Source organism: Magnolia sinica, chromosome 4 (assembly GCF_029962835.1).
Source record: "Magnolia sinica isolate HGM2019 chromosome 4, MsV1, whole genome shotgun sequence".
Lineage (NCBI taxonomy): Eukaryota > Viridiplantae > Streptophyta > Magnoliopsida > Magnoliales > Magnoliaceae > Magnolia > Magnolia sinica.
This window is the reverse complement of record NC_080576.1, coordinates 104,868,765-104,940,853: the sequence shown is the minus strand read 5'-3', so window position 1 is coordinate 104,940,853 and position 72,089 is coordinate 104,868,765. Positions and strand designations below refer to the sequence as shown.

Here is a 72,089-nt window from a genome sequence, read left to right as displayed (position 1 = left end):
AACTCATAGCTCACCCGATCCGGACCGTAGGTGGGGCCACAGATATGAAAATAATGTAGGAGGGGACATCCACCGTTAACTCTTACCTGGGCTCACCTGATTTGTGAAACCATCTACTTTTCTTCCTGACCGTTCATCCAATCCAGATGAGGAGTTTGAAAGGTCTAGATTATATATAAACAACATAATGGCCCCCACTAAAATCAATGGTGGAAATCCACTCTCAACTTTTTCTATGTGCTGTGGGTGACGTGAGTGTTTTACCGATCTGATTTTTGCGTTCCTACAGATATTTGAAGTGAATCATCTGATGGACGGTCTGGATTTATCTAACACATCATGTGGGCCCCACATCCTCCCAAAACCACCATAGCTTAATGGTGGCACACTGGTTCACTGGAGCTCTTTCTCTGCTCATTTCCTCATCTAGAGAGAGAGAGCACTTGCATACTCTTTCTGTAACGTCTATATCTATTTAGATCACATCATCTAAACTTTATTGTCGTCTCTGATTGGCCAGTACAATGGCCCACCCACATGATATCCACCCTTTTAGTCACTTTCTGAGGGGCCTACCATAAGAACCAACCATACATGTGGCACCTTTGTCCTTTTGCCTTGTGAGGACTGATGAAGCCTATGCATGATACGAGACTCATCACCTACAGTCAGCTGCATGCTATGGCAGTACATAACCACATAATAGATCACATGTGTAGAGCATCTGCTCCGTGTAAAAAACGTGGACCCATCATCAAGAACACCCCACTTAAAAATCAGGCCGATCCACTCATTAGGTGGGCCACATCTGTATTTTGAAAGAGGATCGTTGGCTGTTCATTGATTCCAAAGGTGTGGCCCACCTGATAAGCGGACCAGCATGATTTATGACATAGGTCATCTTCATGGAGGATCCTAATGCTTGCATGGTACAAATGTCCAACACAAATGCCATGTTGAAGGGACGATGCAGCTGCATTGTAAGCTAGCATACAACTAGATGTAGGTGATCTGTCCTAATACAATTCTCCATCTAGCAAGGACTCCGAATTAATTTTTTTTAAAAAATGCTTAAAATGTACTTATAATAAAATGAAGTATACTTACACGCCAGGTTTGCTGATTCAACACGTGCAAAGGAGCATACATCCACGTGCGGACACATAGCAAATGTGAAACGCCTGTAATTAACATCCGAATTTTCGCAAGGTTGGAGATAATGATCCAATCTTGTCTGAGAACAATGCAATGAGGTCGTCATCATATGTTTTTGTAATTATAATCTAAGTGTAATTATTTAAGTTAAACTAATATAATCAACTTCTATTTAATAGTCTTTCATGTAAGTTAATAACAATTAATGAGTTGCACAAAAATAAGTGATAATTAGTATTATTTTTTCTTTTAATTGTTCATTTATTTTCACAAGTTATGATTCACCTGAGGTGTGAAATTACCTGATTCTTATGTTTGAAGATTCAAATAGTGCAACTCATCTTGTAGAAAACTGAAAATTCATAAATGTTGTTTTCACATATTATGGCTCATGTGAGGTGTGAAATGTCCTGATTCTTATGCCAGAAGATCTAAATACTGCAGCTCACCTTATATAAAACTCAAGTTTCATAGATGTTTTACAATTTGACAACTGCAACCTCACGTGTGTGTATGCATGGCTCTAACCGATTCTTTAATTTGGTCCTAAGTAGATCGTAAGGACTCGCCTGGTCCATGGTTGAATCAGCTCGACTCGCACAAGTAAGGATGACCAATCCTATCTAATGGATAGGATGCCATTGAAACTGAGTCAACTCATCTTACAACCCACCACCTTGTATCTTACAGTACTCAGTTATAATTTCCAATTTCGTGATACAATAGAGCTGGACATAGAGTTCAGTTGGACTGAGTTATAGGGCTGACCTAACTCTATCCAATTTTGAAATAGGCTTGACTCAAATTTGACCTGACTTGGTACGAAGTCTAGCATGCCTGACCGGATTTGAATTCAAGTCTAACTTAGACCAATCCAAACTGATTCTGACCTGGTCACAATTATTGAGTCGGGTTGAATTAGATCGAGTGCAACAGGTAACAATGAACTGAAATCACAACTCAAAACCTAGATTTACTTGCTAGAATTGCAACCTTTTAATTAACTACACGACATTTCACATCTGAAATGTCATGTCTGAGATATGAGTCTTTTTAAATATATGTATGAGGTTGAATTTCAGGTTGGATCAAGTTGAGTTGCACAGTGACTTGAACTTGACTCGGATTAAACTCAAATTGTACGAAGTCAACTTGATTTGGATTGACTCACCCAATCAGGTTGGATTAAGTCAGATGAGTCGACTCATCCCGTGCCCAACTATAATAACCAAGGACAAAAATAAATAAATTGCATGCAAGTGTACAACTAGCAATTTTAAGCATAAAACAACAATATATATATATATATATATATATATATATATTTTAAAAGCAATAATTGAAATACCATTTTATGTAATTTAGGTCTAAGCTATGTCGTGCTCTGTCGCACTCAATTAAAGGCCTCACTTTTTATAACCACTACTCCACTATTTCCCACAGCTAGCAAACCATCTTCTCTCTCTATCATTATTTGATGGAGATGCTCAAATGCAGTCAGTTGGATGATAATTAATTAAGTTCACAATCCAATCAGATGGATGTAAATTACGACATGTCACAAGCGTGCGGCATCTAACCTACCACAAGGAGATGACAGTGGAAAAATCAGGTCAGTCCACATACTAAGTGGGCCACTACATGGAAAACAAGGGATGGCCGTTGATATTATAACAGATGCAAGTGTAGGCCGACCTGTTGAGTGGAACAGACTGACTTTTGCATCACTTGATCCTCAAGGTGAGGCTTTTTAACGGGTTGGATGTCACAAGCACATGATAGGATGGAAATTATCTGCTGGACTGTAAATAGTAAGTCAATAAGCACGTGTGACGTGAATTGCTTGTGCGTGGGCCCTGGAAGTTTCTGTGGTTGGAAGCTATGTGGGACTCAAAGAGATGCAAATGAGAAATCCACTCCGTCCATCAGTTTCTCAAGCTCACAGTAGTAGAGTATTCCAAAAATCAAGCAGACCCAAAACAAAAGTGGACCACACCATACAAAACAGCGGGGATTGAATGCACACAATTGGAAACTTTGTGGGAGTCACAAAAGCTTTGGATCATGATGATACTTGTGTCCACATTTTATCCCAGTGGTAATAATCTCATGAACGGTTTTGATGGCATACAAAAATCATGGACACTCCAGCAAGGTTTCAATAGTGGATGTTTCCATTCACATTGTTAATTGTCATGTCGTGTGACTCACCTGAGTTTTAGATCTATCTGATTTTCGAATTCCTGTTGTATCATGAGCTTAAGAAACTGATGGACGGAGTGGATTTCTCACAGACATCTCTGTGGGTGCCACATAGCTTCCATATACTTGTACCCTAACTTATACATGAAATGAAATCGATGAATGATACCGTTGAAGGTGCATGCATACGCGCTATTGCCTAAATAAATCATTTCATAAAATGCTACGGTCTAAACATAAATATGCATTATTATTCAATGGTCTATAAGAAGAGATAGGCAAATGACCCATGATCCGGATCGTGTGGTTTAGAATGAAAAATGTGGTGGGCCAGAGGGGAAGATCTAGCTAACATTGCGCTAGATCTGGGGTATTGATTAATAATAATAATAATAACAATGTATGTTTCCCCTTAGGTACAATGCTAGGAACTATTGACTTTTTGCAGTCAAGTTGGGGTTTGTATACTATAGCTTTTCTTTTTTTTTTTTTTTTTTTTTTTTAGTCTGCCACCCGAGCAAGAGTAAGGATCCTTTGTACGCCATAGCTAAACCATTCACTGATGGAAAGTTCTACGGTTGAGAAGAACTATGATCCTGCACCAAAAGTATAAATTGATTAACATGCATGATTTATTGCACGTTGGGCCAAGTGTAGTGATCCGGACCATTGATCTTATAGGCTGACTATCAGTAAGAAATGTCTCCGATGTATCCCTCATTGAACTATATTCTCTTTCAATGTACACCATTGATGTATTTTTTTTCCTTAATAATCTATTTGTGGGCCACTTGTCAAAGGTTTAGGGTTTTTCTAGTCTCGAAGGTTATTGACATCCCTAATCCATGGTGTGGACCATCAGATCAATGGTTTTGATCACCCAATATTGCATGGATGTGTACTTTCTGTATGTATCATTGGACAATTTGCTGATGAGTAGGATCTTACAATTCATCAATTGTCAACGGCCACGAGAGTTTCCTTGCAATTTCTTCACCATTAAATACTAATAATATAATTTTGACTGATCCGATCTATTTTTATATTCTTGAGCATTTTTATTTTTATTTTCTGCTCGAAGTGGCATCCATGGCAGGGAACAACTGATACGGATAGCTTGTCGGGTGTCGGGTCGTGGTCCAAACGGGTTGGGCTTGGGTTCGTAAAGAGTTCGGTGGATGGTTCGAATATGGGCGCGGTTTTGAAGAACCAGACCCACGAACAGGCTCATGAGACGCCCTGATGCCCCATTGGCCCAAAATCAAAGGCCTGCCACTAAATGGTCCATGCCCGATTGACATTGGCCCCAGTATCGGGGCCAGACCCGGTCCGTGACCCCATTGTACCTGTCGCTTGCACGATCTTTTACAGGAACATTTTAAAAGAGATGGATGATCGCATACCGCCAGAGACCACTGTATGTCACAGCACTGCATGTCAGACATGCAAGCCGTTGAAAAGGTGGACCTCATCATGTGGACCAATTAAATACATAAAATCAGCTAATTTAGCCGTTGGTTGGGCCACACCGTAGAATTAATGGATGGAGGATGGTTTGAATCAAGGCACAAGTATTTCCCATCTGATAAGTGGATCTGCCTTTTTTTGACAGGTCAGGTAATCTTCGTGGTGTTTTTCACCTTTTTCACGGCTCAGATCTTCTGCAAACCTAACACGTGTACTGGAAAATCGGTGTAGGATGGTAGCTTAGGTACTGTAGTTGTCTGTGACCATTCCCTTTAAAGTTGAAGACTTCAATGTTAGTTTTGCACAGTTTAGAAAATGATGGTGACTCTTCAATCCTGACCATCCAAATTGGCTACCCAACTTTGGACAGTACATAACTGAAAAATTACACTGAGAAGAAAATATTAACCATCTGATATTTCCATTTGATTTTGGACCAGTCAGTTTTAATTTCAACCATCCATTTCACAGTCATAAATTGTACGGTTAGGATTGTTAAATTAGTGTGATTTTAAATGTATGTTCCATCCACAAAGGGACCCACATTTTAGGTGGTCATCATAACTGTACATCAATGCCGCATATGAAGACGATGAGTCACAACCATTTATTAAATTCAGTAAGATAGGTGTCTACGGCGTTGTATTCATATATCTTGTAACGGTCGCCTCCAAACTAGGTTGCATGAGAATTCTACGAACACCTCAGCTAACGTGTGAGATTCGTCCGATTCTTAAAACCATTTGACTAAGGCGCACAGATTCCTGCCTTCGTTAACAGTGCCACATGGGGAAAACATGCATCCAATCGACTCCGTCCATCAGGTGAGGTACCTCATTTTCACCGTAAAACCCAAAATTTATGCTGATTCAAGACTCAGATGGGCCACAACATAGTGAAAAGTTGGGATGGAGACATAGACCATTAGTTGTGTGTGAGGTACACGTTAGTGTTTATATGCTAACCAATCCATTCATCTGACTTTCATCCCTAGGATTGATGGACTCCGAAAAACTTACTCAATTCCAAACTCAGGTGGGCCACACCGCGTGGGTTTAACGGTTTTAGGCATGATTTTACTATGTTCCATGTGCTGTTGCCTTCCTGAGTTTCTGATTGAGCTTGAGTTCTGGTGCCAAGACTATAAATGGGCCGTTCTACATGATGGACGGGATGGATCTCATAAATATAAGGTGATCCCCCAAGTTAGCCAGGCAAACCTGGTGCATACCTAAGCCTGGTTAGTGGTGCAACTTGGTCAAGTTGGGTCGGGTTGAAGGTTAACCAGACCCCAACCAAACCTAAAGATGACCCAACCCAATTTCTAACCAGAGCTACCAATTTGGCCTGACCAACCCAACTAAAATACCTGTGATTATTCTGATCTAGGCCTAATCTAATCTGAATTCCCTCAGCCTTATTTATGGCTGATAATCATTAATCCCAGTCTTAGTATTTTTTGTCCATGTTAGTCTCAATATCTGGGAGCAATTAGGTGAAACCCTGGATCCACTGAGGTGGGTGAGACCCCTGACTGTGGGGCGCACAGTTATGTATGTGCCTTAAATCTATATAGTACCAACTGTTTGGAAAGCTTATTTTAGGTCATGATCCCAAAAATGAAGCAGATCCAAATCTCTAAGTGGATTATAATACAAGAAATAGTGGAAATCTACCATTAAAAACTTTTCGTGAGCGGCCAAAAGTTCTGGATCAAGCTCATATTTATGTGGTCTTATCATCCAGATCTTTATGACCTTATTATCAGGTTGGTTGGCAAATAAATATTCCTACAGCCCTCATGAAGTTTTTAAGTGGGGATTTGACCCAGGGCCCTCATGAAGTTTTTAATGGTGGGGATTTGACGCAAGGATGAATGTAATGAGATCGATCACTGTCTTCCTCAAGGATAACTACAAATCCACATAGCTTCTCTAGACTCTTCATGGAGACTTTTTGAATCCATGAGAAAAAAGTAAGAAAAATATAAATAAATTTTATAAAATTCGTAATTTGATTGATCTATGAAATAAATGAGTCAACGACCCTTTAAATAGGGATATCAAGCTTTTAAAGAAATTTCGGAATTAAACTACAACTACAACTCTTAAAATTCGCAACTTATTATAAATAGTGAATTTTTTTATGTGGCTTAGCCACGTTATCCTTCTTATTTTTCTAAACACTTTTCATGTTGGACACAACTCACAAAGCCTAATGGATGAAGAGTTGTAATCAAACTAAAACTTACTAAAAATAGTAAAAATGGAAATAAATATGGAATTCGACTGTGGATATGATGGAATCTTGCAAATTCAATATGGGGTTGGCGAGATATGTCCGGTTTGCGAGATATGTCTATTTTAAGGTTTTGACAGTCTTGATGACTTTGGTTTTCTATTGGGCATTTTCTGGTCCATCTTGGGCATGAAAGTGTCGGTGATCCGTTCTACATCCGGATTCAATCACCACTGTTTTTTATGGTATGGCTGTTGTAAGATTTGGATATGCTTCATTTTTTGGATCATGCCCTAAAATGAGCTTTCAAAACGGTGGGATGGTGTGGATTCAAGGCACATACGTACGTGTGAGCCCCACAGTCTGGGGTCCCACGCACCTAGTGGATCTAGGTCTCACCTAATCAGCTCACTCAATATCTATATTGGTCCAGGCTTCAACCGGCCGGATACCCTTTCTAAGAAAGAAATTGATAATCCGTGTGGACTCCTGTCTATTTATCCGCATGCACAACTACTAATGCGAGATGTTAAGATCCAAGCTTTTCATCCGGTGGACCACATGCACAGCTCATTGAGGTCATGTTTGGTGGGAATCTAAAACCATAGGAAATTTAAATTTTTGAAAGACCATTTTAAAATGCGTAGAGATTCCCACCCATCATTCGAAAACATGAGTGCATGAGTCTCCTTTCAATGGTGGTGATTCAAGCAATTTGCGGCTGACATACCAACGTGGCTCACATGTGAGAGATTAAGGCATGCATCAGGTTGGACATCCATGTCGACCGACTAGGTGGATCAAACATGTATGAGAAGAATGAATGATGAGAGAGAGAGAGAGAGAGAGAGAGAGAGAGGATCAATGGTTGATATTCGTGTGGGACATCTAAATGGTGTCTCTTACCTGACGAGTAGGCAAGGAAATTGATTGCAAGGCTTGATTTAAGATAAATAATTTTACCCAGGAGTTAAAATAAGTAGATACATTGAGGGCAATTATATATGATTGGGACCTAAGAAGATTGGTTGCACATTCAATCACTGGCACTATTGTTATAAGATAATTATGTGATTATCGAGAGTGAAGTTCTTCCATTGAAGATGGGTTGTATATTGTCTTACTTTGAAAGGATTTTTATATGTTGAAACAATATAAAAAAAAAAAAAAAAATACTTACAATCAATTATTAGGAATAATTGCAAGGTGTCTTTATGAAAGAAAAACTATTTATATTGAAAGTGAAAATAATCTAGCATATAAGCATAGACTTAGATTATAACTACCAATTACAGTTAAAAATTACCCGATACTCTTAAGATAGAGTTATGCTACTGATTGTACTGAGTAAAGATAAATTTGATTTATTTGATTGAATTGGTGTGAAACAAATTGTTTTGTTGAATTCCTTATTATTTAAAGATTTTTTTGACGACTATTTTACATGTGTTTATTACATTCAATAGTAGTTAATTCATTGCTGCATTAGTAATTTTTATCATTCATTCTCTTCTTGACAAGTGTTTCCAGCCCTTTTTTTTTCGTTGATCATGTTTTGCCTTCAGGATTTTCAGACGTGCTCTCTCATCAAATGACATGTATCATCTTAATTAGCGTCAGCTATAATTCCAAAAATATCATTTTAAATATCTTTAAAATCTTTTCACACGCTATACATTTTTCATATAATAACATGTATCCTTTTTTAAGCGGTTGTTCTAAAAATTGTCCGCGAACCATTTATTGTTGGATTGGATGAGACTCATACATCTCAGTCGATCCCCCACATAAGCTTGAGTGTTCATTACCAAAATGATTCTATCTGTACAAGTGGGCCTGCGTTCGATGATACAAATCACTGGTTTGGCTGATCTTACTGTGGACTGCCCATGGAAAAAAAAAAGTTTTACAGATCGAAACATTTTAGCCTTCACCGATTGAAATATTGAAAATTTTCAAAATCTACAGTATTTGTGGGCACATGTCATGATGGTACGGCCATCATATCAATGGCTCAAACAACTAAAGACATGGCCCCGAGTCGTACGAAAAGAAAGCCACACCATACTGTCAAAGCATTCGGCTCCCCTCTCTCATTTCACCTTCAGATTTTCCACTAATAACAAGCGCCCACAACAACGAACTTGGGTCAACGGCCTCTTATCTAAATAAAAGTGGATCGTTGGCGCAATTTGGTATAAGTTTACATCACAACCGTTGGATATTGATTGGACAGCTTTCAGGGACGGATCCTCGTACGAGTACAACAATCAGATGTGGGCCAATCACCCGGAAGCGGATTTGCTGGTGTACCACACACCAGCTATCAGCTGGTGTATCGACGTTAGCAAGTTCTGTGGGTCCCATTATGAGGTATGCGTTATATCCAAACCGTCCATCCATTTGGAGAGATCTTCATAAGGCTTAAAAAAAGAAAGAAAGATAGATTTAAATATCAAGTGGACCACACTGCAAAAAACAGTGGGGGATTGAACGTCAACCATTGAAACTCTTTTGGGGTCACGTAAGTTTTGGATCAATATGATATTTGGTTTTCCTCTTCATCCAGGTCTTTGTGACCTTATGAACAGATTGGATGGAAAATAAACGTTATGGTGTGCCCTAAGAATGTTGTAACGGTGAAAATCATTCTCCCCGCTGATATTTACGGTGTGGTTCATTTGAGCTTGGGATATGATTCATTTTTTGGTTTATGATCTAAAATGATCTCTAAAAATGGATGAACGGTGTGGATAAAATAAATACATCATTTTGGGCCCATGTAACTTTGATCTCCTTTGAACCGTTCGTACAACTGGAGCTTCGAGGAGCGTCAGCGCTCGTCTTCGCACGACACGTACCCAAATCAGCTATATCGCTGGTGTGTGGTACACCAGCCAATGCGCTTCCCAATCACCCAATCACCCTAACGTGTGATGATTTTTTACTGTCCATTTAAGAAACGTTTTAAAAATGTGGTGACACCAACTATAACAGCCACTGAAACGGACGGAATATATTTATAAAATCATACAAATTAAGCAATCCTCACGATACAATTAATTGCTATCAAATGGATGGCTAAAAGTAAGTTATGAGTAGTCTAAATTCGAATGAGAAAGTTAGATGGTTGATATTTACCGTCTCAGTGTGATTTCACGGTTATACTCCCTCCATTCATGGTTGAGTGATTTGGCCGGTCACTACCATTCTTTAATCGTACAAGCAAAACTATCATAGTAGTCTATCTTGCATAGAGATGCCTCAAGTCAGTCATACCATAGCTATAATCCTTATCGGCCAGCTTAACCTGTGAGTAAAATAGCCAAGGCCTCGTTTGGATGCTAATAAGAAAAATTACTTTTTGTACTTACAACAGTAGAAGTAACTTATTTTAGATAAGTTTGGGTTATAATTAGTTATAAGTATTTTTTTTTTTTTTTAAATTTAAACATTCTTAATTACTTCAGTTACATTTTTTAAAGTTTACTACTTTTCAAACGTTATGGAAGTTTTTTGCTTTTTTACTTTTTTTTAAGTTACAAAACGTATAAAGAGAGATGGAAAAGAGGAAAAGATGTTAAGTGTGTTGTTTGTCAAATATAATCTTTTTCTTGATAAGTAGAAACTAAGATAAGTTACTTGTAACATGAGTAGCTTATTTAAGCAACTTACGGTTCAAACGCTCTGAAAATAATCAATGAATAATCAAATTTAAGAAATTGTTTTACAGGTATTCTACATCCTTGATGGTCCCGCACATAAATAGCACTAATCAAGTAAACCTAACTCAGATCCAATGCATTTAAATTACAGACGTACGATGGATGCAGACCACTAACACTTGTGTTTAAAACTAGCTACTCTTTTTGTACTAATGTAGACCCACTTGATGATTGAATTAGACCGTTCATCATTACCCCAGGACCAACCCGGCCCTAGATAACTCCAACTGGTGCCCATTAATAACATCAACCTTATGATTGAGCTCTCTCTCTCTCTCTCTCTCTCTCTCTCTCTCTCTCTCTCCCCATGGAGATGATACCGTAGCAGAGATATCTCTCTACTATCCATTAGTTTGAACCGTCCAAATTGTTGGGCTAGTAATGGATGGACGATGGTTCAAAAATCATACTCATTAGAAAACTATAGCAATCACTTAAGTGCTTGATGTTCATCATTGAATATTTTTTCTTTCTTGCCGTCGATTTGAAGCCACCATGTAGACGGCTAGGATCATCAAATCTATGCATATCTTGAATTAACTCCCATCCATAATGGGTCCCACTAGATGGACAGTCCTGATCAAATGGTAACCCTACCATGTATAATGTAGCAATATAGCTCTATTTTTCTCCATCACCATCGTTTTGAAGCCTCCGTGTAGATGGCTAAGATCATCAAATCCATCCATAGCTTGAATTAACTCCCATCCATATGGGTCCCACTAAATGGACAGTCCTGATTGATTGATAACCCTGCCAAGTAAAATTTTAGCAATATGGGTCTACCATATTCCTATTCTCTTTACTCTACAGTATCATCTCCCTTCTCTAACCCCCAGTGGCAAGACATTCCATATGCTTGCTTGCATTTAGGAGATGGCTTCCACAAACGATTACATGTCTTACCTAATCCTAAAATAATCCGCTTCTGGTCAAAACACATGGAATATGGAAGTCATCCACATTAGAAAATCCAAAAAGCTGATTGGAAAGTCACTCCAACGAAATAAATGTAATGGGTGATGTGATTTATTACGCGGGCCAATCACAACCGCACATTTGGAGGCCTTCCCTTTCGTTGCCAAAATGTGGTGGGCCCCACCATACCAGCTCATAGAGGCTATGGAAAATGTTACCATCATACATAGAGATATAAAACGACCGCGCCAGCCTGATACGCGTACGCATATGAAGGGCGTACTTACAAGTAGCAGAGCACCATCTGCAAGAGAATTTACATCCGATCCACCCCGTCCATAAGTTTTCAAATCATATTTTCACCATAAAATTTTTAAAAAAAACCTATAACATACTTTATGGGCCACACCATATGTAACTGTGTAAAATCATGCCTAAGAACTTTAAATTCACGTGGTGTGGCAGATATGAGTATTGGGATGTCCTGATTTTCATGTAATCCATTCATCCTGGTGTTGCACGTAGGATGAATGGATTGGATGGAAATTACATACCAGAGTAGACCCCACACTCAATTTGAACCATTTTAACGGTGGCACTTCCCATATCAACTGTTCCCTGCGGTGTACCCCACCTACATTTTGGATAAACGTATTTTTGGGATCCATTCTAAGAAAGTGTGACGCAGATGATGGACGGTATGGATTGCATCCACATGAAGTCTTCCGTCCACATCGGCGAATATTCACTCCTCTGCATGACTTCGCGTTGTCACGCAACCGTTCTCGATGCACAAAATAAATGCAACTTCTATGTATGATGAGATGAACGTACGGGCCGTGTCTCATGGTGTATTCTATTAGATAAACTTAGGGTGATAGTTCAGCACCATTCTTCAAAATTGTGGCGACTCATCTACTGTACACGTGGAATATATATAAAGTAATCAAGATCGTCCAAATAATGGACCTTATTCAGATTGAAGCACAACTTGAAAATTACACGAATCCTACGAGCGTAAGCATCCAATTTATTACTATAAGAGGGACGATCAGACTTTCCTATTCAACAGTCCAAGTTCACCAAGGAAATTTGGACGGATATGATTATTGGAACACTATGATATCCGGGATATACTCTATCCACAAGGAGGCCTAGGACTTGGATTGTCTAGAATGCTGTACACACGTGCGATGCATTCGGTAGATGGTGGTAAACTATCACACCGTCCAACACTAATACCAAGAACATGAAAAACAGTAGCGTTTGGGAAAAAGGACTTTAATTTTCAAGCTCGTGGGTCTGTGTAGCGGCGTACGGAAACCCACCACAACCAGAGAGATGGTATAGTAGACCCATCTCTCCATAGCACAGCTTCCAAAGGGATGCATCAATCAGGTCCATCCATCTACTGGGCCATACCCTAGATGGCTTATGTCTCAAAAAATATAACTTATTGGACAATCCTATCCATTACTTTTCTTTAATTTTCTCCACTGAATATTTGACCATTAATCATTAAAGTCTCTTATAAGGCCACAAATCAGATGGATAAGATCATCTAATATCAATGATTTTTTAAATATACTCCATCCATGATATGTCCCAGTAGATGGATGGACACAATTGATACATCACCTTACCATGTGTACTCTGGAAAGATGGCTCTACCATATTCCTGCTTTTCCATATCTACAAAACCCAACCCCTCCAATCACATTCCCACTCATAACCCAACAAGGAGTAGAGCTTAATTAAGATTAATACTCTAATTAATCAATAATAGGAAAGGGAATCAAACACATGCTCTCTCTCTCTTTTTAAGCATTAGGTGGGCCATAATAGCATTGGAAATGAATTAGATTACGGAAGATCTTGGACCATCCAAAATCAAATCAAGATTGGATATGCATTAGTGGTGAGTAGAGCTAGGTGGGCCCTGATCATGTGCTATTGGATAAACAAGAGCTCCTCCATTTGTAATCTCTATAATTATATAAACTGCTGCCATCATATCCTTCCGGTGAGCGACGTGTGGCGCGATCCAATTACGCCATAAGATTGTATAAATCGTGCCTAATTGCACAATAAAACCTAACCCAATAGCAATTGACTCGATTATCGGATAGAGATGAACGGGAACGGTTCAAATTACGACAGGTAACCCCGTCGTTGATTGGAGTGGCATGACCGTCGGATTTTTTAATCGGCGAGAGTCGCTTTTCGACTTCAGTGGTGGGCCATCTTGATATTTATACCATTCTCTCCTCTTGTGAGACCAAAAAGGCCTTAATAGCTTAATATATATGATTTGGTGTCTTAATCATTCCAGTAAACAACCCTTTATTCATAAAAGTTTCAAGGTCTGTATTTTTTTGGATTTTTAAAGGTTGTCATTTTACAATGAGAAGTGGTTAAGTTCTCTTAGAGCATCATAAGTTACCATGTTCCTAGTTGTGATGGGACACTTGGGACAGTCAAATCGATTGATCTGAGCTGTCCATTAGGTCCAGCGCTCATTTTATGGGTTACCATGTAAAACTCGTACCTGTTGGATTATTCTAACCTTGCCTCCAAAATAGACAGTTAAGATCATTAATTTGTGAAAAAAAGGGCCTAATCAAGGATTTAAGACATTTAATTGTTTGGGCCATAACGAATCAGCTCTATGCGGAATCCTAACCGTCTGATCCATGTTTGGAAAATGGATATATAGCTAGAAAAAGAAGGCCAACTTATGGATGGATCAGATTATCCTATGTGTAGTTTTGAAATCATAGCCGATGAAATGTGTGATGGACCTAATAAACAGCTGGGATTTAGCGATCAGACTGTCCAAGTATCTCAATGCAACTACTAGGAGCACTATAACTTGTAAGTGATATGAGAGCATTGGATTAGTTCTAATGTCTCCCTTAGAACAATAATCCAATTTTGCCCAACTATCTAGACGGTCATAATTCTTTAGTAAAATAATGTTTATTAGAATACCCAAGAATGGAAATCTGGCCGATGGCCGGTCCAATGATAGACATTTTCCAGCCATCGGAATCTTCGATATCTTGGCTGATGTAGAAGATTTATCGCCATCTGATTATGTGGCGGCCACATCGGCACCAACGACAAATCACTAATAAATGTTGTTATTATACAATTATTGCAAGACCTGATGTTAATCCACACGCTGCCTTGCATGGTAAACATGAATGTGATGCATGCAAATGCCTTAAAATATTATTTGAATGTAAATGTAGGTTTGGGTAGGTATGACTTTGCGGCCATAGCTAGAGCTGTACACCAGTCGAGTTAGCTCGGTCAAATTGCTTGACTTGACTTGGAAAAACTCAACTCTTCTCAGCTCGAAATTGGATTCAGATTGAGTTGAGCTAGTTTTTAAGGCTCCAAAAAATTCCGAAATGAGTTCAAGCATGTCTGAGCTCGACTCAACCCGGATTGAACCTCAACTTGTATGGACTCGGATCAAATTGGCTCGGTGACTCGGTTATTTTGATATTGATATTGATATTGCTTGTCGAGTGTTTGATAAAATGACTCAACAAAGTCTTGTTTCAGGTGCATACTTTCTCCATAGGATTGGCTGGTAGCGAGGAAGGAATAGATACAGAACAAATCATTACAAAGAAAAAACTTTACATTATAAAATTGCCATCATATCTTGATTTTGATGTTGCCCGCCAAGTGTTTGATGAAATACCGGTAAACCGTTATAATTGTTTTGCATTTTATGAGAAATTGAAAATGCACTCTATGTTTAAAAAAATATTGCATAGGCTTGAACTCAGCTTAAATTGGCCCGAGTTGCTAACTGAGCTGAGCTAGCTAGTCAAGCTTGAGGACCAAGCTGAGCCGAGCCGAACTGAGTAGATTTGTGCCAAGCCCGACTTAGTTCAATTCATGTACAACTCTAACTGTAGCTCAGTCTTGGTCCCTTAAGCCCAGGCTCTAGTCATAGCTTATGAAACTTAGCTAGCTATGGCTGTTTTTTTAGAGCTTATTTGGATTTATGAAAAGAAAAGGAAATATTGTTTCTCATGAAATTAGATTTCGTTGTTTGTTAAGCCTTTATTGGTAAGAACACGTGAGCAATATTATTTATTGCTTTTTTTTTTTTGTTGAAAAATATATAAATTTATTTTTTTAATAAAAGTTTTTTTTTTCTCACAATGGAAGGAAAATTAGTATTTTAATGGTTAAATCTTAATGTTCTACCATCCATATTCAGTTGCCTTACAAAAGCTTCATGTGCCCATGTGCCAAGTGAGCCATTGTCCATATTTGATTATGCCCCACCAGCACTACTATGCCAAACGTCCTAGTATCTTACTCCTCGCATATGTAAAGCGTTTCATATAATACTAACCTACCACATGTATGATCATCCATCTTCTCTTGCACCCCATGTGTGTTAACCCGCCACATCTACCACAATTTATCTTATCTTGCTCATCACATATACAAAATTACTCCACATGCACCAATATGCCACATGTGTGATATGTTATCATCTATCTCCAATCACTCCAAATATGCCACACGCGGGTAGTACCAATGCACCTAAATGCTACTATCTAACTTCAAATCCCCATGTTACAAATGAGCCAATGCAGGTCATGTACCACATTTGCAATTATACAACTTAAAACCCCTCACATGTACCATACTTGCTAGGATAAAGCTTCAAATGCCCACATATCTCACATACGCCACATGTGCCACTATCCATCTTCAAGCATGCACATGTGGCACATGTGAGTAAATACCTAAAGTTATTTTTTTAAAAGTAAATTTTTATTTGCCAAGCAATAAATTTAAAAATAGATCTTAAAATATTAAATTATCTTGTAAAGAGTCTCACATACGATTATGGGAAACTGGACACTTAGACCTAAATGTAAGCATGGGTCCAGACCTCAAGCCAAGGATCCGTGCCCTGGCTCATAGGGTCCGGACCACTAGCCAAGGACCCGTGCACTGGCTCATAAGGTCCGGCCACCCACTCTTTATCAGAGAAAAAAAGGAAATGTGGTACCGTACCATCTTCCCACTAACATTCAGCTTGGGTGGGACATGGGCTATTTTGACTCGGGCTGTTACGGGCCGGGCTTAGAGTATGTACTCTTGGCTCAGATTTTGAACTATTTCGGGCCAGGTCGGCTGCTCAGTTATATTTAAAATTCTGATTTTTTAGGCCTGAGCCCGAGGCCAAGGCCAACCCTGGCCCATTGATACCTGTGACAAATAAATATTAGGTAGATTATGAATATCTCGTGATATTATGACGAAAATCAAACGGTATATCGTGATAATATCGCAAGTGTTTTTAACATTTCAGCACATTTACTCAATTTTATTGTGATTTTAATGCTTATTTTATTTAACGGTTCAGATAAATCAATTTTTAAAAATCGATATATATATTACTTTGAAAACGAGATTTCACGTCCCATGCATGAAAACGGTTGGCTGCAAAATGAAGAATACCTGCGTTAAGATTAGGCTAATCTACTCACTAGGAGGGCTAGACCTGTGAGTGGAGTTTAACCGTTGGATGTACATTCCAATGCAATGGCCCACCTGATGAACGGACTGATCTTATTTTTGTATCAGGTGATCTTCATGTTAAGGTCTACAGATTCCACGGCTTGGATATCCTGCACATGTGGCGGGAAAGATTCTACGGCTGCTCAGCAGCTCTCTTGGGGAAAATGAGAAACGGTCACGTACAAGCACATGTACGTGAGCTTTCACATACAGGCCGTATTTTCAGACCACGTGTCATGCATTTTCGGACGTCCGAGCTGTGCAAAAGGTGGGCCACATCATGGAGGTTGCCTGATGAAAAATTAGGATGGTATACTCATCGGCAGGACACACTGTCAAACGGTCGGACCCACCGTACGGGTGTGGCCCACATAATGAAGGGTCAGCGTGATTTTGGAGGCAGATTACTCGCAACCTAGGTGGGCCTCATCGTGATGTTTGTGAGAAATCTTCCACGTCAATCCGTTTTTCCAGCTCATGTTATGACTTCACACCAAAAATGAGGCAGATTCAAAACTCAAGCGGGCCACACGACAGGAATAAGTGGAGGAGGGATATGCTTACCGTTGAAATCTTCTTGGGGTCCACCGTGATGTTTATATGTCATCCAAACCGTTCATAAGATCCTTCTCACTGGGATGAAGTGAAAACACAAATATTAGCCATTTCCAAAACTTTTGTGGCCTGAAGAATGTCTAAACGGTGGGCGTTCAATCCCCACTGTTTACTGTATCGTGGCCTACTTTAGCTTTGGATCTGCCTTTTTTTTTTTTTTTTGTCCCATGTCCTAACATGAGCTGGTAAAACGGATGCAGGGTTGGATTTCTCACAAACATTCATGTGGGCCCCACTTAGGTTCAGACGGCAGGTGATGTTCATGGTCTGTGGCACATCTCAATCTACACATGATCCATGGCTGTGATCATTTCTCAGGGGTAATAAAACCGATCAAGTAATGAAGGATTTAGCTTGTCTGGCCCAAATCCATGAGGACACAATTAGTATTGTGATGGTCGATTCCACATGAATGAATCACACACGATTCATTGATCTAGACCGTCGATTTGATACACCCCACTTGGATGGGGGAGGCTTCAAGAGTATTCCAAATTGGGTGTTTTAAGCCGTCCAATATTTGGCCCTTTTTGCTCGTCCATTACTGTATTTTTCCTATAATAATCTATTTTTAGACCATCGATTAAAAGAATAAGTATCTTCTAATGTGGATTACCGAATCAACGGCCCACCTGTACGGAATGAATGAACAAGCGTATTTGTGTCTGGTCAACAGGAGCATTATTTAGAAATTGTGGGCCCCACCGGACCCAAATCGTTCACTAAAATGGACCAGAATCCAGGTCTGACTCTGACCCTGACCAGAGACAAGATGACCAGGTACAACTCATGAGCCGATTCCAGAGGCCCAGACGTGCATGAATTTACATCCACACCCGTTATTAAATGGGACTAACAATGGATATAGTGGATAATAAAAAAATTTCTAGCATCGGAATATTTCAACCGTTTGATCATTTAACTATTTTCGTTTGAGCATGGACCACCTCCTTGAATATCCTATGGGCCCATTGATTGATAGGTTACGGTTTGGATCACTGATCACATGCCCCCAAAAATGTTCAATTATTGAAGTCTGCAAACCGTGCATTGCTAATGAGCTGGATACCTAATTCCTCTTAGGACTAACCAAAGGGGCCTGTTGCGCTGGGCCACCATTGGTCCTGAAATTTTAGGGCCACCTAATGGTAGGGGCTTGCAGTTCAGATCCATCTGATATACGGGCTGTGTTCCAATGATCTGAGCCGCTTATATGATTAGTCTCTCCTTGAATGGTAGATAGGCAACAAATAAAAAATCTCAAAATTGGACATCCATTTGGAATGTGGCTCTTTTGCTTTAACAATGGACGGTTATCCTACCTTTGCATAATCTGTCAGTTAAAACATCCAATCTAAGAGATTTTTTTCGGGCGTCCCTCATCCAAGAGAATCCCAATCACATGAACGGTTTGGGCCATCTAAAAGAACCAAATTCCAGTGGCTAAAGTCCACAACATATCATATCCCAATACATCATGATGTATGTGAGCAAACCTCTGGTTGGACGATAATAACTGCAGGATATTGTCATTGATGAACCAATCAATAAATATGGTATACACCTTTCACAGAAGAGTAAGGAAACATAGAAGCGGTCCATGAGGCATCCTCTATCCATGATGGGGCTCAGCAGATCAACGATTCAGATCATGAACCATGGCCCCATGCGTATGGAATCCGGTCCCTCCGCTACTGTAATTCCTCTCCAAGGCTTGCATTAAATTATTTCATCACCCACTATGGGCCCATAGACAGTGGGTCCATATAAACGGTTGGGTCACTGAAACATGACTCCATATCCAACTGAGCGTCTTTAAACTACAAATCTAGTTTGGATGGGGAACCAATCAGGCATCTTTATACCATCCATTCTTTTCTTTTTCTTTTTTTAATTTTTGATAGGTCCACTTAAAAACACTGGACCGGGCAAATGGGCCAAGCCAGGTCATTCATCATTGGCACAGACCCCCAGCCCAGCCCAGACGCTATGGATAGTTTTCAAGCATGGGTCTGGCGAATGGGCCAAGCCAGGTCATTCATCATTGGCATAGACCTGGCCCGGCACAGGCGATGTATAGTTTTCAAGCATGGGCCTGTCCCTACAGAGTCAGGCCACACCGCTCATCGCCATCTGAGCGGTGGTGAAAATGGCCAGATATGGCCTGAACTGAATCCCAGCCTTCTTCTGGCAAAAGCTTATGGCCCATGGCTGGATTTCAACGCCATTTCTGGGGCCTGATCACCCGCATACAACTATGTGCAACTAATAACTTTTCATTGCCCCACGAGATCCTTCTGAAAAAAAATCACATTGAAGTATCATCCCACAATAAAAAGAAGGGTAAATTTAAGGCCCATGGTTGGTTATTTTTACCCAAGAGCATGCCAAAAAGAATCCCTCAATTGATCAACTTCATCCTTTTTACTGTTGCCATGAAAAAACACAGGTCTTCAACTTGGGTTCGGGTCAACCCGAATCCGACGGACCCAACCTTTAGTCTGGGTTGGATTGGAAAACTCCCACCTGATTTCAAATCAGGCTGGATTCAGGTTGAGCAAAATACTTGGCTTAAGTTGGTTGGGAAGAATCACATGTTTTTGGGTCCGACTAGTCAAGTTGGATTGGTTTTAGGGTTGAGCACAGAGGAAGCTGGGTCGGGCAAGGGTTGATCTTCAACCTGACCCGACTTGGGCAAGTCGCACCCTACAAGTACATTGTTAAAAAAAACCTATAATAATAATAATAATAATAAATCAAGGTAAAAATAAAAATGTACAAACAAGCCACAATAGAGGAAAGACCAAAGATTCCATCTACAGCTAGGATGCTCCAATTTCATAGATTTTGTGGGCATTATACATCCATAATGGGGCCATCATATGAATGGCTTGGAGAAACCAATCATGACCTCTCATGTTCAAACTTGAATTAAATACATTTGAGCTTTCACTAAGCCCAGGTTATGTGGAACTTAGCTAATGCATGCAAATGTTTCATAGACAACCTCAAAAAGAGGTATTTAACCGCTAAACATTTTAATCTAAACCCTAGTTTGCATTGGGTGTTAACTCTTAGTTTGCATTGGGTGTTTGGAGTGTCAACCAGAAAAACAGGACCAAAACCCCCTTGTGCAGAAGTGCATGCAAATGGACCCTTGGGATGCCCAAAATCCATTGGAATTGACCATAAGGGGCTCCAGATGGGACCATTAGGATGGCCAAAATCCATTGGGAGTGGACCAGAAGTGGGGCACGTGGTTACCAACGAAACGAGTTGACTGCGCTAGGCTTGGATGATCATCAACCTTTGGCATGGTAAATGGCCCCCCACAGTGCCTCAAATGGCAGAAATCTAGCAATCATTTCAAAATGCAAAATTTCAAATGCCAATTTCCATGTTAAGATTGCTGCCCACAGTAACCCTATGGTGGAAGATTTACAGTGAGCTGGACCCAAAATAGCTAGAGCAAGGTTTGCTATGAAGACGCGATTATTTCTTTCACCATCTTGCAACCAAACAAACATTATTCTAATCAATAGGCAATCCATGCCAGGAGAGATTGGAGAGGAGAATCGTGGTTAGCTGCCACCTGTGAGATCAGGGGCAGTCACCAGGCAAGGGCTGCCATTGAACATGGCCTGACCCAGAAATCAGGCTGGTACTCACCTTAAGTGGGCCAGCAATGTATGATAAAATAGACCATCACAAGAGGAGTGACAGGTTACAGTCATCTTACAATCTACCAGGCAAGTGTCTTCATTTCTGCAGGTGCGCCACCTCTGCTGCCAATCATCTCTTCAATCTAGCAGATCACCTCAGCATTTCTCCATGAAAATCCTACAACATGATTGGCACTGTGGACCTCCATATGACCTGTAGCACTCATGCAACCGTACTGAAGTAAGCTCCCGCATGATCCACTGCACTGCCCATAAGAATGAAAAATAAAAGAATACAAACAAAAATAGTGCCATTATTTATACTCAGCAAGATTAATAGCAGTGCACATTCTTTCTAGTTCAGATAATCCGTTAATACTCATAGCAGCATCAATCCATTCTAATACAGCTCTAGTATACCACAAGTAGAAATAATGGGTGCCACTAACAATAACGGGTCCCAATCACATAAATCTAACATGTATTGAAGCTAAGGACCCAGTCCTCGGGGGCAAGCTTGGGATCAGTGGCCCATCCAATATTACAAAAGCCCCCTAAACCATTGAATGTGAGGATTTCAAGACGCAATCAGGGCATTTAGGTCACTAACTATGACGCTGTGAGACCATCACACTGGCTCCACCGAAAATCTTAGTTCTTTGTTGAGTTTTGCCAACTCTACACACCTCTTCCATGCAACTTTTACATGCCATGCATGTGCCAATGTAGAAATCATGGGACATTGAATCTGTGAATAATTTGAGCCTTGGTGAAGACTATCTAGCACAAAATCGGGCCACTCCCATCATTGGACAGGATAGACACATACATGATTGAAGACCGTTGGCAACTCCTTCAAGCCATCCATTGTTTCCAGACAGTGGTGGGACACCTAATGAATGCAATGGCCTCGCTTTTGCACGAGGTCATCTGCACCTGTGTGCCTTATGGAAGATCATATATCCCATTTGTGTGCCTGGGCAACTTCACTATTGTACATGCACTTGAGGTCCACCTTATCAAGAGTCATTTTTCCCATTTGAGCAGTGTTGGCAAATGTAATGCATGTAAGAATGGATATGGCATGAACCACCAATTGTGGCATATCATCTGCATCGAACCATCCTTCTACTGGTGCTAATAACATTATTTTTTATTTTTTTATTTTTCCCAAGCTTCTTCTAGCAAGTGGAGACTTTAGTCGAGATAAATACCATAATCAATCAAATTTAAGAAAAATATAGTACATGGATTCAAAATTAGTTCTACAATCAAAAGAAATAACCAGAAAAGAAGAATAACAAACACCTCTCTGAAGATGAGATCATTTGAGAAGAGATCTTGTGAAATGTTCCCGAGCTGTGGCAAGTGCTTGAGTTATGGTCTGATAGGATGGATGCAGGTTGGTGAGTTTCATAAATCATGTTATAGCGGATTGAAGGAATGCTAATTGCACACAAGTTCACATGGGGATGCATGCTGATGCAGACAAGATCTAAACCACTCACATAGTGGGCTTCACATATACACCATCCATGGCACTAATCAGTGTTACAGTACAATACAGACTACTAGATCATAACAAGTCCTAAAATCACCACTGGTTTTCTTTTCTATCGTCAATGGGCATTTTCGATTTGTCTGATTGGTGAGAGATTTCTAGGCCACAACCTGTTATCATGGGGCTGTTGGATGAGTCTGGATGCTGTTGCTGTCTGCCAAATGTTCCCTTGGGAACTTGTGTGCAAAAGGGTCATGATATTCCTTCAGCTTCAAGATGGACAAGTAAATAAATCACCTGCTCAGAAAAGGGTGCTCCACCATCCAGACCATGAGTTGCGACCTTTGCAGCAATCACGTTCGCATCAGTTTCAAGAATAATCCTGGACAACCGAAAAACACAAACTCAGATAGTTTCCTGAATGGATAAACATATCAACGATGGTAACGCAAGAATGAGAAAGCCATAACATAACAGGAAAGATTGTGTGCAGTCTTTGTGCCACTAATATTACACATGCCACACCTCAAAGAGAGCTGGAATCTCAACATGTTCCAGATGAGATTCAGAAACCCCATGATTACGTTGTCGAGGCCTTATCCCAACTAAATGAGGTCGGCTACATGAATCCTGTTCCACCATTCCACTCTATCAAGGGCCATAACTTCAGCTAGACCATAGGACACCAAGTCTTTTCTTACTACCTCCACCACGTGACCAAATCATCTAAGTCTACTTTTGCTCATCTGACAAGCTGATGATAGGAGCCTATCATCCAAGACCAGGCCCAGCCCATGAAATGAATTAATTGGCCTGAACCCAGGCTCAGCCCCAAAGCCTGACAAGCTGATCAGGCCCATTCCCAACCTTGGATAGACTGCAAGGGCTCCATACTTTTGATGAAAACCCGATGTCATCAGAAAGATCTAGAAATAGCTTAGCCACAGCTGAAAAGGATTGCCATCAAGCAGTAGATGGTAGGACCCCCACTTATTGAGTAAAAGAATTGTGTTAAAAACATCAATCAAGATGTAGTTATGCACTAGAAGTATGTGAAAAGTATCAAGCATATACCCTCCATCAACAATTTCATCAAGGCATAAAAGGATGAGATCCAAATTCTCCAGCGCTGACCTCTTGTCTACATTACTCCTGGACATAGCATGCATAGAAGTAAATTATCATGGATCCAATAATTCGGATACCTGAGATTAGAAAATTAAGAAGCCTTGGTGAAAGAATGTGAAAAGGGCCATGTATAACCAACAAGACCTGAGGAGATGGCCAACAGCATCGAAAAATCCCTGAAGAACTGTTGCTAAGATGAGCTCATTTTCGTCATCACCACCAGTAACGAAGAAGTGCAGATCCTGGATGAACTTATAGATGACAATGTAGCTTTCGAACATTGTTATCTCCACTGTAAATGACAACAAGGCATCACATTTTACAAGGCAGCAATGAAACTATAGCAACTTTCCACACATGAAAGAGAACATATGAAACTCCTTGAGGACGGCCACGCTGTGCCTCTAGAGGCATGGCATTTCCATGCCACCATTTCCTGTAACGTGCATGTGGCACATGTATGGTGATCAGAACTGTAAACCCTGTGGGATCCACCATTTATTGGACAATAACCACTGTGACTTCTGGTCTATGGCAATTCACCATAGGACCAACTGAATGAGTGGTTATGACCTCGTTCATGTATGACACGTGTAGCAACAAACCTTACCATATCAAAAGTGCTGCCAATGAGGGGGCTCGATCATATGAAGCAGGGCTCCTGTGTTCGTTAGAGCCTATGTTTCCCACTTGGTTGCATGGAAGACATTGAATTGTGTTTTTACTTTGCAGGTGGGTCGTGAGAAGCAAGACGCTAGTGTGACAGAAATTTTGATCAAAGCCGGTTTTACTGCTTGGAAAATACTGTGTAGGATGCACATTCTTAATCTGAGCTTTTGAATGGTTCTGACTCTCAAGTTACATCAGACAATCATATTTCTGGCTTTCTTTGGGGTATTTTTAATTTTATTTTTTGACCAATGGAGAGCACCATGATGGAACAAAGAGGGGAAAATTGAATGCAAACGTCTGTAAAATCCTTCATACCAAAATTTGAGCTTCAATCCTCAAGTTAAGCTCCTCAAATGTAGTCAAATTGCACCTATGAATGGTGTAAGAAGGGTTTAAGAGAAAGATAGGGAGAAGAATAGAGCTTCAATCCTCAAGTTAAGCTCCTCATATCTAGTCAAATTGCACATATGAATGATGTAAGAAGGGTTAAAGAGAAAGATAGGGAGAACAATAGAAAGTAAGAGAAGGGCTTAAGAGAAAGATAGGGAGAAGAATAGAGCTTCAATCCTCAAGTTAAGCTCCTCATATCTAGTCAAATTGCACATATGAATGATGTAAGAAGGGTTAAAGAGAAAGATAGGGAGAACAATAGAAAGTAAGAGAAGGGCTTAAGAGAAAGATAGGGAGAAGAATAGAGCTTCAATCCTCAAGTTAAGCTCCTCATATCTAGTCAAATTGCACATATGAATGATGTAAGAAGGGTTAAAGAGAAAGATAGGGAGAACAATAGAAAGTAAGAGAACGGCTTAAGAGAAAGATAAGAAGAATAATAGAAAGTCTAAGAAGGGCTTAAGAGAGACAGGAAAGGGAGGATAGTTTTGTGGGGTCTCACCACAATAAGAATAACCTAAAGGAATGCCACGTATAGAAAATCATCAGTTCCAGAGGATTTTCTTCCAATCACAGTAAAGAGATAGCTTTTCACTCAATCTAATGTACCTTCCTATATAATTCAATACATATGGCTATTGATATCTATTTGTAAACGAAATCCCCCTGTTTTTTTCTTCGACAATCACAATTAAAAAACCCAAATGCATATTTATTCTACGTAATCCCTCATTTGACTCAAACTAACTTCATTAACATTGTGATAAAAGAAGGAAAAAAAAATCCGGAAAAGTCTTCAAATGTTACTCAAATTCTCTATGCACAGCCATATTGCACTTTATATGACCATACCGTGGTATAAAACTCAATGTTTAGGATTGTATATAAACTCTAGAAAGGACCTTCAATTAGACTTGTTGGCCCCACAGTCCAATAGGTTCGTCTTTTTTCCCACGAGATTGGATCTGTGGACCCCACAATCAAATTGCACTCTCGATTTGGTCCTGATCTTCAATAGCCAGAAGTGAAGTCCATTTTCGGACCTTTTTGGCAAATCTAATGGTCCCACATTACACCACTGGAAGACCTTTCAAGGGAGTTTAATTTGCCTTCAGCTTCTCCACTTTCACAAGCCTCCTACTATTTGAAGTTGTTCCTGGCCTTTTTATGAAATTTTCCTTTGTTTATCTATGTTCTTTTTATACAAAGTCAGTTCAGTTCCCCGTTTACCTACACCAATTCAATCCAGTATGAGCAATTCCATACGTTTGATATCTGGCAGCCAAGATTAGCATGACTCAAACAAATAAGCAATGCCATAATGAATGCAAAGAGGTTTGACAGAGTATTTTACATGGATCAAAACAGGGGGGAAAAAAAACTCATGTAAAATTAAAAATTAACAACATACGCATGTCACCTTCTGACCGTGCATTTGTCTTCTGGGTTTTAGTAAACACAGATTTCTCAAAAGCTAATTTTGCACCAAGTGTTGGCCAGTCATCAGAATAGTACTTGACAGCTACACGTTTCCCTTCAGAATCCAGAAGAAGAATGTTTTTTATTGAAGGACAAGTTTCCTGCAAAACATCAGAATATTGCAGAAAATTAGGACATAAATTTCAAAAACAAAAAAGATGTTCCGACTCTGAATAATCTGATCTTGGCGATGATACTTTTATCGATGATGATACTTATTTTTGTTAATGATCTTGGCGATCCATTTTAGACGCCATTGATTGGTTTAGAATAATCTGATCAGTGCAATTTTTGCTTGATGGACTATGAAGTATGGTCCAAATCGATTTATTTGCTTCTAAATGCAACTCACAGCATCATAAATTTAAAAAATAAAAATAAAAATTGGGGGCCAAAATAAACATGGGACACACATGTACATGCCTTGTGGTGAGGTTCACAATTAACATGGATCACCCATAGCCGAACATGATGGATTGAAAAATTAAGAAGAAGAATTGAAAAGGCTGCCTTCGTGAATACATGAGGCATGCATGTTGAGGTTAATGCCTGAACCTGGGATATATGACACTTAAGCTTCATGTAATGAACAACAGGGACAGCCCCATGGCGCTATCCTTCTAACTTGTCGTGTGGGACGCCCACCTTCCAAACAAGTGGTTTAATAGAGAACCATGCCAGCATCAAACTTTGAAGTCATAACAACAATGAGAAAACACATAAGCAGCTCAAAGCCAAACCTCATCATCTTTACACCATTCCTCATGTTCTTTCCAACTATCTTACAAGAGGCATGGGAAACTGTCCTCTGAGCAGAACAATACACGTGGCGAACTTACACAATGTCTGGACCATTCATCAGATGGGCTCTAACATGGAGGGCCCATAGTTCAAAAATACACCAATTGGACATTCCTCACGGTGCAGCCAAGGTTACAAAACAACAACAAAAGAAAACGAGTGATGCTCAACATAAAACAGGCCGGAACTCGCATTCTCAGATGGTTAAGATCGGTTGATTAGTGTGTGTTTTTTCCAGACACGGACACTTAACAGTAGGACCAACCTGATGAATGGTCTGGATCTCATCTAAGTGTGCCAAGTTAATGTTTCGGAACAAGCACATAACAGTGACCGTTGCAGAATCCCAGCCCAATGTTTTGGCATTCCGTATTAAACATAATTTGATTTCCACATTCTCATTCATCAAAAACCCAAAATTCAATATATATAGCCGAATGCTCAGCCGCACGCCAGTTCTCACGGAACTCGTGCGAACTTTTTGAGAACTCATCATACGTGATGTGAGTACAAAATCTGAACAGTCCACATGATGCAGCACCCCATAAAACTCCCAGGGCCCAACTTTTACTTTGATCCAAACCTTTGGTGGGCCATGAAAAAAGAAAACAGTTTCCTCCCTTGATTTGCATCTCTCTTTGCTATGGCCCATTCGAGTTTTAGATCAAGGTGAAAATTGGTCCCAGGGTTTCATGGGATGCCGCATCACATGGACCGTTTGGATTAGACGCCCATGACACGTGTGCAAAGGTGCGCAAGTGAGCATGCCTACACACACACACACACACACACACACACACACACACCTGTGTGGGCTCCACCGTGATGTGTGTAGAACATCTATCCCATCAGTCAGATGCACCATTCCATGGTGAGTAACGGGCTTAAAAAGCAAGTCAATCCATGACTTGGGTGGGCCACACCACATACAACAGTTGAGAGGGGTTATTCTCCCATTAAAACATTCATAATCATTTATTGGGCCCACCGAGATGTGATTCACAAATCCAGCCCATTCATTGGGTGTGTCCCATTTGGATGAGGGGTCAGACCAAGTTTCAGCTGCATCCAAAAACTCAGGTGGGCCCCACCAAGTGCTTTTATATATTTTAGGCATGTCTTCACATGGTTTTAGATGGTATGGCTCACCTGAGTTCCGTATACGGCTGATTTTTGGGATATCCCATAACCTAAAGGGGAACCATCAAACTCACGGTGTTGATGTTCGACACACATCACAGTGGGGCCCACACAGCTCAACCTCATGGGAAGTTCCCATGAGGTCGACCTCATAGTACCATTTCCATATATATATATATATATATATATATATATATATATATATATATAGAGAGAGAGAGAGAGAGAGAGAGAGAGAGAGAGAGAGAGAGAGAGAGAGAAGAGAATTTCTACTTCGTAAGATATAAACAGATGAGATCTAAGAAAAAAGTATTTTAGAAATACAAAAAAAATCTTAAGAATCACCATCGAGGCTTCTTTCTACGGCGCAGAAACCGATGAAAGGAGCTGATTCAGATGCCGCCTGCAAACGCCATTAAAGACGTGATCAGATCAAGCTATCAAGAAATGAGAAATTGAATTGCAGGATTTGAAATGATGATTAGTTTCTTTTGGATTTGTAGAGAAAATAACTTCTACGGTTAGGGTTTTTCACAGCGTTCTCTTCTGCGTCGGAGGAGAAATCAGAAGAGACGGATTTAGCGAAGTAATAGTTGCAGAGAGCGGCACTTACCAAAAGCGGAGTTATTTGATACTCTGGCAGCATGACCCTTGATATGCAGCCGCTCAGAAATATCACACATGTAATAATATAAATATAATTAAACCGACTAAATATTGGAGCCCATTGTCGATGATTTTCATTCGAAAATTTATATTAGTTGACTAACTCTATATGATGATGGGTGGACACTTTTTCGTTGAATTAGGTCCAATGGATCTTTCAAAAAAGGGTCCACCAATCTGATAGTCAGATGATCGTATAAGCCTAATTTTTGGTTCATGATACATCTAAACTGGTACCCATAATATGAACAGTTTATTTTGACTCATTTGTACACTACGATGCAATTTATAAGTATTTGCCAGGGCCTGCGTATCATCCATCATCCGCTGCCAGAGTAGCAAAGCTTTTCTCTCACGCCGTTAGGATTCGAGAATCGCAGACCTGGTTCAACAGCGGACGCGGATTCAGACAGGTGACCTTGGGCCCATCTTGATGTATTTTTGTATATCCAATCCGTCCATCCGTTTTCTCAGATCATTTTATGGCCTACACAAAAAAACAAAGCATAAAAAAACCTCAGGTGGACCACACCAAAAGAAACATGGGTTATTGACCATTAAAATTTTCTTTTGGGCCACAGAAATTTTGGATCATTATGATATTTCTATTTTCCCATAGAAAGGTTTCTACTGTGGTAAATAAACATCACGGTGGGGCCATAGAAAGGTTTCAGTGGTGGACATCATCGTTTCTACTGTTTCCTGTGGTTTGGTCCACCTGATAATTGGATCTTTTTCATACTGAAAAAACGGATGGACGGCGTGGATATACAACACGTGCATCAAAGTGGACCCATCGTCAGGACCTGACCGAATTCGGTGAGTTCCTGACATGACTGAATCCGCGCCGGTCCACGACGCTCATAAGCCGGGCCCGGAGCGTAGATGCCTTCGTCGCCCATTAAAATGTTCAGAAGAAACACACGTGTGCGTAGAATTTAGAAAATTGGCATTTTCAAGACTGCACTGTTTAATCACATGCGTGGCCCACCTAATGAGTGTTCCGGCCTTATTTTGGGGAAGGGATATCTGGGCAGTGGGGCCTGTCCGATAAACTTTTTGGATCTCATCCATTCAGACATTGGCCCGCGCACCTGAAGGAAGCAGTGCAGATGATAACTTTCTTTAACCGTACGGATGGCAGTTGTATCACAATCAAGAACGTCCAAATCGCTGACCGACTTATTGATGTAGCATAACCCAAAGATCTCAATGGGAAGATGGCAATAACCATCTGAATATTCCCTTGGTATTTGAACCACTCGCTATTTTAATTTGAACCGTCCATTTGGTACCCATCAATTGGATGGTTAGATTGCGGTATCAGCGTGATTTTCTGAGATATGCTCCATCCTCAACGTACTATCATCGGAGATGTCCTCGTACACGGAATCATAGAATCTTGATACACGGGCAGTTTGATGATCCGAGTCGTTAATCTGATGGGACACTACCCAAGTTAGGAAGATTCTAGCAGTGGACCACTTAACAGTTACGAGAAGAAAGAAAAAACCAACAGTTGTTCCGAATAAAGGCCAAAGATCTTCTATGTATCCAATTAGCTTCATGAATCGAGCTAGAAAGCAGGCCTAGGCCCAGCCCATTGGGCTTTAAATTAATTTCAGGCCGAAGCCCGCCAGGCTTATAAACGACGGGCCTCTGTTAGCTGAAGGAGCACGACCTTTATCTGACCGTAAGAAAACTGTTGGCCAGCATGACCCATTCACAACATAATACATATTCCTCCAAGAGCTGAGAGATCCATTCGGCCACACTCATACCAACAGGTCTGCAATCCAGACCATTGATCTGATGGGTCAAGATTTGTTTGGGTATACCCCAAAAGGCTTCCAGATTGGAAGATCCGAACCCTTCAATATTTATCCTAATCCATCGGATTTTGGACAGCTAAGTTCAATTTAAAAATTAAAAATAAAAATCAACAATTGAATAGTTACAGAGCTGCCCTCTAGGGTTCACACAAGTGGGCCGCAAGATGGCTCACATCCAACACGGTACCATACATGTCGCAATGCTGCCGTCCATCCAACTCGTCTCTATGCAAGGGAATGATCCAACGGCCAATTTGATTAATGAGCCCATAACAGACCCAACAGCTTTGTTGCGCAACAATCTCCCACTCTTAAAGATTATTGGCAGCAATCAACAGGCATTTCAAAATTGAATTATTGAAACTTCTATTAAGAAATGCATGTTGAGATTCCCACCAGCTTTGGTGGGATGGCAGCAGATACAATGTGTCTTTTGACTCTCAACGTGCACATAGGCTGTTTTTCGGACAATTAATCTTAGAATATCAATATGGCACCTGTGATTTCAAATCCAAACCGTCTGATTTACCAGGAACGGTTGGATTTGACAGAATCATGTGAGAAAATTTCATTCACCTTATGAAAATCTTCCAAGCTTCCACATCACGCCACACACACCCTCCATACATGCGGAGATGCAACTGGATGGTTTTGACAGAAAGCAGCTTGCATCACAGCTACCATTCCTACCATTTGGGGGCCTCATTCCCACCATTGGATGCAGGCATTTCAGTGATCCAGACCATTCATCAGGTAGTGTACACCATGCACATGCCCCGAACCCAAAATAGCATGGCCAAGATCATTAAATAATATCCTTCCAACTACATCCATATTGGAATATGGTACCAATATCTGACAGAAGGTAAAAATAATGGCAATACAAATACAATACATCTATCTGATGGATGGAATCAACGGCTGTGCCGAGGAATGACATCTCCTCATGTCTCTAGCTCAAGCACAACACTTATTGTAAATTCCTTCCTGGTTTGTGCAAGCTGGGAGTCGAACTCGAAATCCGATGGACGTGTCAGTATTATGCTAGGCTATGGCAGTGAAATCACAGGTCCCATGGAGGAGTCTACAAAATCTTTGTTGAAAGGCTGACTTCTAAAATCCTTCAAGCACCGATGTTCTCAATGTCGGCACCCTTGTTGATCCTCTTCACGATTCCAGCTATAACCTGAGACATGATCCAAACCAAGCTACTACGCTTATGGTTCTAACTTCAAAATTCTACAACTGTGGTTTTAGAAAAAATGTCAAAATGGCCCATCTACCGTGATTGCGACCTGAAACAAATATAGCATTGACAGGATACATGACTGTTTCTTCTTTTCTTTTCTTTATTTTTTTCGTTTAAAAAAAAAAAAAAATTTCTTTTAAACTCTTAACAAACACCATTTTTGAATTAAGACTGTAGAACAGAAAAGTTATATCGGGTGTTGAGGCGTTGTAAGAACTGAAGTTGGGGGTAGTTTGCGAATTTCGTTCATTTCCTAAACAACCGTTAAAATGGCCATTACTATTACAAATGGTCATGCCAACTTGACCATTATCATGGTTTTAGAAGACATTACAGCAGCCAGCATCTCAGCTATTATAATAGTGATGCCACGACAGTGTTACCTATGTAACATCAACGGGAAGCATTTTTCTTTATTTAACAAGGAAACTCAAATTCCTACAAATAAAAAATAAAAAATAGAGAAAAAAGGTTCAGGCATCTGTCTGCGCCTCTATGGAAAAAAAAGAAAAGATAGACTGATTTATCCTTGGTTCTTGTATCCTTGCAGAATTTATATCATCATCATCTACGCTTTATCCCAATTACTTGGGTCAGCTATCACAGTATTTATATAGTTCTTTTTTATTTTATATGAACTAAAATACATTTGTAATATTATTACACATCTATAGAGACATGTCGGGGGTCTTCTAAAGTCTTCTCATGTGTGAGACAACACGTCTGTGCTCATCACTGGCACACGTGTCTGTCCAAGTTGCATTTGTTTTTAAATATAAAAGTTGTTTGAATGAAAAACCATCAGGTCAACTGTTAAAATATTATAAACATCCTAAAAAAGGGCTTCTTTTTTTTCTTTTTCACTTGTTTCTTCCTCCTTTTAGCTTTTAGAGGCAACTGTTTTAACAGTCACTGTCACAACACAGGGTTGTTATATTTGTACAGAACTGATTATAAGACCTTGCTTAGGGGTGAATCCATTGGCCACAAGGTTTTAAATAATGGCATTGCCCCCGCATTAGTGATAAAATATGTGCTGATATGGCCCCATATCGGTTCATATCGGCCAACATATCAGCCCCCATATCACATATCAGGGTGGGCCGATACGGCCGTATTTTATTGGATATTTAAAATCATGGTTGGCCATGGTCATGGACAGAGAACAGAAGCATAGGGTGCTTCTTACTAGAGCAGATTTTACCTTTCCAGGTCCCAACTCGTAGCTTTTTGTGAGCCCTTTCCCTAAGAGAGTCTTCACTGTTGTTTCCCATTGAACAGGGGATGTCACCTGAGATATTCTAGTTAGTCTCCTCATACAGTAATTGGGAGGAGTGAGTTGGAAAATTTGAGACATTAAGAGGTTCACCTGGCGTGCCAGTATCTTCTTAATCGTGTCAGGATCTGCATGTGGCTGTGCATCCACATTGGATATGACAGGTATTCTTGGGGTTCTGATTTCTGTTGCAGCTAAGGCAGCTTCCAATCTCGAAACAGCTGGTTCCATGAAGCTGGTATGGAATGCACCGGCAACAGCAAGGCGTACCTGAGAAACAAAGAAGGCATATCTGAAATCAGCTTATTTGGGATTCGGATTATCTTGCATAACGCCAAAAAAAAAAAAAACACCTTCAATTTGCAAACAATCGTTGAAGTACTTTAATCCCGCATGCACATCTACATGTGGCCACACTTCACAATCTGGCATGCATTGGTCATCTGATCCATGCATCAGGTGGGCCTACCATTTTGGTCATCATGTTAGCAGGTAAGACTGGGTTGCATGTTCTCCTCTCTCTTTTTCTTTTCTTTTTTTTCCTTTCCTTTCCTTTTCCTTTATTTTTATTTTTATTTTATTTTTTAAATTGCATCAGATCACTACTCCAGGTACCATTATCAGAGGGACCGGACCCACTCCCTCAATTTGGTAGTGGTTCTCTAAAAGTATTGTCTCGAATGTTCCTAATTGGGTGCATGTTCTCACATCCATCAGGAAGTAAACCTGTGGGCAAACAATCTTAAAAATTATAGAGTGCTCTTCTTTGTTGGAATCGAACCTTGCATGCATGGAGAAAAAGCAGGCTTAGAGTTAGGGTCAGGGAGGCTTTCAAAACTTCAAATGCAGGAGATAGGAAGCATTAGGATAAAATAGTATTAAAGAATTTAAAATATCAATTTATATTCACTAAAATACAAAAATTAACTTAGTTGCATTTATAGAAACTTAAAGCAGTTGGGTTTATAGTTGACAAAAACTACTAAGAGCTAAATATAGCCATGGGGGTATCAAGATAGCGGTAATTGGGGGCATAGGTGCAAAAGGACCTATGATACCTAGGGTAGCTTACATGTTGCAATAAAACATGGTAACAGTACTGATAAGAGATACCATACAGTACTTGTAGGATATGTTCTGATGGAACCATGCTTATTAGGTTTGTCCTTTTTCATATCCTAGTATCTTACTGGAGAAATTCTTTAAATACCGATACTTCCATTAAACTTAGCTTCCCAAAAAGATTAAAAAGTATACATTATTTAATAAAGTCAAGAAATAATAGAATGGTATGATGATGCTCATTAATTAAATCAAATAAAAGACAGATGGAGCCCAGCTCATTAGTTTCACCAAGCTGTTATCACTCTTGGAAGGACACCCCCATGCATGTCTTTAATGATGTCGATATATCCTCCTAGGAACTCCTTTCCTTCCCATCACACACTACACAACCTTCCTTGGTAGTCTACTGTATGTTTTCTCCAGTCCTATAAAAACCACGTTAAATATGATTCTTTTTCATGATAGCTTGGCAGAATTTTGATGATCAGCTGCCTCCCTGTCTCAAGTCTCAACCCTCAACCCTGAAGCTGGGACCAGCAAGTGCAAATGCTGTCAGCAACTGCAACTACTGCCAGGAAGATTTTCAGATTATCAATAAATAAATCATTTCAGCTATATTGCCGCTACCTGGGAAGACAGTTTGTATTATCAGAAGAAGGATATTGATAAGGGAACTAACAGTATGGTGTGGCTAGTGTCGTTTTCAAAATAGTTGATTTGACATTTTGGACATTTTGTCACTATAATAATGAGGAGAAACCCTGATTTAGATGCCATTTTTGGTTCACAGAAGTTCCACAACAACAGTCTGGAACTATGTAACTCGGACATGAACAAGTTTGTTGGTGTCAAACATAAACTGGATAGCGTATGCATCATAGCCTTGTCCCCACTGGGTCAATCAAAATTTGAAACAGGAATTCTCATGATTGCTTTACAAATGCTTCATGACGAGCCGCCTACCCAACATCAACTCTCCTCTCTAGGAACCAGCTGGGGTATCACACCAGGTGGCATTGTTACATAAATGGATTTACAACTGAGCATTAGTATTAACTACAATTATGTTGAAATATGACAAATATACTGGCAGCTTAAAGCATGCAAAAGCCATGCATGATGAGAACGTATTTACAAACTAGAAAATGTTACAACATTCAAATAATTGAAAGACAACCCATCATATGGTTATAAAATCCTAGAAAATGAAGATAGTGTTAGGAAGTCAATCACTAATCATCAACAACCAAAAGTGACATTAGGTAATGCAGGGGCACACTTGGTGTGAGCGGCCCATGTGAGGCGGTACCCGTGTGATGTGGGGCGGGTTCAGCCAAGGTCCTAACCCATGAGATGTGGGGCCTGGGCTATGAGATAAAGGGATTAATTCGCCAAGCTTTATCAGTTTGAGCTTTTAGAGTAAGTGGTTAATTGTCTTGCATCATTAGGTCAATGGACTTTAAAATCATTGTAGGTCACAAAACCTAAACAGAACTTATAGTAACTAAACTAAGCAAAATATAACTTCCCATGGGGGGGGGGTGGCTACCATCTTATTCTATATAAACCCATAAGAGAGAGTTACAAGGCCAATCCCTGGTTAAAAATATATATAAATAAATAAATAATAAAATAAAAATTAATCACATTGAGAGCATGGACAATCCAAAACTTCTGCGCCATGTATAAATTTTATGCGAAATGAGAAAACTCGTCCTAATTAGACTAGAAAATTAAACATAAGAATTACTAAACTTAAAAAAAATATATCTGAGTTTTATCCAGGAGTGCTGGACGGACAGACAGAGACATGCGTCAACACTTGACACAGCATAATTTCAAATGAAGTGCCATGTCTCTGTTACATAGGTTTGGCTGCATCCCTTGTTCACGCTCCGCATAATTTTATTTTATTTTTTGAATTTATTAAAATCAAAGGAAATACAAGCTTTTCCATACTTTCGATTTCTCTACCACAAACATAATTCTTTCACAAGAAATACAAACTAAATTTGCAAAAATACAGTGAAGCGTAATAATGTGTGAAGCTTTTATCAAATTATGGAAAAATGGCAATTAATAATCTAGGAGGAACTAACCGTCATTCGAGCCTTAAATGACTTTGCCTTAGCTTCTACTGCTTCCACACCTTTCACACCTCCAGAAACAGCATAGTTACCCTACCATCGTGGAATGAGTTTGATGTCAAATATTGAGAAATAAAGAAAGGCTGCCTAAATTGGCTAAAAGAAAATACTCAATGACAATCTTACTGGACAAAGGAAGTTTGCAATCTGAACTTTATTTTTCTCATCTACTTCTTCATTAGCTGCATCACATAGTAGCTGGACCTTTTCTGAATCTAGTCCTATTACACTAACCATAGCACTGTTGGCAGCATCTGCAGCTTCCTGAAGAAATTGAAGAAGTATTATTGACTAGCAAAATGTCTTGAATCTATCAACACCATTGTTTTGCAAAGAGAAACTACTGATCATCTACCTAAGGAATGCAAAGAGAAACTACCCCTTGAGACAGTTTAGATGCCTACCTGCATGGCTTCTCCTCTGAGCTTGACCAGCCTGAGTCCATCCTCGAAGCTTATAGATGGAATCCATAGACAAAAAATTAACAAAGGTTATAACATTATGTACATCAGAGAACATATTTTCAATGTTTAGCTCCTCAAGTATACATCTTTGATACAAAAGCATGAAAGTTTATTGGTCAATTAATTTGACTGTATTGATTCATATGGTACTTTAATATACCTGAAAGCACCAGCAAATGCAAGAGCAGTATATTCTCCCAAGCTAAGACCACATGTGACATCTACAGAATCAATTATCTGCTGACCTCCATCACGAGCACGAAGTACCTCAACAGCAGCTAGACTTGTGACATAGATAGCTGGCTGCAAAAGGATTATTCTTTCAGAAACACAGCATAATCAAATGGAACATGCCTGCCCTTGTAGGTGCTTTTTTATAGCAGTTCACGTCAAATGGTTTTCTAATATAAATAAAGGTTTGTCATTTTCAAGGGTTTCTTTTTATAGTAAGTACTTTATGAATGAAGGCCGGACATCTGGGCCCTATCAACAACAGATAGGAGCCAACAGTATCTAAATGATACGAGATTGGATGGACCATATCAGAGCTGAGACGGACAGCCTTCTTCCAGCAGTCCATCAAGACACTACAGGAGTGAGATGGAACTATTCCACTTCTCTGATACCATCAATGGTTATGATCTTATGATCAGAACCTATGGACAAGCATGGTCACTCCCCCTTTCCCTCTCTATTTTCCCTCATAGGTTATAGATTTTATTTCCTTCGAGGAAATTCCACTCCTTATACCAGAGAGGATTGGAGTTGGTTAGGATATGGAAAGATGTTATTCCCATATCCTCTAATCTATCTCCATCTCCTTTCACCTAGTTTTGAATTCAAAAGGATAAGAAGAAGAGGATACCAAGGTATTCAATAATGATAACGCTAGCCATAACAGCCAGCCTTATGGCCGTTACGATATGGGCAGTTATGGCCATTACAGCCCTATAACGGTCAGATTTTTTTTGAGGAAGAAAATATATTGGCCCTGTATCACCTTGTTGCGGCCATTACAGGGTAATTTTTTCAGAATGGTTGTCACAGCCCTATATCAAGTGACAACCCCTGTCATTACCATTTCGGCAGTTACCTAACAAGTTTTTAATACCATGGAGGATAAACATGCGGAGTCAAATGAGGGGAAACTGTGTGAGACCCACCCAGTAGTGGTTTGCCCACAAGCTCAAGTCCAACATCTCCACTTCATCGCATTGTGGGAGGGTCAATGTTTACTGTCCACATAGCTCATTTCATATCAACAAAATACAAAACATCTTCATAAAAATTTAAATAAATAAATAAATAAATAAAAGGTGCGAGACTAGCTAGAACACTGTTGTCTTCTTACATGTGTTTGGGTACTAAGTGACTACCTAACTAGCACTCAAAAACCCAAACTTTGATATGCCTATCCTATTCCACATGAGGACACCGAATGGAGTTGACTCTTTATCTGGAGTACTCGTCATCCAACATATGAACTTAATCAACTTATCAAGTTTATGTAATATATATATATATATATATATATAGATATATGTTTTCGCAAACATTGCTTTAAGCACTTATAAAGTATGAATATAATACATTAACTTTCGAAAGAATATTTTTGCATCCAACAATTAAAAACTTGATACTGCCAGCAAGTCTTCATGTATGTATTAGTAGTCCTAAGAACTTCGTATAACTATTAAAGGATTTTCCCCATTGACTAACCCCTATTCCTAGCATAACCAAGTCCACTCCAATCCATTTGAGATATCATATTCTAAAGTAGGATCACTCAATCTCATCATCCATGCACAAGGATAGTTATGAACACAAAGTCACCTACAAGAGTGGCTACTTGCACAATGTAGAGTCACCTACGGGAGTGACTACTATTATTTTGTAGGTAGTAGGTACACACACATGGCTACAATCCGCGCTATGGTATCCAAAAACAATTATGCAATGGTAATGGAAAAAAGTCATTTTTTATTTTTAAATTTATTCGTAACCTATATCATAATGGTAACAACGATGGCCATTGCGGCCACCATTACCGTTATCGAATAACTTGATAATAGATAATACTAACTATATGTTGGGTTACATGCAGATTATCACATGTAAGTTATGCTCATCTTATTCCTCCACGAACTGGCTTTTCAATCAGGCTATAACGTTTGTTGCATAAAAGAGCAATCGATTATGATTTCATTATTTCAACTTCTATTAGTCTCATCCTCAGTTTTTAGAACTGAAGGTGGATACGATGCCTCACATTTTGTATCTGCATCTTCTATTCATTGTTACGAAGGGCAATTTACATCTCGGCATGTAAACATCACCCTAATTGTACCTTATCTTGTATATAAGGGTTGATATTCTCGTGTGAGTGGGTGACTGGCCTCCCAATAATAAAGGAGATCTCAAAAAATAATGTCGATGATCTACATACCCGGCTAAAGATTGTGCGCAATGCAATACATATAAACCGAATGACCATTAGTTATATAAGAGATAAAAAGGTACAAACAAAAGTACATATAGGAAATAAAAAGGTACAAATGAAAGTACATATAAGAGATAAAAAGGTACAAACAAAAATACATGAGAACATGACTCGATACCTTCTCAGGCCCATCTACCTAACATGAACTAGGAATAGATCTTTAGCTATTGGTTTCATCATGGAATCCACCAATATTTCTTTGGTGGAGATGTAGCTAAGCACAACCCTTTTTTATCTTGTCCTAAACTTAATGGTATTTGATTTCGATATACTTGGATTTTTTATGATGTTTGAGACCATTTGCCAAGTTAATGGTAAAGGTGTTGTCTATCTTTTTTTAAAAGGTACAAATGTTTTGTCTATCCTCAACAAGGGCTCACAAATGCATGATACAACACCAACACTTCATAAGAAATTTTGGACCCATACATATCCTAAACAACATCACATCATGCAATGTACTCGGCACCCATTGATTAAAGGGAGGTGGATGTTGGTTTCTTACTCTACCAATAGATAGCACCTCCAACTAAGAATACAAAACCTGACGTTGACTTTCCCTCATTAGGGTCGTTTTCCCACGCAACAAAAGAAAAAAATTTGATGCTCAAGATTTGTGCCTCCATAACACAACATCAACTCCTTAGTTCATTTGAGATAGTGCAAGCTATATTTGACGGCTTGCCAATAGGATTGTTGGGGGTAACTCAAATATTGGCTGACCACACCAACTACATGTCTAATATCAGGTCTAGCGCATAACATGACATACATTAAGTAACCTACTGCACTCGCGTAGGATACTAAGAAAATAGTCGATTTCTTAGCATCGGGGGGCTTCTTATTTAATTCAGTAATCTTCTCCATAAGGGTTTCAACTGATTGAGTTTTCCATCTTGAACTGATTCAAGATTTTCATTATGTAGGTGTTTTGAGAAAAGCCTAAGAACTTCCCATAGCAATCCTTGATGATCTTCATCCTGGAATAAAGTTGGCTTCACCAAGATCTTTTATCTCAAAGTTATGACAAAAACCAAGCTTTTAAATCATTAATAATTTTATATCATTACCAGTTAATAACATGTTGTCAGCATAGAGAGATGGTATCAAAAAAGATCTTCCAGACCACTTTAGATACATATATCGATCTTCTTCACTCCTCGTAATGTAGACTTGGACAATGGGGTCCACTTGTGGGTAACATCCTACATAGTTTCCCATTTGTCCAACCCTGCATGCATATCTCCTCCTTCATATCCTCTTGAATTCAAAACCAAGTGAGATGAGTATCCTAACCAACTCCTATAATCCTCTTCAAGGAATTCCCTCGATGCAAATGCACTGGAAGAAACATATGAATTGAGACAAAAGAGAAAAAGAGAGGGCAAAACCATGGTTGTCCATATGCTCCAATTATATGACCAGAACCTCCATCATATCGAGTAGACCATCCTAATTGTGATTGAGGGGTGGAATAGTCCCATCTCACTCTAGTAAATGCCCGTCTTGTAGAGTGAGGAGATAGAGATTGACTGAAGGAGATAGGGATAACATCTTATTCCTATCCTAATCGATTCCTCCAATCTTCTTTGATTCATATAGGAGAAAATAAAGAGTAAAGGAGATAGCGATCATGCTTGGCAATAGGCTCCAATGATATGATCAAATTCATTAATCGCATCCTGTGGACCATCATAACTGTGGATCAGAGGAGCGGAATAGTTCCATCTCGCTCCTATAGTGTCTCAATAGATCACTGGAAGAAGGTTGTCCATCTTTGCCTTTGATAAGATCTACCTAATCTCAAATTGTGTAGATAATGTTGGATCCTTCCTTTTGTTTGTAAGGCCTATGCATCCAACCCTCAAAGTGGTATTAGAACTATCATCAACGGATCTCTAATCTATAAGGATCACCAACTACTGGATCAAGAAAGTGGTTTGTAGAAAATGGTCCCTTCTGTGGTGCCTTGAGGGTGACTTTAATGTTATTCGATTTTCTTTTGGAAAATCAAATGGTGGTCACCTTACTACGAGCATGAAATCCTTTTCTGATCGGGTGGGTTTTAATGATTTGGTGGATCATCCTCACCTGAACGTTAAATTCAACTAGTCTAATGGTAAAAAAACCCCGATCCTTTCTCGCCTCGACAGGTTTCTTGTTTCGCTTGACAGGTTGGATGCATATTCCCCAAGTTTTCCAAAGTGGGCTTCCTCGACCTATTTTCGACCACTAACATATTTATTTGGACTCAATCAAGGAAAGTTGGGAACCTAAGCCCTTTTAGGTTTGAACTATTGTGGCTAGAAATTGCTGATTTTTTTCCATTGGTTGGCAACCGGGGGTCCTTGTTTTTCAATTTCAGGTGAGGCTGGCTCATCCTTAGTCAAAGGCCTAAGCTCGTCAAAACTGTTGTGATCAATTGGATGAAATCCTCTCTCGTTAGCATCGAGGTGGAAATTAACATTCTTTTGTCTATTACTCAGCGCCATTGGATGCCAAGAGTTCGGACCCCTCTCTGTTACAGATGGGATTCTAGGTCTGCCTTGCTTAAAGAGTGCTCGAGCAAAGTTAATCAAGAAGAAATTTGCTTTCTTTTGATGGTTGGTCTTGTCCTAATCTAGACAATCTCTCTTTTCCTCAGATCTTTGTTGAGGAAGCCACTACCCTCGAATTCCCCTTCTCTGAAGTGGAGATTAAGGAGGTGGTGTTCTCCCTTAATGGGGATAAGGCTCCTAGCCCAAATGGATTTATGTTGGCTTTCTTCCACGTCTTCTGGGAAGTGATAAAAAAGGACCTTATCAATTTCATATCTGAGTTCTTTTCCTTTCATCAATTACCAAAAGCTATGGGAGCTTCTTTCATCAATTAGCCTATTACGGAGTCCCTACAATATTCTGACCAAGGTCCTATCTAAGTTGTTTCCGAAACCCAAGCTACCTTCATGGCTAATCGGCAAATCTTAGACCATGCCTTGATTGCTCGTGAGTGTATCAACTCTAGGAAGAGAAGGCAGAGGTGTTGTTGTTTGTGAGCTTGATATCGAAAATGCTTTCGATCATGTCAATTGGATTTATTTAAACTACACGTTACATTATCTGGAGTTTGGGTTAAAATAGCATAACTAGATTAAGAATTGCATTTGTCTACACGCTTCTCTGTCCTTGTTAATGGCTCCCCCCACAGGCTTTTTTAACTCATCCTGGAGCCTAAGACAAGGTGACCCGTTGTTCCCCTTTCTCTTTGTTATTGTTATTGGAGGCCTCAACAGAATGATTGGGAAAGGTGTGTTAACCGGTCTCTACAATGGCTTGGAGGTTGTGCATTCGGGGCCTTCTGTTTCTCGTATCCAGTTTGCGGATGATAGATTGCTATTTGTGATGCTTTTGTGGTTGCTGTAAAAAAATAAAAAAAAATAAAAAAATAAAAAATAAAAAAAAAACCTCCGTAAAATTGTTTGATGTTTCGAGGCCATCTCTGGCCTTTAGGTAAATCTTTTCATAAGTGAAATGTAGGGTATTACACTCTCCTACTGAGGTCTTCAGGTGCAAGGTCGGTGCTTTCCCGTCCGCTTATCTTGGCTTACCTCTATGCATAGAAAAACCGGCCAATCACCTTTGGGATGTTGCCATTGAATGTGTTGAATGGAAGTTACAGACATGGAAATGCCATTACCTCTCCTTTGAGGGTCGCCTTACCCTTATAAAAGAAGCCCTACCCAACCTTCTCTCTCTCTCTCTCTCTCTCTCTCTCTCTCTCTCTCTCTCCCAATGACCCGAATCTATTCTATCCAATTTGGAAAAACTTAGAAGAAATTTCCTGTGGAAAGGAAATGTAGATGGTCATAAATTCAACTTGGTTCGCACTTCGCATAAAGTTTGCAAACCCTTTCGAAGGGGGAGCAGGTATTCGAGATTTAGTAGTTTACAATTCTCCTCTCCTAGGTAAATGGATTGGTCAGTTCTGCTCGGAATCAAGGTCCTAGTGGAGATAATTAGGCCAATATTATGGTCTTGAGGTTTGGGAATGGTTCACCAAGGCACCCTGTCTCTATAGAGCCTCCGCTATCTAGAAAGTCATCTCTTCCATTAGGCCTCGCTTACTTGATTGGCTTTCCTTTTCTCTAGGAAATGGTATGAACATTCAGTTCTAAATGGACAAGCTTTTGATAAGCCTCTTCAAGCCCTATTTTTAAGTCTGGCTCCTTTAGCCACAAATATTTATGTTTCCGTCTCAAGTCCGCAATTTGGTGTCCCCTTTGCAGAAGGTCTTTGTTGGAGCTAGAGTTGGACTTTATCCGGCTGCTAAAGCTACTGAGGAACTTTCTTCCTCCTTTGGATTAGGCTACTCTATCTACTAGCCATTGTCTCCTTCCGATCCGAGTCAGCGCACCTTCCCCTTTCGTTTGGACTAATAGAGTGAATAGGAAGTGTAGAATTCGCTCTTTGTTCAAGTGCTTCTGCTCCCCTCCCGATCTGAGTCAGTGCCCTTCCTTCGTTTGGACTTACGGAGCTAAAAATAGCTAAAATCTCTTGTTTTCCACTTGAATGTTTCCAATCTATCCGTTAATCAAGTAGGTCACTCATGAACAAATAAATAGCCAGTTTTGAGGAATGAAACTAGTCATGATAGATGGGTCGCCTTGATTGGTAAATTTTGTAGGATATGACAAATGTACATATAAAGTCGAGCTGGGTGAGGCCATGTCGGGGTAAAATGACTTGAGCCCATGCTCGACCCCAAAAATTGAACGGGTCATGCATGTGAGGCCCAAGCCCAGCCCATGAGCCAAGCTAAGTCCAGGCCCAACCCGAAGCCGGTATGGTAGGCTACCTGGCCCATTGCAACTCTCACCAATCAAACAGTATTTCATTCATCCCTACAACTAATGGACAATGATTAATCCATTGTATGGCCCTCCTAATGAATGCACGATCTGGAACATGGGTCAGGTGCTGAGCCAAATAAGCATAGCAAGGATTCTCTATCCAATGTCATGTCCTATACAATGGGCAATCGCTAAGTCTACTAGATGGATGTTTTATATTCATCGATGCACAAACCATTAGCTTGACGTGCCTTTGAACCTTTTTTATTTAAAGCTAATATATTTCTTGTTCACAAGATTGATGGTAATTCACATGTAGAAACAATAGTATATTAAGAGAGGTGCTTTAGAATCTAACGAATTTAAAATTAGTCAGACTAAAACAGAGTATATGAAGCTTAATTTTAGTAACAATAAGAGTGGGAATAAGGGATTGGTTAAGATTTCTGACCAAGAAGTTTCCCAAAATGACCACTTCCAATATCTTGGGTCGATAATTGATGAGTGGAGAGATTGAGAAGGATGATGCCCATAGAATTCAAGCGGGGTGGAAGAAATGAAGATGTGCGTTTGGAGTTTTATGTGATTGTCGTGTACCAATCAAACTTAAAGGGAAATTCTATAGGATTAGCCATAAGACCAGCCTTGGTTTATGGGGCAGAATGTTGGGCAGTTATGGAATATGTTCACAGGATGTGCAGCTGAAATGAAGATGTTAAGACGGATATGTGGCAAGACAAGGAAAAACAAAATTAGAAATGGATGCATTCCAGGGAACTTAGAAGTAACACCAATAGGTAATAAGATGAGGGAAAGTATGCTTAGATTGACTTCTCAAAAAAAAGAAAGTATACTTAGATTGTTTTGTTCATGTGCAATAGAGACCAAGAATGCGCCGGTTAGGAGTTGGTACAAGTTGAAGGCTCTAAAAGGGCAATGGGAAGCCCCAAAAGGACATGGGTGGAGGTAGTAAGAAAAGACTTGATGATCTATGGTCTAACTAAAGTTTTGGCCCTTGATAGAGTGGAATGGCAGAAAAGGATACATGTAGCCTAACCCAGTTAATTGGGATAAGGGTTAGATGATTATGGGGATGAGGATGATGACAATGATGATGTGTTGTTGTCATCTTTCAACGTAAAGTATAAATTGTAGACATATAATTATAACAAACCATCAAAACTTGGAGCGAACAATAAAGGAAATTTGTATCAATGGGTAGCAAACTACCTGACTTATAACTGTTGAATCCAACTTTTCTTTTGGTCCGTTGGTGCACACATCCAAAAGATCAAAACTGAAAGCAAGAAGAATGTGCAAATATTCACATGGAACTCTTGAAGAATATAATTCACATAGAAGCCATTACTATTTCAAGCAAGGGTTTTGCTAATTTCCCCTTTATGGGACTTAAGTAACATCCCCAAACATTTTGAATGATAGGTGGGATTCCCAATCATCAATCGGGGCAGTTCATCCAATAGTACCATTGGGAGCCATGGTGCAAGAATCACACCAATCGGATGATCCTAATCCTTCGAATGGGGCCAATTTGTTATCACTATCCATCGTAAATAAGCCATAGATATGTATGGTCAGAATCATCATACCAAAATGCTACTTCGGAATCATAAGCAATGCAAGCTGGAATCTATTGAATAGATGTTTCAAGATGAGGATTGGACCTATTTGTTTCTCTGCTCAATCTTGACTGCCCATTTTCCATGCTATTGATCAGATGTTTAGAATCATCCAATTGGTGTGATTTTTGCACCATAGCTTGCTCCTCGTTGCACTTGCATGAATGAATGAACAGTTCTAATCGACATAGGTCATTCCATGTATTATTGAAAAGATTTGAGGGCACTGCAAGCATCCCCATGAAGGTGGTAAGTTAACAAAACCCTTCAAATAAAATGGTATGCTTGAAGTTTGCATTACAAGCAAAACAGAAAATTATATATATATATATATATAATTTTATTTTTTTTTCATCCTACCCAAGTATTTCATTCGCCTTTTGGAATACGGCAGCAGCAGCTTGAATATTCTGAGCATCCTTACCCATTCCCACAGCTTGTGCACCCTGATACATGATAACAAGATACGACATAGCATGCCACACAATGAAGCATTAATGCTAATATGTCACCTTGATCGAAAGAATCAGTAAATAAAGGAAACTTTTGTGTCAACATTTCCTAAGTGAAGGTGTAAATTTGTCTACACTTTTTGAGAAAAAAGAATGTTTCACGCACAATAACTATGAACATACTCAAGAACATTCCAACCATAAAGTCCACTTGGGAAGGCTGGATTTCCCCAAATTCTATAAGAACTGTTGACATACTAAATACAACATACCTCATCCCCTCAGGGCCTGTTTGGCGCAAGGGATTAGCTGGTATTAAGTGAGATGGAATTTCAAATCCCTCATAAGAAAAATCATCCTTTGTTTGGTTCGTCATATCAAAGCTAGGGTTTCTAACTTAGGGTCCTACGCTGGTTCAGATGATGGAGCAAGGAGGGCTTTACCAATCCCTTCCGCTGCAAGCAGGGATCTTCAGAATCCTTCGGATTTCCTGCTAAAGCTTTTACGCAGAAAGTTTTGTTGTGTTGGGAAGGAAGGTGGGGCTCACCTTGATGTTTGTGAGGAATCCAATCCATCGATCCGCTTTGCGAGATCATTTTAGGGCATGCAACAAAAAATGAGGTGGATCAAATCTCAAGTGGGCCACACGAGAGAAAACGGTGAGGATTGAGTGCCCACCGTTGAAAAATTCATATGGCCACAAAAGTTTTGTATCACGCTAAGGTTTTTTGTGTTGTCAGTTCATCCCGGCAGGAATGACCTTATAAATGGTTGGGATGACATATAAACATCAAGGTGGAGACGGGAAGGTTTCAACGGTAGGAATTTCTTTCCTCACTGTTTCCTCTCATATGGCCCACTTGAGTTTTGGATCTGGTTGACTTTTGGTAGCATGTCCTAAAATGATCTCACAAAATGGATGGATGGGGTGGATTCCTCGCAAACATCAAGGTGGGCCCCACCTTGCTTCCCAACGTGGGTTTTCAAACACGATTTTTGAGATTGTAAGTTGTTTTTCATATACAACCAAACACTATATGGAATTAAATTATGTATTTAAGCCATACCTCCTAGATGATCCAAACACCAAAGTGAATAGGCTCACTCCCATGGCATTAAGAGACAATCCATGGACAAGTGCATTTATTGGAAAAAAGCAACTCCATCCCACCTATTACCAGCTAATCCCTTGCGCCAAACACTCCCTTAGAAATTACTTGGTGTTTTGCTAACCTTACCAACCTTTTGACATCATAAAAATTTTAGTTGTTTCTTCTATTGCCAGTAGTCCAAGCTACAAATTCAGTTAGCTTGAAATGCTTCTCTTGCCTATTCTGATGCATGTTAATATTATATTGATCTACTTTCAACGAATTACAATTTCAGGTATCTAATATATGTGAAGCATATCCTTCTTTCTTTCTGACAGATAATCTGAAAACTTTTATTCGAAAGGAAACTTTTTGTGAAGCATAACCTTCTTGCAAGCAGATTGATGCAATTTTATTTATTATTTATTTATTTATTTTTGAAGACATGGGGTGTCCCCACCTCTTTTTTGAAGTGAGACTAATCCTTGCGGATACACGCAATCACCCACAACCACGTGTATCGGGTAATTGATGCAATTGATGTCGTCTTCCCTAACAAGCTTCAAATATGGAATGTGACTGGCTCAGCTACCATCTCGTCCATGCAAACAACGCAACCATCCAACAAAATGGGCCATCAAGAATACAAACAAGGTTAAGAAATCAGTAGGAAGGCAAAAAGCATGTCTTATGCCAGGGGGAACAACAAGAACACATTATTACTATGATGATTCTCATTGGCTGCTGTAATTTTCTGAGTAATCATACTTTGATGAACTTTACTTTCATTCACATGTTGAGAACTATCAACATGAAGACTGTTTGCCGCTCATATTTCATTTCTCTTCGGACTTAATATTGATGAGTGTTCACCAGAACTACTAACATGAAGACTGTTTGCTACTCATATTTCATCTCTCTTCCGACTTAATATTGCTTAGTGTTCACCAGATTTGAAAATGATGCCTTTGGTTTTTACTTTCCACTTGATTGTGATGATTTAGATAAATGATTAAATCTAGGTACAACATCTCCATCCAAGTGAAACTCGCAATCCACACCTACGAAATTCCCTGCCAAGACTCCGAACAAGGAGACAAGAAAGGTGCCACAGAATATGAGGACAAGATCTGCAAGTGAGATCTTAGCCAGAAGCTCCATCATCCAGTGGGACAACGTGATAGTGTACTTACTGACAGGTTGATGGAGCAAATCAACTTGGTTCGGACATTCAATGATAGTTTTAACCGGGATGCATACAAGGCTGCACTCTGCAGTGAACGAAATTCAAAAGAATGTTGGGATATTCCTCACTACCATCAATGTATCGAACCATATAAGGACACTAAAGAAAATCTATTTCACTTTAGGGATATGCTCAATGCAAGTGGTTTCAGATGGGACGATGATTTGAAGGTTGTCACCACCCCAAACGAGGTCAGGATGCATACATCAAGGTACATTTCCCCCTCTATACATGGAAGCCACCTCACTTGCTTCTTTGATAAATTTATAATGCATTTGACAATTTTATTCTCCAATGACATGTAATATAAAGTCGCACCCTTATGTAGAGCATGTCCACAGGAAGAGTCAAAAGATATGATGATTGGCCTACATGATAGGGAAGGACCAGGCAACGGGACAACATGTGCAAACAAGCAGCAGAGCAGCACTTTGCCTGCTCGAGGTGGCACAGGGATGGAGAGGACTCGATGCCGGATTCTCCACCACAATATGAAGTGATGATGCAACTTTCTTCAGACGACAATGCAGATAGCAAGCAGGATGTCTGCCATTAATCGTATGACACCCACAATAGGTTACACGAGTCATATAGGTGCCTCTGTTCAAACCAAACTCTGAAAACACATAGCACTCTCAGTTCTAAGAAAATCTAGGTTAGGACATTCTTGGAAGTTCAATTGACAGTGTGGCTGATGCTATGAAGAGCCCCGCGTTAACGATGTCCGAGCATGGGGACATGGCTAGAATGTGTAAGGTTATGACCGCTTTGGAAAAAGCGTAGTGCCTGAGCAATAACAAATTCTTTAGTGTGAGCAACATCCTCTCAAAAGATGAGCAATATGCAGCCCTTTTATTGAATTTGGCTGACGATAGGAGGCTCAAGTGGTTGGAGATGTTGGTTTGGGCCCATGCTGCTTATTCACTATGACTGTTGTAGCTTTATGACATGCACACTGCCACCAACATCAAATATTGTGTTTTGTGTTTCAGAGCTGGGGTGACTGACAGTATATTCCTCCTCTTCGTGTGTCGCATCTTGAATGTGATTGTGAATCGATTATAGCAGGCTGCTTTCTGTACACATTCATCCTACATTTTTGAATGGTTTTTCTGCAACCTGCTAGATGCATTACTTCATCTGATAGAACTTTACTTCTTCTTCTTCTTTTTATTTTTTTGCGATTTTTGCTTATTGTTTCGTGTACGATCCAGGTTCCGATGATTGACCTACGCAAGTGGGTAGGCATTTCCTGCCTTTTGGTTGCAATGGGAAACTGTGACCTACATGATACACCACCGTGCATGTATTAACTGTGGACAGACTATCGCGTCTTAATTTGTGGAAGTGTTATGTTTTTGGACTATTTCTGTATAATGTTTAAGGCCACCTGTAGTGGTGCTTTTATAACAACTAGTTCATTCATATATTGAGTTTGTGATGCAACACAAATATACTTGGTATGGCACTAACATCATTTAAATCATTTCAATATTGTATGATCCGGTACGTCCTCTTGCAGGTAATCTATCTTCCTCTTGAATTTGTGAAAAGTTAATTGAATTCTTGACCTGTATATCCGTTAAAATTTACTTTCATACTATTGACCTACATGAATAACTCGGCCTATGGACGAAATCATTTTCTCGTTGTGCAGTGTGCAATGGGCCGATTTTATATTATCTTCATGGGGAGGAATCCCAGCATATATGACAACTGGGATTCATGCCATGAATAGGTGGAGGTTTAATGGCCAATATGCAGTACACAAAAGCCAAGTGTTAACTTGTGCTCACAACTCCCAAGGCACGCTGTCAGAGTCAGCTGATCAGGAACCCACGACAGAGGATGTATCACCTGCTACAATCGGCGAGGGCTCACAAGAAGAGGTCTTTTGTGACGATCTGAACGCTTTACTTTACCACACACAGCCCTGGGCACAAGAAGGTTTTAACGGGAGGTGTTTCTATCCCCACTATTTCTTACCGTGAGGACCACTTGAGTTTTGGATTTGCCCCATTTTTCGCTTATGTCCTAACATGAGCCGGCACTGATGGATAGAGTGGATTTCTCATGAAAATCATGGTGGGCCTCACAGGAAAGTCAGGTTCAAATATAAACTGAGACATACACCTTCGATGAATTTTCAAATTAGTTTCATTAACGATATACTCTTCTGGCAAGAGATACACATCAAAACCTTCTTCAAACTTTCAAAATTCACGAATTCCTTCTTTTGAGTTACAAGAACATCCCATTCTCATTTTCTCCTTCTCCACTCTTACATACATGATACATCCCATCATTTTCTCGCAACACCATCTTCCCTTCGATTACTCTCTACACATTTTTTGAAGCATTCGATCTAACATTAATTTGAGTCGGACTGAATTTGAACACGAATGGGAGGGCTTTTTGTTGTCAAAATCAACTAGCCATCCTATAGATGCAAAACCCGCAAGATGTCAATTATTTCATAAAGTGAATTCTCAATGTATTTTCTCCTTTTGACCCTAAAGACCTATTTGTTTTACCATTTACATCGGTAAAGTAATGCAAATAAGCTATGATTACTATTTATGCTACATACCTCTCCTATTCATATTACTATTTATATTACCCATCTCCTTTTGACCATTAGTGTAGTGTGTATGAGTTCAAGCTTTTTCCATAGTTGGCAATTATTCCCAGGCGTACCTATGGGCTGTTTAAATATATGAAAGTGGCACTTAAGCCCATAGTGAGTTTGTTACTAAGTTGTTAGTGTTAGTATAAGCTATTCTTAAATGACAAAATGAACATATCCTCGTCCAAATGCAATATCTTACATCCTCCTGTTGTAGTTATCGGAATGACTAATTGCTTTCTTAAACTTTGTTTGTACGTGTGATTGATGTCTACACGTTGAATCAATGATCTTCCTACGGTTGTAGGGGTCACACTAGTTTCATTCCTCACGTTCCTCTATGTTGCAATTGAATATGATTTGTGATCCACCCATGTAGGTTCATGGGTTCAAGCTTGGGTGCTTGAGTTCAATCCCGATTAGGTGTATTAGATTAGATATCCAAACACACTAATTGCAATTACAAATTCGTCAAGTGCAGAGCACCGGAAGAGATTTTTGGGACTGATGGGATGTTTGCCATTTAGATACAAACAATGCATAAGTCACATCACAGTAGCACCTTATGTATCTACTCAATTAACCTAACACTGCAAGAACAAGGTTAAGGTACTTTGACAAGAGGAGACAAGTAACATAAATAGTAATCATAACCTATTTGCAGTACTTTATAAACTTAATTGGTTAAACAAACAGGCCATTAACATCAAAAAGGGAAAATACATTGAAAGTTTCAATTTTTGAAGCAATAGACATCTTGCAGGTTTTGCATATGTAAAATGACCCATCAATTTTGACAACGGAAAAAGGCACCACATTTGTGGTCAAATTCAGTCGGACCCAAACTGATATTGGATCAAATGCTTCATAAAATATGTAGAAAGTAATTGATGGGAATATGGTATTGTGCAAAAAATAGTAGAATGTGATGAAGAGGAGGGAGGAATAAGAAAATGAGAATGAAAGGTTCTTGACTTCTTGTAAAGAAAAGAATTTGTGGGTTTTTAAAAGTTTGGAGAAAGTTTTGATGTGTCTCTGGCAGGAAGAGTATATAGCTAATGGAACTAATTTAAAAATTAATTAAAGGTGTATGTATCAGTTTTTATCTGGAACCAACTTTTCAATCGGGCCCACCACAATGTTCATGAGAAATTCATTCCATCCATCAGTGCTAGCTCCAACTCATGTTAGGACATGAGCAAAAAATGAGGTAGATCCAAAACTCAGGTGGTCCACATGATAAGAAATAGTGGGGATGGATACACTCATTGTTGCCTTTCCCTTGCCTTTCTAGAGCCTTTAACTTGTACCAACTCTCTCCTTCTAACTAGCAATTCTTTGTCTTTGTTGCACATGACCAAACCATCTAAGTCTACTTTCTCTCATCTTATTACCTATTGGTACTACTCCCTAGTCCCCTTGAATGCATTCATTTCTAATTTTGTTCTTCCTCGTCTTGCCACTCATCCATCTCAACATCCCCATTTCAACTAAATTCATCCTATGAACATGTTGTTCTTTAACTGCCCAACATTTTATCCCATAAAGCATGACTATTCTAATAGCTATCCTATAAAATTACCATTTCAATTTGAGTGGTCCACGACGATCACATAAAACTCCGAAGCACATCTCCATTTCTTCCACCTAGCTTGAATTCTAATGGCCAACATCATATTCAATCCCTCCACTCTCATGAATTATTGACCCAAGGAATCGAAAGTGGTCATTTTGGGAACTCCTCAGTCAGCAATCTTAACTAATTCTTTGTTTTCACTGCTAAGTGTTGTCATATGTGGTCGCATAAACAATTATGCAATCGTATATGCCATTTTGAGAGGGTGGACCCCATATGCAATAGTGGCACATGGGGTTTTATGACCATGTTCTGTCCATCAATTTTCACAGCATAGCCCGTGGGATGAATGGACCATCCTGGATTATCTTCATGATGAGTCCCACTATTTGCACGGCTCTGATGTTATAAACAACTGACACATTGTGTAAAAGAAAATGCTGTATGTTGAAGTTTCCACACACCATTGTAATTGAACATTTCTCTCTTCTTTTTTCACACATACAAAATCCACCCATCATCGCTCAAAAAACAAAACCCAACCAAAAAAGGCATTGGAAAATTCACCAAAAATCAGGAAAAACTCAGAACTTCTTTTCTTCAGATTACCTGACCAGGAAACAAGAAAGCGCATGTCGGCTTGTAATCGGCAAACAAGGCGTCGTTTTCTAGGGCACGAGCTCCGACGGAGATGCTCATGAAAACCCTCGATCTGTCGAGATTCTTGCGGAACAAGGTCCGGATTCCATTCCGGGATGGTTTGAAATGGAGATTGAAAGAATCTGATGCTGCTGCATTGAAAGAAGAAAAAGATCTTTTTGTACGGTAGGAGAGGGGTGATGGAATTAGAAGGGAAGAAGAAGACATTGGGAATTTGGAGTGGAGAAGAAGGTGCGCAGGATAACGGAAGGATGTGAGGAGAGCGCTCGGGTTTGAATTTATTGTTAGCACAGGCGTATGATAGCGGAGTTTACAAAGCATGTAGTTCGAACTTCGGAGATCACAAGAGAAATAAAAGAGAAAAAGACTAATTGCACTCTTGAGTAGATCACCAACACGAACACCCTGAGTTTAGAAAAGCAATCCCAACCGTCAAATGGACTTCATATGTAGAGTTGGGGGAAGCGGGTTGTGGAGTAAACCTGTGGGGTCCAACATGGGTGTATGTGTTTTAATCCACGCCGTCCATTCACTTTTTCAGATCATTTTAGAATATGATTTCAAAATTGAATCATATCCAAAGCTCTTGTGGACCACACCAGAGGAAAAGGCAGGAACATCCAAGTCTATAGCTGAAACCTTCATGGGCCCACATGAATGTTTATTTGTCATCCAACATGTTTATGAGATGACACAGACATATGTCAAAAGAAAATGAGAAATATCAAGTTAATCTGAAACTTTTGTAACACCCAATAATTTTTCAAGAGAAATCACACTTTTTTATATTATTATTGTGTGGTTCACTCGAGTTTTAGATATGCTTGAATTTTGGTTGATATGCATCTCTCCACCTGGTTTTTAAACTGTTTTGGATCTGCTCTATTCAAAATTCTGTTTCTTCTTTTTTGGAGCCTGGCCCATTGACACTCCTACTTGGTTTTCTAGCATCCGCCATGGGTGTCATCTGAGTCTGGAAATGAGAATGGCACATGCGCATAGATCTTCATCCGAATTTTTGTGTTTTTCCTTCATCCAGATCTTCTAGACATTATCAACGGGTTAGATGGCTAATAAACATTTAAAAAAACTTACTATTGGCCATTTGGAAGAATATTTAAGTAATTTACATTGCTCATAGTCTAGCACTGCTTTCAAAGGTTGTCCAAGGGCTGGGCCAAGCTCTGCTCAAGCTCATCTTTCATTGTTCAACATAGGCTAAAATAGTCCAACTTGAGTCCAGCTTCTTCAAGTTAGCAGTGAAAGAAAGAACCTGGGAAGCATATTGTCATTTTTTAACTGCAAGATGCAAGCGGAGAAGAGTCAAGTGCACCCTAGCCCTGCTTTCAGACCTGATACACCATCCCATGCCTAGGGAAGGCGGGCCAGGCCCAAAAACCTGACAGAACAGCTCAGCCCATTGACAGTCCCACTATTCTCTCTGTTGATCTCTTTCATAAAAATTCAAGCCCATCCTCTATCTGTCTCTCTCCCCTTCCCATGGTGGGCAATTAGGTTAACTGGGTTGGGCATGGGACCTACCAAAAACTCACTAATTTGACTCAAGCTTGGGATTTAATACAAGCCCATGTTGGGGTTGGACCTAAGGCCTTATTGTGTGTAACAAGCTCAAATCCAGCCCATTTCCACCATTTTATGCAAGTGTAGACATGTGCATTGTTGATGTTAAAATTTGGACCACCCTCCACTCAGTACGGCGAATCTCCAAGGAACCCTGGTCCTGCACAGAGAGTGAGCAAAGGAGACCCTGGCTAAGCCGGGGGACTCTCCGATGCCTAAGTCAGGTTATGGGAATCTGGGTCTAAGTTAGTTGCAGAGAGAGAGTGTGAGATGTTGCGTACCTGATCAATGGAGTCCCCTCGTATTTATAACTGCGTGTTGGGTGATCTACGTCCGTTAATCTTGGCATGATTTACTCAATCAGTTGGATACTGTGATCGTGGAGATTTCGACCGCAATCCAGGGATTATGTAGTGTATCGTGTCTTAAAGGAGCGTATCCACGGGTAGGATATCCGGTCATGTCCGTGTAAGGTAGTTTCTTAGTTCGGCGTCCGAAACGTACACATATAGCCTCTGCCTCGGATCTAAGTTGGGAACTAAGGTACTCACGACCCCAAGCCTCGGACCTTGACCAATGAATAGATATCTCTTTCGTCGAGTTATCAAACAAGACGGCAAGCAGCCAAGGCTGGCTTCAGCTCGGACCGAGGGTAGACCCGGCTTTTCATTGTCCGCCTGTCATACACCTCCGAGGCCTCTTCTCCGAGCTCCGAGGTAGGTAGTGGACTTAATTCATTGAGTTACATTTCCCCATAACATGCATAGCTACCACAAACATTCGACCCGCAACTTAGTTTGAAAAGCAGGAAGGTAAGACTATTTACATCCTAAGTAAATTTACATCTCTCTTGGTCTAGCACTACTGTCTAGGGGTGTCACCAGGCCGGGTCAAGGCTAAGCCAAGCTCTATCAGAGCCCGGCACTTATTGTTCAACATAGGCTCAAAATAGTCTAACATAACTCAGTTCTTGAGCTTAATATTCCAACTTTTGCCTGAGGGAGACAGGCCAACTTGACTCATTGACAACCTTACTATTTTCTAAATTTACCTCTCTCATATTTCCTAAAAATTCAAACCTATCCTCTTTCTCTTTTGGAAGGAGGGAGAGTGAGAAACTGAGAGTGGAGATGGAAATGGAGACTGATAGAGATGGAAATGGCACGTGGGGCTTTGGGTTTTTGTGGGTTTTTAATTATATATATTTACCAACACTATTATTTAAAATTTTAATCTAAAAATCATTTAAATATTAAAAAATTATTAAAACACTTAAACCTCTTTATATATATATATATATATATATATATTTCAAAAGGAACCTCTGTGTACTCTAGTGATCCTTTCTGTTAACTTTTATTTGTAATGACCGTGTGTGGGCCAACATGCTATGTGTAGAATCTAATCCATCCCTCAAGTTCTATCCTTGATTTCAGAACTTGGAGAAAAAGACAAAATGAATGAGACCCAAAACTCAAGTGTTACACATAACAAGAGCGACAAGGATGGATGCCAACCATAGGGATGTGTGTTTGGCACCATTGAGTGTATCTTTCATAGGACCTATTAATTAGGTCTGACCCACTAGATGAAGTGAAAATACAAAAAATCAGCCTAAGTCAACATCAGGTGGGACATACTGTGTGGACTGAAAGATTTTAGGAGCAGTTTTATATTGTTCCCATTGGTGTGACCTATCACAATCTTTATTGGCTTGATCTTTTGGAATGGCATTTGAGCTTGAATTTGGGCTTGTTATGGACTTTTAAGGGTTGCAAATGTAGCCTTTTACAAACATAAGTCAAATTCTATTGCAATTGGTCATCCCATGCAAGATGGGTTGTCTAGAGCCCAATTGATGGAGGCTCACTTTGAAGTCGGGGCATGTATGCCACATGATGTACTTAACCCACATCCAATGTAAGCCCACATAGAAGGTGGGCCTCGCAAGGTGATGGTCCATATCGAATGTAGGCCCCAAATGATGGATGGTTCACGTTAAAGAGAGCTCTAAGGTGGGCCCAATAGAATGAATGGTGGTCCACACCAAAGGCTGGGCCCATATGATGGACGGTGGATATCAAAGGTGGACCGAAAACTTGAGGGATAAGTATTTATGTGATGTTGAAAACCAAACATAATTTTCTACTTTTTTATTGATAAATATGTTATTTACCAAACATGTCTATTTGCTGAATAAGTAAAAACCAAGATAATTAACTTGAAGCATAGGTAGCCTATGTAAAGCAACCTACGATCCAGGCACCTGAGTAGGCTTTGAGTGTATGCAAAGATGAGCATACTGACGGCCGACATTCAACATACATGTGCCGTCCACCTTATTTTAGCACCCTGACACTACATGGTAGAGGCACCAGATAAATGGTCTTATTGGGTCTCATTGTACCACAGATTTGGATGTGACACAGCCAACACAATTGCAAAATCCATATCATCCATCATTATTGTGGGTGAAAACCCTAACAAAGAAGACATGGAAATAAGCTGAAGTGACTATTTGTGTGTGATTGACAGAAACAATGAAAACTGGATGAAAGACTTAATACCCCTTCTGAAAGCAAAAAGAACTATATGATGTTATTTTTACATGGCGGCCCATTTACAATGCCCCCCTCATAATGAATAGTTCTTATTCAAATTTGGGTCACAAACTCTACAGTCAATTATTTACCAGAAAAGAGTGTAAATGGACTCTACAATGACAACTTATCAGATCAAGCCCCTTTGTAGCACATTCTTGAGATACTTCTTCAATACTCTCTCGTACTTGAATTAACTTTTTAATTGCTCTCACATTCGTCGATACCACTGGTTCAACTCCATAAATAAATAACTTCTATGTGATATACTAATAAGGTAACTAAGGTGATGGGATGATGGTTGAATTTCCCACTACTAATGATTTTAGTTGATTTTCAGTAGGGATTTATCTAAATGTGTCTTCTTGAGGATTTAGACAAGGATATACTCATATACTTAATGTATAATCTTTATAAAATAGTGGAGATCAAGTTTATCTTCATCATAAAGGTTGAAATTTTCATTAAAGTGGTAAAGTTTAAGAATATGATTTAAATCTCATTGCTTTAGAGGCTTAGGATGAGGGATATGAGTAGGGAATCACATATGCTTCTATTACACTAGAATCCATCATCTTATTTAAAAATCGAATACCTATTTTATAGAAATTATGTTGTAACAACTATAAAATAATTAGTTAATAGCTATTTTGATAGAATCAAAACGTCATTCGATAGGATCGAGTTGTCCCTCGATCTCATCGAGAAACTCCATGAATTTTCTATTTCGTTAATGAATTGTTTTTTCGAATGCATTGAGAGGTCTTTCGATTTCATTGGGTTCCATCGACAGCTTATTGATATGATCGAGAACCACTCAAAAACTATTGTTTTAAATTGTTTGATTTACAATAACTTTGCACCTAAGTACATAAATTAAGTGCACTAACAATGAGTACCACTAAGATGAAGGGAAAACACAAATATTAGTCTAATTAAAATCCTAAGTGCCCTAGCTAGGAAGGCTTGTGGTAGGCATCCCATGCCAAGATTTCCAATGGTATGGCCTACTTGAGTTTTTCCATCTACTTGATGTTTTATCTCACATCCTAACATTAGCTTGCACGATGGATGAACTAAGCGAATGTCACACAGACATCACAGTGGCCCCCGCAAAGCTTACTGTGAAATGAGCTTTCATAACAGATGTTCTAGGAACCACTTCAAGGGACATGTAGCCCACCTTAGGATCCAACAACATGAAAATAAGGTTTAGGCAATTAGATTGGCCCACTTGAAAATTGGATTGGTCTGATTTTTGGGGAATTCTATCTTTATGGTGGGTCAGACCTTTTAACAAATTGAATGCCACACACACACGATGTAGCCCACATTACCAACTTATATGATCATTTCTCTTATCCTTATTCCTCCAAGTAATGTAGAAAACTTGAAGAATCCACCACCTTGATGTGAATATTCACTGAGGTCTGCTCAAATACACCACAACACATTACAATAAAATAGAAACGTTGGGACTCTAGCTCTGGATTTGGGTCTCTTCCAATGACCCAAATGGTTTGTTTGATAGGGCTACCATCAGATGGGCGATGCCCTAACACCTGTCTGAATACACAAAGGGTTACAGTTATGCTCAATGCAAAAGAGCCAACTACGAAGGGTTGAAATAATCCAACCAATATCTTTTTTTTTCTACTGACTTTGCAATATCAAAAGTGAAACTCATCACATAAAAAACTGTTTGGACCGTTGTAAGATAACCCAAATTCAAAAACTAAAGTCCCAAGTCATCGCATTGCAATAAGTTAGGACGTATAGAGCAAACTTCCTATTGATATCCTTAGTTTTTAGATTGTATCGGTTGACCTAATGGCCTAGCCTTCCAAACCCATGGTCCCTTGGCTTGGATGGACGGCGACCTTAGTGAACCCATGTTATTATGATGGATCCGGTGGTGCGATCGACTTGAGTGGGAATGCCAAAGGTGTGACTTTCTCTCTCCAAGCACATGGCAGAATTTAGTCACACTTATAATCCAGTTACCGGGTTTTGAAGGAAAGTGCTGCCATGTGTTTTAAAAGGGGCGTGACTTGTGCTATCTAGAAGGGAATGACTTTATGTGACCGAGAAACCCATCTAATGGGTGTGCGGATCCTGTGTGTTGAAGTCACAGGAAACTTCATGTGCCGTCGGTTCTAGTTGTACGTATCATTGCTGATGACACCAGTTCACAAAATACATAGGTTTTCTTTCTCCGATGGACTCTGCATTACACGGCACAATTTTTAACATGTGGAACTTCTTTGGGCCTATCATGGTTTATGTGTTAGATCTAGTCTGTCTATCAATTTCTCTAAATCATTCTAAGGTATGAGCCCAAAAATGAGGCACATTCAAAGCTCAAGTGTACATGGAACGAACTATTGTTAAAACCTTTAGGAGGCCAACCATTAGGTTTATTTGCCATCTAATATGTCCATAAGGTTACACAAGCCTAAATGAATGGAATACAGAAACATGAGGTTGATCAGATCCTTTTGTGGGCACAAAAAGTTTGCACCAGTAGGCACCAAGTTCTACTAAAGAAAATAGATGGATGGTGTAGATCTAAGAAATACATCATTATCCGGATGGATGGTGTGGATCTAGAAAATATATCATCATCAGGCTCACAAATTTCAAATGTAAACCTGGGTGGTGCAGCACGTTATGTTGCTTCCTGGGTGGTGCAGCACATTCTAGATAGAAGAAAATAGGAAGTGTTGACATGTGTAACTTTTTTCAGCCCATCATGATATTTGTGTCAGATCCACACCATCCCTCAAAAATTTCACATCATTTTAAGATATGAGACAAGAAAATGAGGAAGATCCAAGACTTAAGTGGGCCACACTGCAGGAGAGTGAGAATTAAACGCTTGACGTTGAAAACTTTTGGGGCCGAAGAAGGCTTTTATCAAGCTGGTATTTATATTTTCCCCATAGATGTCTATGTGACCTTATGAAGAGGTTAGATGGCAAATAAACCTCACGGTGGACCCTTGCAGGTTTCAATGGTAGTCTCCCCACTGCTTTCTGTTGTGTGGTTCACTCGAGCTTTCATGCGTCTCATTTTTGGCTTAATACTCTAAAATGATTTGGAAAATTTTTGAAATTTTGATGGATGGTGTGGATCTAACACATAAATCATGGTGGGGCTAGAGAAGTTCTACGTAATAAAAGTTATGTTATGTACCACACAATTTACGTTCATAATTTCGATGTGCCTTCACCACAGACAATCCACAGTCCTATTAAATTTATCATCCTTTTGTCGTGTCTCAAAAATCAGGTTAATCTAAAAATCAGGTGAGCTAAAGCATAGAAAAAAATTGGACACAGATTGCTTGTGACCATCCATTATGGTTGGAAGCTAGGTGGGGCCTCACTATAATGTTGGTGAGAAATCCACCCATCTATATATTTTACCATCACATTTTAGAACACGAGGCCAAAAATGAAGGAGATCTAAGACTCAAGTGAGTCCACCGTTGAAGCATTTGTAGGCCACAAAAGTTATGTATCAGGCTAATGTTTTTATGATTTCACTTTATCCTGATCTTATGAATGGTTTGGATGGCATGTAGAAGTTCTCGCAAACATCAGGGTGGACCCCACCTAGCTTACGACCGGAAGATCAATCTTCAGAAAAAAATTGGAATGGGAAGCCCACAATTAAAATATTTCAAATTGTACGTGGGTCTGCGATGGTTTGTACATTCCATCTAGTTCATTCATCTTACATGTCCCACTAGAACGAAGGGACACCTAAGAAATCTTGTCATACCAAAACTCACGTCGCATGACGTGGCCGCATGACGTGAATTATGAAAAATAAAATAGCACACCTCATCCACCGTTGGATCTTAATGCACCTACCCCTTTTCAAGGAAAGGAAAAGACAGGACTAGCATTATTTTAATGCGTCTTATCGGAACTTAGGCGATAGCATAAGATCTAATGTATTCTAAACTGTTTTCTCAACCGTCTATTTACGGGCCACCGATTGAAGGGATAGAATTCTCCAATCAAGGAGATTCTGGCAAATGGACCATCTATGATGAAGCCCACTAAATCAACGCTTCATGTAACAGACACGTGGGCTTCACTTTACGCTGAAAACCTATAGGCATTTCGATTATCATGGGACGTGTATCATACCATTCTTCTCTTCTAGAACGACTTGTTAGAGGAGTCTTGGTCTTTCTTTGCAGCTAAGTACTGAGAATTTGTTATTTGGAGACTGATGATTGTTGAACATGTTCTTCCATACTTAGTCAAATCAAAAGCAATACGCTATCTATATCTTGTTACGCAAGGTAAGGGATAGTGTTGTTAGAATCATGTTTAAGAGAAGTATATACTTTGATACTCTGGCATGTGTCATGGATGATGCGCAGGTAATTAGAAGTTTCTGAGAAATTGCTTACGTGGCATACAAGTAATTTAATCTAAATTATCCATAGTATGGTACCAGTTTAGATGTATAATGAATAAAATATTATATGGTATGGTTATCTGGCTGGTAGATAGCTGGATATTTGTTGGACCGTTAAAAATGAAAAATGTTGAATGGTGTTATTTCAAAAAACAAGTGCCCACAGATCAAAGGTTGGGATTGTTTGATCAATCTAATGGACCACTGATGAAAGCACATGCCCAGCTTTGTTTTTACTACACTATGGCGGAAATGGATTAATTGGCTACTCCCCCTGTCACTGGCCGGGTGACTGGTGGTCGGTGCTCTGTGGGCCCCACCATGATGTATGTGTTTCATCCATTCCGTTCATTCATTTTTACAGATAATTTTATGATTTCATAAAAAATAGGGATATAAATCTCAGGTGGACCACACCAGAGGAAAACAATATTGATTTGGATATACACCATTAAAATCCTCCTAAGGCCCAATGTACTGTTTATTTGACATCCAATCTGTTGATTAGGTCATACAGACCTAGATGAAGGGAAAAAACAAATATCAGCTTGATCCAAAACTTCTATGGCCCCCAAAAAGTTTTTAATGGTCGACTCTCATTCAACACTGTTTCCTGTAATGTGGTTCACTTGAGATTGGGATATATCTAATTTTTCGTCTCATACCATAATATGATCTAGAAAAATAGATGGGCAGCATGGATGAAACACATACATCATCTTGGGGCCCACAGAGCACCGACCATCAGCCATTGGCTGGTGGCAGGGGAGTAGCCAATCCGTTTCCCACCATGGCCTGCTCTGTAGAGTGGAGAGTGCTATTTTTGGCCAGTCTGATGGACGTGTAGTATCTCTAAAGCGTATTCCAACTAGCACACGTGTGTTGTGTGGATGGTATGTTTATTCACTCGTGTGGGATTCAACGCACCTCATTTGTCGGAACTTATCTTTCCAAAGACTCCAACGGTAAATAAAAAAGAACTCTTTTTTGACTTATCCATGACACGTCAGTAAAACCAATCAAAATAATGTACATACACATCTCGATGGACTGAAAGGTTTACGTCCATCGACCTGTCCACAGACCTCCTGGTACTTTGTATCGCATCTGAGCCTTTGAAATGGTTGAATCTACCTTGAAGATCATTCAATGAGAAAATTCATTCTAATCAGTTCGTTCAAAAGGTGGGCCACGCTTGTACATTTATTAATTCCATTGGCCATCCAATATCTTCAATGGTTTACGGGAGTGTGGCTTGCTTGATGAAAGGATCAGCCTCACTTTTGCAGCTGATGAGCTTCAATGTGGGGCCGATCTATTCAGCTGTTCAGATGTTGTATGCAACTCAATGGACTTTTAACTTTTCTGCGCATGAGATAGAAGTGATTATTTCTCATTAGTCAATATAGAAAGTCTTCCAGCGTATTAAAGAAAGTTCGATACAGATGGAGTTATTTTATACTCATGCATTTTAGTACAGTTGATACGCTGGTACCCTGAGATTGTACACGGGACATACATATATAGATTAAACCCACTAAATTGTGGGACCCACTACTCTAAGCAACAATCCCAAAATCAGATTATTTGAACATTCCCAGCCTTTGATTTGTTGAAATAGGATCACTGGATATTTTCATATTTAACCGTCCAATGAATGCCTACCAGTCTAACAAACAGATATAAAATAAGCTTTTATTGATACATTTAAATTAGGAATCATGATTTAGAAAGTTTATTTTGACTTGTATATTACACATGCAATTTCAAAGTCCCTGCGAATCATCCACCGCACTCTTCCAGAGTATGAAAGCTTTTATCTTATCATGACCAAACTTGCAGTATAGTCTATCAGATCTCTACTGGTTACCTAATTAAACAAAAAGAGATTAATGATCTAAGTATACCAACTACCAAATATATTCCAATTTCACTGTATTATATAATATCAACAGTAAGTAAATGCACAGGAACACTACCGATCTAAGCCGTCCAGATTGGCCATTCATTGTCTGTGATCAAACGATTATGGCTAGACAATTGAACGGTTCTGATTGTTAGGTGCACTTATTATGGACCATCAAGTGAACAATCCAGATTATTAAGAAAAGTAAGCCTACTAGGCTTTACACATATACAATATTCACAACCTAACAACAGCAACAACAAGGCTGCCAAACTGGGGTGTGGATTCAGTCAGGTCGGGATCTTACCGAGTTTGGTCAGGCTGTGACTGTGGGGCTCACATTGATGTATGTGTTGTATATCCATACCATCCATTCATTTTTCCTGTTCATTTTAGGAAGTGGGTTCAAAATTAAAAGCAGATCCAAATCTTAGATGAACCACAGCACAGGAAACAGTGGTGAATGACCATTAAAAACTTTTGCTTATAGGCAGCAGGGTTTTGGATCAAGAAGAAATTTGTATATATTTTCCCTTCATCTAAGTATGTTTGACCTTATCAACAGGTAGAATGGGGCCTTAGAAAGTTTTTAATGGTAGGCTTTTAATCACCACTGTTTCTTATGGGTGTGGTCCACCTAAGATTTGAATATGACATTATGGATATACAACACTTACATCAAGGTGGGCCCATGGTCACGACCTGACCGACCTCAATGAATCCACGCCAACCATGGTCCAATCAAATGGTTAATACTGCATCATCAGTGCCGGACAGCATGGTGGGCGATCTTCATGGGGTCCAATGGGTCTCGCATTCCAGGTGGAAATTGGTGTGGACACGGCTTCAGGTGGTTTGGTGGGACACCAATTTTTCTTCCTCCTTAAATCAAATATAAAAAAACACGGAATTTTACAACAACCTATGGACTTACATCAGAAAGATTTCAATAAACTATCGCATTAAACGTGTAATCCTACGTTGTCCACCTTTGATTTTTACAGGTCCCATCATGGTGAATATATAAAATCCACTCCAATAATTAGATGCCATACCAAAGTTAAGTCATGCTAACCAAAAGTAAGCTTCATATTTAATTTAGGTAGGCCACATCGAGGGAAACATTTTGAAGGGTGAGTGTTACCCCATATACCATTTTCAATTGTGTGGTCAACCTAAATTATGGATGGGCCTGATTTTTAGGTGTTGAGCCTAATACGTGTGACTCACCAGATGGTCCGGGTGGGTTGCATATAAACGTCACAGTGGGTCGCCAATTCCAGTCGGATGTTAGGAAATGTAAGGATAGGTACTCCAGTGATAATTACTTTAACATGATAGTTTATTAAAACCGTTTTAAAAAAGCACCTGAATGTGAATTTTATAATAATAAGTGGGTAGACCTCTCTCTCTCTATATATATATATATGCTCAGTTGCGGGACCTTTAACTTTTTGAGAACTCATCACATGTGGTGTGAGTCTTTGGATGATCCACGTGATACAGCACCCCTTGAAACCCTTAAGGCTCAACTTTTATTTTGATCCAAACAGTTGTTAAGCCATGGAAAAAGAAAATAATTTCCTCTCTTGATTTACATTTTTATTCACTCCAATCTATCAGAGTTTTAAATTAGGGTGAAAATTGATCCTTTAGGGTTTCATAGGATGCCACATCACGTGAACAATTAGAATTAGACATGCATGCAAAGGTACACACACGTGCAGGTGCGTGAGCACTTTTTAAGAACTCATCATATATGATGGGACTCTAAAATCTGAACGGTCCATGTGAAAGCAACACCTCATGAAACCCACGAGCTCAATTTTACTTTGATGGGCATGAAAAATGAAAACAGTTTCCTCCCTTGATTTACATTTCTCTTTGATATATCCTGCCTTTAGATCAAGGTGAAAATTTGTCTCTTGGTGATTCATAGGATTCTACATCACATGGACCATTCAGATTAGACGACCATGACACGTGTACAAAGGTATGCATGTGCATAGGTGCGCGGGACTCTCTCTCTCTCTCTATACACACACACACATGAAACTCAAGAGACAAAGTTTCACCCAGATCTTACATTTTGGTGGGTTGTAGTAAAGAGAAATGAAAATCTAGAAAGGAAACTGTTTTCATTTTTCATGACTTGCCAAAGTTTTAGATCAATGTAAGAATTGGGCCAGGAGTTTCCTAAGGTGCTACTTCAGGGTGACTAGCCAGATTAAAATAGTTCACACAAGTTCTGTGGGAATTGGTGTGCAGCTAAGCATCCAGCTATGTTTGTGATTAATCTACGGTGAGCAAATCCGTACCAACAAAAGTGGGCCTTACCATAGATGCAGGCTGTCAAGGGGCTGGGCCAGCGGGCCGGCCCTATTCAAAATTCTGATTTTTCAAGCCCTAGCTGGCCCATTGACACCCTAAATAGATGACAAATGGTGCAAAAGGCTGTATAACGGAGTAAAACAGGCGTCTGATCGGACTTTTTCCTTCGGAATATACAGACGGTAGACCTTTTGCTTTCACGCTAAGGCTCACAAATCAATGGCAAGGATTGCTTCTCCAGTATGTTAATCCTAACGTCGCTTATCCACAAGGGGTCCATCAGATGGACGGTCCAGACTAACCAACCACTCAACCATGTTGACAATGAAGTGCAACGAACCATGATTCCACCACCTTTTCACACTAAAAATAAAAAATAAAAAATCCCTCATTTAAAACACTAGGCCATCTCTCTAACGTCGGGAATACGCATGGGATAATATCTGGGCGGATGCCACACGAATCAGAGATCCTGGCCATTCATCAGGTAGTGAGAATTGCAAAGTGTAATATCCTAATTACAGTAGTACATTCATCAAGTAATGTACGCTTGAATTCGGACCGTTAGACTTTTGTTTTGTTTTGTTTTATTTGTGACCGCCCATCTGTCATGAGAGTTTGACCTACCTGATTCAGGCCCACCATTAGTTTTGTCCACATCATTTTCACAGTGTTAAGAACGGCCCAGATCTCCCAAACGTATGCATCCACCCCCTCAATGATGACCCTCATTGAATCAACGACCCTTATCCAAATTCCAAACGCCACCTAGAAACGTCTGTTGACTCGTCTGAGTGTTCCGGTCAGGTTAATCCAACTTCCGTGATACGCTACGCTATCATGTGCGTTTGCAACCATTTCTGAGGTGGGACTGATTCATCCACTGTACACTTGCGTTTATAGATGTCAATCCAGACCGCCCAAATCTTTGTAGACATTGTGTAAGGAATTTATACTGGAAATCATACTCATTAGAAAATCCTAACTATCCAAACGATGGCCATAAAATGGACGGTTAAAGAGAAAGTGGTCAGGGATCGAAAGTCAGTGGCGTGTAGAAGCTGGTTTAGATTGTTCAATTGACGTGGATTTTGGGATATGTACCAGCTGGAATGGGACCCACGATTTTGGATGAGCTGATTGACTTATATGCATGCCACGTGTCTTGTGCATGTACCAAACACATTCCCTTGTGGAAATCACCTCATACCAGTTTCGACGAATTCGTGGGTCCTGTTCTAGTGATGCATATGATTTCGTACATGGTGACGTTGTTAAATGTACAGTTAATGGGGGCACCTCGAAGATTGAAAGTCCTGAAGATTTGTTTTGGATATCGGATGCGGAATTCCTGCAGATGCCTTTCTAGGAAAGTTCCTCCGCTCGGAAGTTAGAAATTTATCCTGCATGTCCTTTTTCCAGCTCATTTTAACATGCGACAGAAAAGAGACGGATCCATTGGTATCGAGAAATCGTTCCAGGACTTACAAATCGAAGATTTTGAGGATCCAAAACTTGATTGGGCCACGTGAGAGAAAATGTGGGATGGTTGATGTATATTTCCATGGCCATAAAATTTTTATATCTGGCTCAGTTATTTGTTTTTTCAGTAGGAGTGAGACCTTATAAACAGTTTGGATTACCTATAAATATTAGGTTAGACCTAAAGAAAGGATACAAAAGTAAGCATTTCTTTCCCTTGTTTTACTTCCCACATGGCTTACTTGAGTTTTAGATCCATCTGATTTTTTGTTGCATATTCTAAAATGAGTTAAAAAAATCATATGATAGAATGAATGTTGAAGTTTGTGGTTTTTAAAAAAATAATTCAAAATTTCAAAATTTCAAAAACTTATTGTCAAAATGATTAGCGGGAATTTCAAATAGAGAAAGTGTGGTATGTGCTTTTATCCCATATCAGAAATTATAGGAAGAATTTTAAGGTTTATATTTGGATGTGTATAGTATTCTTACTTAGATCTTTAGAGATTGAGACGCTCGGGCTATGTACTGGAACACATGCACGTGTGCTCGGGCACAAATAAGGTAGCTATAGTGGTGTTAGTTGGCTAACTTTGCTCTTGAAAGCTACAATGATCTAAAAACGGACAGGTAATGATGATCCAATGGTTTGAAGCGGTTGAAATTAATGATCAACAGTGAGAAGCATTTTCCACTTAGCTTTGCAGTGCATGAAGTTCACACGAAAGCTCCAACTCTACCTTAATGTTTATATGACATTATACCCTTTATAAGGTATTGTTGTTGTAATGAATTGAAAACACGAAACACTTAGTTTGATATAAAATTCCTGTACTTATATGAATAATTTACTTGTGATTGTTCAATTCCTATTGTTTTCACGTGTGTTACCTACTTGAGTTTTGGTTCCACCTTCTTCCCGGACGTGTCTTGAAATGAGGTTGTAAAACGGATCAAAAAGGCAGATTTCTCACAAACATCGCGGACGGTAGGCCCCACCTGGCTTCCCAAGGAAATACTTCCCACCAATGGCTTAGCATAAAATCCGCTTCCTTGGATCCTCCACCGTACCACTGGTGATTTTTCATTTTGGACCGTCCACTAAATGCCCACCAACCAGCTAGTTAGTGAAGTTAGTGGTTTGTAAGGCATCTGAAATGGACCCATGATTTAGACGGTTGAATTTGAATTACTTGTATGCTAGGAGTGCAGTTTCTTATCAACCGACATCCCCTTCCAGAGTATCAAAATTTCCTGTGAGCTACCAAGCCGTGTCCAACAAAAGAACGTGCGACGCACGTTTCCTTCGTTGCAGCTCACACGTGCTGCTGACTTAATGGAGTCGTTTCACTCCTTTCTCACTTGCAGATTGCACGTCCTTCTAGAAGGAGATCCCGCGGGAAGCTGATTGGCTGCTGTACCACACACCACTGAGGTGGCTGATGCGTTGACGTCACCAATTTAAGTAGGTCTTATCACGAGGTATATGTTATATCCAAACCGTCCATCCACTTTGAGAGCTCGTACTAATCCTTGAACGAAAAAATAAGATAGATACAAATATCAAGTGGACCACACTGAAAAAAAAAAGTGAATGATTGAACGTCTACCATTAAACCCTTTTGTAGGTCATAGATGTTTTGGATTAATAAGATTTTTGTTTTTCCTCTTTTTCAAACAGTTATATTTAATCTTATGAACATATTGGATGGAAAATAAACATTATGGTGGGCCCTACGAATATTGTAAGGGTGAGAATCATTGTCTCACTGCTATTACTGGTGTGGTCCACTTGAGACTTGCATATAAAATCATATTTTCGACTATACTCTAAAATTATCTCTCCAAATGGATGAACGGTGTGGATATAATAAATACATCATTATGAGGCCCATATAACGTTGATCTCCTTTGAACCGTTCATACAACTCGGAGCTCGGAGAGCGACAGCGCTCGTCTTCGCACGACACTTACCCACACCAACCAGGTCGGTGGTGTTTGTTACACCACCCAATCCGCTTCCGATCCTGCGAGGTGCACTCGTGTGAGTTTTGACTCGTTCGAGGAAACTCTCCTGGCCTATCGTAGACGCTGACGCACGAAAACAACCGGCCAACAGGCAAGGTACTGCAACTTATGGTACCCTACCGTCTTTTCCACTAACATGTACTTCTTGTAAGAAATCAGTACCATGAGAATGGTGGGTCGTACCATTAAAATCACTTGAAAGAAAAATCAAGCCTTCCGATTATTCAATGGCCCATATCTTGGAAATCAGCTTAAAATCAATGCTCTGAATCAACATACTTGTGTGGCACAAGTAGTATCATATTAATTTTATGAATCATAATCTTCATGGTGGTCCCTATTTTTTTGATGATACCGATTTTCTAAATAAATTGCATCTTGGCAGAAAAGATGGTATGTACTACTACAAGTTACGGTACAGTTGCACCGTTTCCTGGAGGTTATCATTGCTGACGTATATGCAGGATTCCGGTGGCTCCGACAGAAAGTAAAAGTAGTTATCTGAGTTGTTTGATACTCTGGTAGTGTATGACGTTTGATACTCAGGCATTCAGAACATGTACTCGTGACATACATTAAATTGTGTCAACTACGTTCTCCAATTCATAAGCACAAAATATAATTGATTGAACAATTAAAACCGCTGATTCGTGGACACATGTTTGTTGAAATAGGACCATTGGATATTATTCATTTGAACTGTCCAATAAATGTTCATCAATCTGATGGTCAGGTAATCAAATAATCTTATTTTTTTGGTTGTGACATATGTATACTGATTCCCATAATTTGGACCGTTTATTTGAAATCATTCTATGCTAAGTATGAATTCCCACGTGCGTGTGTATCATTCATCCCACTGCCGGAGTATCAAAGTTTTTCTCTGAATCATACCCTCCTCGCACGTGCTAGTGTTGCACGTATTTGCAAGATCTGGGCCGTTCATCTGATGACCCCCATCATGTATTTTTGGTTGCCCAAAATTGGTATCGTCCAGCCATCACCAGTCCCCATTCAACACACGCATGTGGCACACCTGTTGACCGTGTAGACCTTATTTTGGAGCCAAAGAACGTACAAAGTGGGGCCCACATAATGAACTTCCCATGATCCCCGGAGAGTAGGGTAGCGGATTGGCTGGTGTACCACACACCACCAACCTAGCTAGTGTGGGTACGTGTCGTGCGAAGACAAGCGCGGACGCTCCTCGAGCTCCCAGTTGTACAAACGGTTCAAAGGAGATAAAAGTTACGTAGGCCCCACAATGATGTATTTATCATATCCACACCGTTCATCCATTTAGAGAGATCATTATAGATCTTGATCCCAAAAATCAGTCATATATAAGTCTCAATTAGACCACACCACAAATAGAATTGGGACAATGATTCTAACTGTTAAAACAGTCGTAGGGCTCACCATAATGTTTATTTTACATCCAATCTGTTTATAAGGTCACAAAAATATGGATGAAGAGGAAAAAAAATATCATATTGATCCAAAATATCTGTCACCCCCGAAAGGGTTTCAATGGTATAAATTCAATTTCCCACTTTTTTTTTTATAGTGTGGTCCACTTGATTTTTGGATCTGTATTATTTTTCAGATCAAGCCTTACGCCGAGCTTTCTAAGTGGACGAACGGTTTAGATATAACTCATACCTCAATATGGGACCCACAGAACTTAGTGACGTCAACACATCAGCCAGGTTGGTGACAGAACTTGGTGACGTCAACACACCAGCCAGGTT

At 39.6% G+C, this 72,089-nt stretch overlaps 2 protein-coding genes across 4 annotated transcripts; both read right to left on the bottom strand.

Moving 5' to 3' along the window:
- Positions 1–21,356: 21,356 nt before the first annotated feature.
- On the bottom strand, positions 21,357–29,238 carry LOC131243617 (coatomer subunit zeta-2-like). 3 transcript variants are annotated; one of them, XM_058243104.1, is made up of 7 exons: positions 29,001–29,238; positions 26,647–26,815; positions 24,318–24,465; positions 24,120–24,197; positions 23,343–23,427; positions 22,853–22,928; positions 21,357–21,758 (listed from the first exon to the last, which is right to left on the bottom strand). In XM_058243104.1, exons 1-6 carry the CDS (start codon positions 29,001–29,003, stop codon positions 22,869–22,871), a joined length of 543 nt encoding a protein of 180 aa, XP_058099087.1. In that variant the 5' UTR covers positions 29,004–29,238; the 3' UTR covers positions 21,357–21,758; positions 22,853–22,868. The 3 variants fall into 3 exon arrangements, with proteins under 3 accessions (XP_058099087.1, XP_058099085.1, XP_058099086.1); XM_058243102.1 differs by lacking the exon at positions 29,001–29,238 and adding an exon at positions 27,270–28,123; XM_058243103.1 differs by lacking the exon at positions 29,001–29,238 and adding an exon at positions 27,270–28,087 and having other exon boundaries at positions 26,656–26,815.
- A 2,694-nt stretch (positions 29,239–31,932) lies between these two features.
- Positions 31,933–54,350, bottom strand: LOC131243616 (uncharacterized). The gene is made up of 10 exons (XM_058243101.1): positions 53,923–54,350; positions 46,683–46,768; positions 45,913–45,979; positions 37,515–37,657; positions 37,295–37,343; positions 37,017–37,154; positions 36,843–36,923; positions 33,772–33,948; positions 33,607–33,693; positions 31,933–32,339 (listed from the first exon to the last, which is right to left on the bottom strand). The coding sequence occupies exons 1-10, from the start codon at positions 54,292–54,294 to the stop codon at positions 32,277–32,279; spliced, it is 1,263 nt and encodes a 420-aa protein (XP_058099084.1). The 5' UTR covers positions 54,295–54,350; the 3' UTR covers positions 31,933–32,276.
- Between the last annotated feature and the right edge of the window lie 17,739 nt (positions 54,351–72,089).

Coding starts and splice junctions, on each gene's coding strand:
- LOC131243617 (XM_058243102.1), bottom strand. CDS start 27,296: ATGAAGCTTAAGTGTCATATATCCCAG. Junction 24,466..26,646: donor ACGGTCAGAAGGTGACATGC/GTATGTTGTTAA, acceptor TGTCATTTACAG/TGGAGATAACAATGTTCGAA. Junction 24,198..24,317: donor GCTGTTGGCCATCTCCTCAG/GTCTTGTTGGTT, acceptor TGCTATGTCCAG/GAGTAATGTAGACAAGAGGT.
- LOC131243616 (XM_058243101.1), bottom strand. CDS start 54,294: ATGCTTTGTAAACTCCGCTATCATACGCCTGTGCTAACAATAAATTCA. Junction 33,694..33,771: donor AGAAGATACTGGCACGCCAG/GTGAACCTCTTA, acceptor AGAATATCTCAG/GTGACATCCCCTGTTCAATG. Junction 32,340..33,606: donor ACGAGTTGGGACCTGGAAAG/GTAAAATCTGCT, acceptor ATCATGTCTCAG/GTTATAGCTGGAATCGTGAA.